Raw genomic sequence first — 72,089 nt, 5'->3', positions numbered from 1 at the left:
ATTACAATCAAAGCTATAAGAAAAAAGCACACAACTATTAACTTTTTTTAGACAATATTACAAATATTACATGTAGATTACACTATTTAAACATTTGTTTAGTTTGTTTTTATTAATTTTACCCTACGTGATAGAAAATTTGAAGAGTTTGATTTACCGTTATTTAATTATCACATCTGATATTTCAAATATCAATTATGTCTGAAATATTTATCGTATTATTAATAATGACTTCTACACCAACACTAAGTTTGTACATATAAATTGATCACAAAAAAACTACCTAAAATATTTACTATTTTATTAACACAGTTATCAGGGCCGATCCTGAGATTTTAGAGGCTTGGAGGCGAATTACCAAATGGGACCCTAATAAATAAGTGAAAATAAAAAAAATAAGTAGAAAAGTAAATTGTATATAAGAAGATTACTTAAAAATGACACTTTTCTTGTTACATTTAACAAAATATCTAATAAAAACATTTTATATTGTTTTAAGTACCTAATTTCTTATACAAAATGATGTCCATGAGCATTTCTAGAAGTAAATTTAATAAATTATGAAATAGTTCTAATAGATTTTATGCTTTTTACGATACAAAGCATGATAACAGAAAAATGAAAAACCAAATTTAAAAATCACATCATTTAACGAGGTTTAGCGCCTAAGTTCTTGGAATGGGAAGATTTTGATACGTTTTTCCCAAACTTCTTTTGGAGATTGAGTAAATTAGAATCTGATAGAGTTTCTCAAAGACAATAAAAAAATGCTATTAGTAATTGCAAGTTTTACAGTGAGGTGATTAGAAAACAAAATTGATTATATAGCTGATGAATTGAGAAGATGAACTGAGGATGTAGGATAATATTACTATTTAATATTCTTTGGGATTGAAGTGTGATTAAAAAATGGAGAGATAAATTATAAAATTTTGTTGGGATTGATTGGTGGGAAAGATAATTATAGAAGTACTTTGAGATAAATTAGCGAATTGATGCCCAAAGTTTATATTAGGAAATTTGAAAAGAATCTGAGATAAATTAGGGAATTTAGCTAGAAAGACTATTTAATAATTGATGCCAACGTTTTTTATTTGGAAAAACTAATTTGGAAAGAATCTAATGCCAACATTTTTAATCAATACTATAATTTTTTTTGAATTTAATCAAATATAATTTAATAGGTACTAATACATTACTATAATTGGGGCCCTGGGCAGGCGCCCCTCCTGCCCATGCTCAGGGACGGGCCTGACAGTTATAAACAATCTGCCAAAATATACGAAACGACTAGCTTACTTACTTAGGGGGTGTTTGGTTGCTCCTTTTCATACTCTTGTTTGCCTTTTCACTTCAAAAGAGAGAGTTTTAGGTGTTTGGTTAGTTACCTCCTGTTTGCCTTTTACATCTGAAAAGTAGCATTAGGTGTTTGGTTAGTGACCTCATGTTTGCCTTTTACACCCGAAAAATAGAGAATCTCTACTTTTTGGAAGAGCAGCTTTTCCCAACAGCAACAGCAAATAGCAAACCGTAACAGCAAACAACAAACAGCAACAACAAACAGTAGGTAAAACAAACGGACCCTTAGACTTCATTCGTTACTTCTACACTTATTCAAATTTTTCGGCTAAGTATAAATAAATTTGATCTTGCTCTGGGAGTAAATATTTATGAGATATGGTCAAATTGGATCTTATCCTTCTATTAAATAATCATCCCCAAATTAATAGGTTTTAATATTTATAGAAAAATAATTCCCTAATTATCCTTTTTTTTTATTTAGTGATATTTCTTCTCTAATTTGGTGCCCTTAGAACTGTGAATTCGTTCAATATTTATAGAAAAATAATTCCCTAAAATCCAAAACTACAATGAAATTATGAAATAGAGCCAGAGTGTCCTAATAAAGCCGAGTCGTCTCTATTTCGTAGGGATGAGATTCCGAATTATTCGCTTCTTCTCCATAGATAGGCTGGGAACAACCGATTCACCTTGATCTAAAAAAACTTCGTGATCAGTAGAAGATGAAGGAGGCTGGAGTCCCCGACAAAACAGAGGAATCCTGGTCAAATGGCATTGACAAAAAATGGCCTCCGAAAAATGACAACCTTCATTTTGACTCATAAGGATAAACGACGATGACAAAAAAAAAAAAAGAGAAAGGGGATTCACGAAGGAAAGGTGAAGTTCACACCAACAACTAGCCTTTGATAATGTTGACAAGTGACGTGTTGAAGAAAAATTCGAAATTAAAAAAAGTCATGATAGAATCGGTCTTAAAAGGTACTTGTTTCTGATAATAACCCAACGTGATAAACTTGTTAGAGGGCTCAGGCTTAAGGCTCTACGGAGAGCCCACCGAATACGCCCAAAAGTGACAGGAGACCATTCTCGATACAGCTCATGAAAGACCCAACAAGAAGTGGTTGCATCTACTTTGCGCCAAAATATATCAAGGTGACCATCACACTTAAAATGTCTCTTTTGTAAAAGGACATATGTCTAATAATAACCTGACGCATATAAAAGCGCTAATAGAAAACGATTACAAAAAGACTACACTGACTATATATACACACACACATATATATGCAATGCAAAGCATGAAGATCATCGAGGGATACCTAAAACTCATGATGCAAATGGGGCGGGGATGGGGATAACTTTGTCCCCCATGACGGGGATGAGGCAGGGATGGGGAAAGGTATCCCCGCCCCGTTAATCCCCGATGAGAATCCCCGATTATTCTCCGTGATAATTGATTTTTTTGGATGATTTAAATACATTTTAATTAGGTGATTGGTTGAAATTTATTTTTTTTTATTTGAAAATTTTGAGAATGGTTGTTATAAATACTTGGTATTATTAGCCGATGTTTCTTAAACGTTTTTGCCTTTACTGGTTTTTTTAAACATAAACGGTGATTCCCTGTGGTGAATAAGGAATGAGGAATGTGAATAACGTTTTTAGAATATTTATAAACGGGGAATGGGGATCTTGGGGACGGGGATTCCTCGCGGGACGGGGATGGAGATCAGTTTGTCTCCGTTTAGCTCGCGGAGATGGGGATAGTGAATCTCTGACTAGTCAGGGACGAGGATGGAAAATGCATTCCCCGCCCCGTCCCGTTTACATCCCTACCTAAAACCCTAGCATTAGCTTTTTACCTACTCTCTAAATCTAAGTATCATACTGACTTATACATCAGAGTGCTTACCGAAAGCAGAGTTGCGAGGAAGGACAAAGATTATCCCATTCAATCTTATTCTAAATATTTTGTACCTCTAGATATTTTTTAAAATTTTCGGTATAAATCATATGTCTTCCCTATCCTTCCTAACTTGGGTTACACTATTTGAATCCTATCTAATCTAGAATTTGTACTATTAGAATTCTATTATCTTCTCCTATATATGTGACTCCTCTAAACCTTTCAATTCCAAGAGAAAATAATAATGCAATTAAAAAAAAATGATTGTGGTTTGTTTTATTTATGAATAGAGGTCTGTGGTTTAAGAGTTTGTAAATAGAAGTATGTGGTATGATTTTTTTACAAAATAAAGTATTTGAAATTACAATTGTGATGACAATCAATAACATTTTGAAAAAAAAAATTGAAACTACATTCTATATATTGACAAAATGCAGATCCAAAATTAAATTGCAACTATGTAAAATGAAATTAAATATCCACTTAGTCCATAAACTGTCAAATTAGTAAAAACCGTAAAATGTCCATCATGTGATTTATTGTTTTGATTTAGGAAGTTGTTTTTGGAGGGTTATGTTTTATCAATATATAAGAATTATTATTTTTAAATTAAAAATATTTTTGATTGTAATCAGAACTTAACTGTATAATTGTACTATTTTGTTAAATAAAGCATACCACATACCTCTTGATATAGTGGTAAATAAATGGGCCCTAAATGCTCAGGCATCGGCTTAGCTCCAATATTTGGACCTAAAGCTCTTCAAAGCCCACAAATGCTTACTTATCTGGATACTCAATGGTGAAGAAAGCTTCTTCGGGAGCTGTTTGAGTAGACACGTGGATCAATGGCCATTCTGGATCCCAAAGACACGCTCCCTAATTCTCATTTAAGCGTAAAACGGAAAGATAGGGTCCGAAACCCATTCAGACACTGCCACGTGTCAAGGTACTCAAATTTTATGCCTATAAACAACTTGAGAATCAAAGCCACATGTACGTAATCTAAAACACTCTCTCTTACTCAATTGCTTTCAAGTTAACTTTGTACTTCCTCAAGTAGTTGTCTGACTTAAGCATCAGAGAGGGTTCGCCCAAACTCCGTCCCATTTTCTGACGGTTGTTATCATTTCAGATCATTAGAGACGGTTAGAAAGTGCATTTCAGAAAGGAAGATATCACCTCTATTTACAAACTTTTTAAACCATAAATCTTTATTTACAAATTGAGCAAACTACGAGCATTTTTTTCGTACTTTTTCCAAATAATTATTCTCCTCTTACTCTTTAATTTTATTCTCTTAATATTATAACAAGGCTTTCTCAATCTCATTTCCATGGCCAAAAATCATTTTCATTCACATGATTTATTGCCATACAAATAATTCAATTTAAATGGACCACTTCATATTTCATAAACGTGATAAAAAAAAAAGTATCTTTCTTTAATCATGAATTTATGAAATAATTAAAGACTAAAAATATACCAATAAAAGAACTTCCTTAATCATTTCTCATAAATATCTTTTAGCTAAAAAAAAGATTTTATGAGAAATTACCATAAAATTTAATTATCTTAGTGACATGCATGATTAGAGCTTTTTTTTAAGCTCAAATTAATTATTTAAGTATATGATACACATGTATACTTCAAGCTCTTCATAATTGGAGAAAGGGAGAAAATGGAAAAAGAAAGTGAAAATGACATCTCTAGCCCTCTTTGTTTGGGAAAAATATTTTGCAGGAAAATATTCTTCCAATTTTCCCGTGTTTGTTTGGGCAGAAAAATAAGTGGTAAGTCAATGAAAAATAAAGGAATAAATAAAAGGGTGATAACATTAGGATATGCTTTCTAGTTACCTAGGGGTTACGAATTCCTCAACTATATATAACCTACCTTTCTAGGCTATCAAGGTACACTTACTTTTACATTCACTAAGCTTTGTCAATACGATTTACTCTCCATATATTCTACTGACTTTGGTATCGGAGTGTCCCCGGCCGATCCCAGCGGCGCCTCACAGTGGCGGGATCCGATCAAGAAGTTTCTCCAGTGTTATCAAAGGGTAAAACATTTTTCCCAAAACATACAACGTCCTAGTATGGTGAGCAATAATTTATGAGTTAATTAAAAAAAAACTCTGCGTAGTTTCACTAATTTGCAGATGAATATCTTTATAGGATTGAGATTTTTTTTCCATTTACAAATCGATGACTTTTAGTTTGTCATTGACAATTCGACCGTTGATGAATCTCAAAATATAAATTTCAAATGTAAGAAATTTTAATTCTTTAACTTTTTAGTTTTGAGATCATTTATGTGTTGTTTGGTTAGAAGGGAGAAAATTAATGTTTAGAGAGAGAAAACTCTAAAAATGATGATTTAAAAAAATAAAAAACGTGGTTTCATAGTAAATATGATACTAAACAAATTTAATTCTTGGAATTTTCTACTTTGAGATCATCAACAATGGAATTCGCAATATCAACCAATTATTTTTTTATTTCTCTATTTAAAAACCCCATAATTAGTGAAACTAAGTGAGTTTTTTTAAATGACCCATAACTTTTTGTTACAAAAAAAAGGTCATTATGGACCATGATGTTACAAGCTAGTAAAATTGAGAAATTATATTAGGTCAATTTGGTTTAACGGTTACTATTTGCTGATTGATTATTAATATTTGCTAATAGTATAATTAATTGTTATTTTTAATATACAAAATGACTAATAAGTATGTTTTAAATCGATTAACAAATAAATCTCGCATCCGCAATAGGCAATCTTTAATAGGCATCAGTTGTGTACGAGTTACCACTTAGCAGGGGTAAATTGTATCAATAGTTACTGAAGTTTGAAATCAACTTCAAAGAAACACTTAACTTCATCTTTACCTATGCTTTGGGAGGTCATGGGTTCGAATCATATCCGGGTTGTTATGGGTCCAGCCCATTTTTAGGCCCATTTATTTGTGTGGTTTAACACTAGGTATTTAAGGGTTATTTTTAGAGTCTTTAAGCAAGAAAGAAAGAGAGAGTAGCCACCACAAAAGTGAAATCCGAAATCAGCATTTCTTCTTCTTGAGCAGTCTCACGAATTCGGCGATATCTTGAGATCCGACCGTCACAATTGCGTGATTTTTGGACACAACCTTCTTAACATCTTTATCCTCACTTTGACCGTTGGAGATTGGATTTGGAGGTCGTTAAGGGCTGTTCGTATAGGGATCAGTTTGCTGGCAGATTCTTTGTTCTTTTGTGGTATTTTCTACTTCTTAAAATCTCTTATTGTTTCATGATTGTTGGTGGGTTATAAACCTTTTGTAAGAACTTTGTTGGGTTTGTTTTGCCCTCAATTTTATCATAATAAGAGAAGTAGGGTGGAATCCTCAAACGTCCCGTGGTTTTTACTCTTCACACCGAAGAGGTTTTCCACGTATAAATCTTGTGTTGTTGATTGTGGTTTAGATTTCTATCCTTGCGGTTATTGTTGCTGTTTTGATTTGGAACTTGGGTTGTGCTTTGGTTGATTGTTTGTGAGATTGATCATTGTGGTGTTGTTATTCGTATTCCGTGTGTTATTGGTAACTCGTCTTTTGGGTCCTTCAATTGGTATCAGAGTAAGGTTAATTTTGAAGTTAGCTATGGAATCTAATAGCAGTAATAGTTCCATGGTTAAATTGACATCAACCAATTATTCTATATGGAGACCTATGATGGAAGATTTGCTTTATTACAAAGACTTGTATGACCCAATTGATACAGAAATTAAAGAGGATGGTAGTGTGTCTAAACCGGTTAAACCTGAAAAGATGGAAGATAGAGAATGGGAAAAATTGAAAAGAAAGACATTGGGGACTATTAGACAATGGGTTGATATTAGCATTTTCAACCATGTTTCTCAAGAGTCCGACCCATATGATTTGTAGAAGAAATTAGAAGGTCTTTATGAAAGAAAGACTGCTCATAATAAGGCTTCTTTGATTAAGAGGCTTGTTAATTTGAAGTTGAAAAGTGGAAAGTCAGTTTCCGAACATCTTAGTGATTTTCAAGATATAATCAACAAACTTACCACTATGAAGATTATTCTTGATGATGAGTTGCAGGCTTTATTTCTGTTGAGTTCATTGCCAGACAGTTGGGAAACTCTTGTTGTGACTATTAGTAACTCTGCTCCGAATGGTGTACTTTCTTTGGATGTGATCAAAGAGAGTATGTTTAATGAAGAGATAAGAAGAAAGGAGATGGGAGTTGATAATTCACAAGCTCTTGTTGTTGATAATAGAGGTAGAGGCAAGAGTAGAGGTCCAAAGAGGCGTGGTAACTCGAGAGGTAAGTCTAAGTCCAGAGATGGAAAAGAGCCTATGATATGTCATCACTGCAACAAACCGGGTCACATAAAGAAATATTGTTATCGTTGGAAAAGAGAACAAGGCAAGAAGCAAGATTCTCAGAAGGATGGAGATGATAAAAATACTGCAGCTGTCACTGCTAAAAGTGATGATGGTGTTGCTTTGATTTGTGCAACTAGTGAGTGTCATCATGTTGATGGTTCAGACACAGAGTGGCTTGTTGATACATGAGCTTCTTATCATTGTGTTCCTAGAAGGGAATACTTCTTGAACTACAAAGCATGAGATTTTGGTAGCGTCAAGATGGGAAATCAGAGTTCAGCAAGCATTGTTGGCATGGGTGATATTCGGGTGAAGACAAGTGTTGGGTGCATGCTTGTATTGAAGAATGTGCGCCATATTCCCGATTTACGCCTTAACTTGTTGTCTGCAAATGTTCTTGATCAAGAAGGATTCAGACATACCTTTGGAGATGGCAAATGGAGATTGTCCAAGGGTTCATTGACAGTTGCTCGTGGCGAGTTGTGTTGTTCTTTGTATAAAACATACTTAAATGTATGTTTTGGTGAGCTAAATGCAGTTGAAGAAAAGAACTCTCCAAATTTGTGGCATAGAAGATTGGGACACATGACAGATAAAGGGTTAAAGCTTTTGGCAGGTAAATCTCTTATTCCTGTTGATAAATCTGTTTCTTTTGACCCTTGTGATTATTGCTTAGCAGGAAAGCAACATAGAGCTTCCTTTTCTAAGAAGTCTACAAAGAAGGAAGGAAAGTTGGAGTTGATACACTCTGATGTTTGTGGTCCTTTAGAGGTGGAGTCTCTTGGTGGCAGTAAATATTTTGTCACTTTTATTGATGATGCTACTCGGAAAACTTGGGTTTACATGTTGAAGACAAAGAGTGAAGTGTTTGAAACTTTCAAGAAGTTTCATGTCATGGTAGAAAGGGAGACAGAAAGAAAATTGAAGTGTCTTCGTTCTGACAATGGTGGTGAGTACACTTCTAAAGAATTTGAGAATTATTGTTCACACCATGGAATTAGACATGTAAAAACTGTGCCCGACACCCCTCAACACAATGGTGTAGCAGAGAGAATGAACAGAACAATTGTGGAGAAAGTGAGATGTATGCTTAGAATGTCTAATCTTCCAAAGACATTTTGGGCTGAAGCTGTTAATACTTCAGTGTACTTGATCAACCGTTCACCATCAATTCCTCTTGGCCTTGAGATACCCGAGAGATCATGGAAGGGTAGAGATCCTTCATATTCACATTTGAGAGTCTTTGGATGTAAGGCATACATACATGTGCCAAAAGAATAGAGATCAAAGCTTGATTCCAAGACTAATCCTTGTGTATTTATTGGCTATGGTGATGAGGAATATGGTTTTAGACTCTATGATCCAGAGAAGAAGAAGGTAGTTAGAAGCAAAGATGTAGTATTCTTTGAGCATGAGATGGGTGCAGAACTTCTAAGTACAAGGTACAATTCTACTCCTACATTGTCTTTTGATACTACTGATGTGTCTTCTGTTTCTACTCCTATTCCTGTTGAGCAGCCAACAAATGAGAATGTTGAAGCAACACTTGATGGTGTTGAGGAGGTACAACCAAATGAAGATGGTGATGCACCAGAATTTGATAATGATGGTGATGGTGTACCAGAATTTGATGATGCTCCACATGATAATCAGAATGATGTAGAGGATGTTCATGAGCAGGGGGAGCAGCCAGCTCCTTTGGTGGAAGAAACACTGATTCGAAGGTCAACTAGAGAAAGAAAACCTTCTACAAAATATCCAAGCTCGGAGTTTATTCTTGTCACTGATGAGGGGGAGCCAGAGAACTTTGAAGAAGTGTTGTCTAGTAAAGACAAAAATCTTTGGCTTGATGCTATGAAGGAAGAGATGGATTCCTTGAAAAAGAATGAGACATATGTGCTTGTGAAGCCTCCTAAAGGTAATAAGGTCTTGAAAAATAGATGGGTTTTCAAGAACAAAAAAGATGGTGACAAGATAGTGAAGCGCAAAGCCAGATTGGTGGTAAAGGGTTGCAATCAGAAGAAGGGCATTGATTTTGATGAGATCTTCTCTCCTGTTGTCAAGACGACATCTATAAGAACTGTTTTGGGTTTAGCTGCAAGTCTTGATTTGGAGTTGGAGCAGCTTGATGTGAAAACTGCTTTCTTGCATGGTAATTTGCATGAGGAGATATATATGGAGCAACCTGAAGGGTTTGAAGAGAAGGGAAAAGAAAAGCTTGTTTGTAAGTTGAAGAAGAGTCTTTATGGGCTCAAACAGGCACCAAGGCAATGGTATCAGAAGTTTGATTCTTTGATGACAAAGAATGGTTATAATAGAACTTCAGCAGATCCTTGTGTGTATTTTAGAAATTTTCCTAGAGGTAAATTTTTTATCCTTCTTTTATATGTGGATGATATGTTGATAGTTGGACAAGATGCAGAGATGATTTCCAACTTAAAGAAGGATTTGTCCAAGTCATTTGACATGAAAGACTTGGGTCCAGCTAAGCAGATCTTAGGCATGGAGATAGTTCGTGATAGGAAAGCTGGAAAGTTGTGGTTATCACAAGAAAAGTATATTGAACGTGTACTTGAAAGGTTCAATATGAAGAATGCCAAGCCTGTTAATACACCTTTAGCAGCTCATTTCAAGTTGAGTAATAGAGCTTGTCCTAAGTCAGATGAAGAAAAAGCAAGTATGTCTTCTGTTCCTTATTCATCTGTTGTTGGTTCTTTGATGTATGATATGGTTTGTACTAGACCAGATATTGCACAGGCTGTTGGTTTGGTGAGTAGATACTTATCCAATCCGGGTAAGGTTCATTGGGAAGCTGTTAAGTGGATTTTCAGATATTTGCGTGGTACTTCCAAATTGAGTTTGTGTTATGGAGGTGGCAAACCGATTCTTGAGGGATATACAGATGCAGATATGGCTGGTGATCTTGATAATAGAAAGTCTACCTCAGGTTATGTGTTTACATTTTCAGGGGGAGCCATTTCATGGCAATCCAAGCTACAAAAGTGTGTAGCATTGTCCACTACTGAGGCAGAGTATATAGCAGCTGTGGAAGCGTGTAAGGAGATGATTTGGCTGAAGAGGTTTCTTCAAGAGTTGGGTTTGAAGCAATGTGAGTATGTGACATTCTGTAACAGTCAGAGTGCTATGGACTTGAGCAAGAATACCATGTATCATGCTCGTACTAAGCACATTGATATTAGATATCATTGGTTACGGAATGTGATTGAAGAGAAAGAATTATTGTTAAAGAAAGTCCACACAGATAAAAATGCAGCAGACATGTTAACCAAGGTGGTTCCCGGAAGTAAGCTCGAGCTTTGTAGTAAGCTCTCCGGGATGAGATTCAAAAATTGAAGAATTTGTGTTTCTTCCTCTCCGTGTTGGGCTGGAGGGGGAGATTGTTATGGGTCCAGCCCATTTTTAGGCCCATTTATTTGTGTGGTTTAACCCTAGGTATTTAAGGGTTATTTTTAGAGTCTTTAAGCAAGAAAGAAAGAGAGAGTAGCCACCACAAAAGTGAAATCCGAAATCAGCATTTCTTTTTCTTGAGCAGTCCCACGAATTCGGCGATATCTTGAGATCCGACCGTCACAATTGCGTGATTTTTGGACACAACCTTCTTAACATCTTTATCCTCACTTTGACCGTTGGAGATTGGATTTGGAGGTCGTTAAGGGCTGTTCGTATAGGGATCAGTTTGCTGGCAGATTCTTTGTTCTTTTGTGGTATTTTCTACTTCTTAAAATCTCTTATTGTTTCATGATTGTTGGTGGGTTATAAACCTTTTGTAAGAACTTTGTTGGGTTTGTTTTGCCCTCAATTTTATCATAATAAGAGAAGTAGGGTGGACTCCTCAAACGTCCCGTGGTTTTTACTCTTCACACCGAAGAGGTTTTCCACGTATAAATCTTGTGTTGTTGATTGTGGTTTAGATTTCTATCCTTGCGGTTATTGTTGCTGTTTTGATTTGGAACTTGGGTTGTGTTTTGGTTGATTGTTTGTGAGATTGATCATTGTGGTGTTGTTATTCGTATTCCGCGTGTTATTGGTAACCCGTCTTTTGGGTCCTTCACGGGTCTGGTGGGGATTTTTCTTTCTTCTTTAATGTAAGCGCATTGTGCGCAATTTTTTTTTTTAGAAAAAAAAATTGATTTTTCATTTTATTGCAACAAAGTCATTCCAACAATTTCAGGCAGAAAAAATAATTGAAATAGTGATGTGATATTCACATTAGAAATGACTGATTCATACGTATGACATGACAACGACATGACAAAAAATATGTAAAAAAATATTTATTTTTTTTTGTTATGTGGTTGTCATGTCATATGTAAGAATCAATCATTTCAAACGTGGTTGTCACATCACTATTTTTTATTTACTTAATTCAACTGCTTCAAACTGTTATATGACATAAAAAAAAATATTTTTTACTGCCACGTGAGAAATGTGGCTGCCATGTTATGAGTAAAAGTAAGTTTTTTCTAATATGGTTGTCACATCATTATTCCAGTGACTTTTCATGTTTGAAATTGTTAATGATTTTATTGAAATACAAAAAAATAATGATTTTATTGAAACAAAATAAAGTCGATTGACTTTTTGAAACTGGCTTCAAAGTTCAATAACTATTTGTATAATAAATTTCAATAATGTATGATCAAATCTCTTCTTTTCTACTCCATCTGTTCCATAATATTTATCTTTTAAGGTTAATGCACATGAATTAAGAAATGTAATTAATTCTAACTAAAAAGACTTTATTACCCTTGTATTAATTGCATTTATTAATTAATTTTTAACTATTCATAAAATAAAAAGACAACTTAAATAAGGGTATATTTAGTAAAAATCAATTAATGTGCATGGATTGAATCAAAATATCATATATTATGAAAAAAAATGTTCTCTAAAAAGATAAATATTATGAAACGAAGGAATTAAGTCGCAACCATCGAAATTTAAGAGCCACTCATATCAATTGAAAAGTTAAAGATGGTTAGCTTTGCAACCAAATAAACTTTCGTTAACTTTGCAAAATTTGTTGTGATTTGAAATATATAAAAGGAACATTTTTTCTAAAACATATAAAAGGAATTTTAAAAATGAAAAAAAATGTCACAACATTAAACATTTCAAAGAACTTAACTTCAAATAGTAGCTTAAAGCTTTCGAAATGATAAGGATGTAATTAGAGGATTCTGTGATCCAATACTCCGATAAGTAACAAGATCTTTCTGGTGTTTGAGGTAAGACAGAAAGATAGTCAGAGGAAACCCGTTGAAAGGCAACTCGACTATGATACCTAAGTTAGTGATGTATATGATAGAGTATTGAGAAATTTGAGAGTAATTGCATAGAATATGAGTATGTATCTTAATTGTGTGATATTTAGGCGTATTTAAAGGGAATTACTGTCCTAGGAGTCCTCGGAAGATTGTTTAGATAAGTTGGATCCTACCTGTTTCTAGACTGCTTTGATTCTAGGTGATCCTGGTGGGATGTAGTCCGAATAGGATGTAGAGATCTTCATATTGGTCCAGATAGTAAAGGAAAGGTGGTATTCATGTTGGCTGAGTCTAGCGGTTTCCCGTGCTCCGAATGTTCCTGTCTGTCTAGAATGGCGACATATGGTTTAACAATATTTCTTATGTTATCAGATGTCTCGCCCAGACTCCAAAAATTATTTTAGGGCTTCGTATCCAAGAAGTGTCAATAAGACTTTATTTATTCAAACCTGGAGGAATGAAAAAATGATTGAACCTTTTGATGTGTGATCCGTAAATTTCCTGTGGTGGATGGTTACATATGATGCCATTGTGACTATGGGTAGGCGTGCAACTGTCTTCCTAGTAGGCACCATGATGACCGCTTTGATGACTCTACTTGAAGCTTGACACATGTAACCGCAATATTTCAAGCTAAATTAGAGTAGATGGGTGATCTAACAGTCCCAATGTGCATCATTGTTTGAGTGAGTGCTTCATATTTATGACAACCTTTCGCCTACCCGCATAATCAATAAAAAGAATTTTTGAGGGTATTTCGATTTTCCCTTTTTGTAATCTTTAGTTATTTCATCCTGAGTGAAGAGCTTCAAATAGTAATAGCAAGTTACTTTCTTCATTATTTCGTTTTTTCAATTTTAAGGAATCCTTTAGGTGAAATAATTCCCGCAAGCCTTTGTCTTCGTGAGAAACAACTCCATCTTCTTCAAGCAAAATTGAAAAAATAGCTCCTCGGAGGTTTAGTAAAGGAGGTCCCAACAAGGGGAAGAATGTGCATGGTGAAAAGAAGCAAAATCCTAAAGTATGGGAATAGGGTTACGATCTTGTGAGAATTAAATTTTAGGGTTAAGGTGCAAAAATACCCCTAACGTTTTGGGTCAGGAGCAATTTTACCCCTAACGTCTAAAATATTGCAATTTTACCCATAATGTTTGTAGCCAAGAGCAATTTTACCCCTAACGTTGATAAATTGGATCAATTTCAGACACTATTATAAAATACAGTCATTTTTTTTCTTTGTTTTGCACCAATTGCATATCAATTTGTTCTAAAAAACGATATAATATTTTTGGTAATTTAATAATAAAATTGGAGATTAATATTTATAAATTCGGTGAATTTTTTGAATTTTTTTTTTGTTTAATTCATACAAAAGACAGTTTATTTTTAATATTTTTTTCTTATTTTTTCACATCCCAACATATGTTTGTGATTTGTTACTGATAAAATAATGCATGTGTGAAGTGTAGATGACAAGATTCATGACCGAGAAGACAGTTTGATGAATTATTTCTCAAATTGACCCAATTTATCAACTTTATGGGTAAAATTGCTCTTGGCTTCCAACATTAGGGATAAAATTGCACCATTTTAGACGTTGGGAGTAAAATTGCTCCTGACCTAAAATGTTAAGGGTATTTTTGCACCTTAACCCTAAATTTTATGATATGATTTAACTGTAATTTTATAGTTAAACATACAGTTGCGTTCACATGGACCCTGATGACCACGTAAATTTGATCATTCACCGTTAGATCTAGACGGATTAAATATAAGCCTTAGGATGTTTTGAATCTCTACCTTAGAATTTTAATCCGTCTAGATCTAACGGTGAATGATCAAATTTACGTGGTCATCAGGGTTCATGTGAACGCAACTGGTTAAACATATGTAAAAAAGTCTCAAAAACTATAATTTGACGGGTTGGGCTTGAAAATAAGAGTCACATGTCCGGCCCATCGTGACTCAAGTCCACTGATTCAATTGAATGGGCCCATCAGCAGCTTTGTTCTTTGTTTTGGCGGGGCAGTAAAAATCCCGAAAAGCCCAATATTATATATAATAATTACGATTATATCCCAGTAGTAGGTCAGCGCTGACGTAGTATCTTTAAGGGAGGGTAAATTACACCTATGGCCACTGAACTTTATCCATTTAACATTGTGACCACTGAACTTTAATTTTTAACAGTATGGCCACTGAATTTTACACTTTTTAACACCGGTGGACACTCAACGCCTCAAAACGACCGCTGACGGGCTGAAAATAAATAAAAATCGAAGAGTTAATAATATTTTAAAGAACTTTAATTCTTGAAAATTTTCATTTTGAGGTCATTTATTTTATATGTTGTTTGATTAGGAGAGAGAGTGAATTTTTAGAGAGAAAAAGCTCCAAAAAATGTGATTTTGAAAAATAAAAAATGTGGTTTCATGGTAAATGTCGTTCTGAACAACTTTAATGTTGAATATTTTTATTTTGAGGTCGTTAACGGTCATTTTATGGACTTGGTTAAAGTTTATTGACCATAAATGTTAAAAAGTGTAAAGTTTAGTAATTATACCGTTAAAAATTGAAGTTCAGTGACCACAATGTTAAAATAGATAAAGTCCAGTGGCCATGGATGTAATTTACCCCTTGAAGTTCAGGGACCCCAAATGTCGGCAGCTAAATAACAGTTTTATCTCTAACAATTATGCCTCTAACTAACAATTATGCCTCTAACTAGACCTTTTTATTGATTAATTTTACATTTTACTCTAAAAAATGAAGCATGTTTTTTTTTTAAATAATATTTATAAAATTGATTAATTTTACCTTTTACTATAATTATATAGTTATACCATATTTAGGCATGAATTTCGTTTTTTTCATACTTCATCATGTTATCAGTAATAGATAAAAAAAATGTATATATATATATGGAAAAAATACCGTATATATATTTATCGTTAATTTAGTCAAAGTACGAGATAATTTTTTTATAAGTGTGTATACTATTTTTGATATGTTACAGTATATCTTAGATCGTTAATAACGATAAAAATTGGCCTATTTTTTTTTTAAACATGCCTAATTTTTAAATGTTAAGTTATAATTTATTTTAATTTAATTAAAAAAGTTATAATTTAATTTAAACTTTAGGGTAAATTATATCATTCCCACTAATTTTTAAATGTTAAGTTATAGTTTAATTTAAACTTTAGGGTAAATTATATCATTCCCACTAAATGATTACTAAATTTTAATAATGTCATTTAGTCTTACACTTTTCTTTTTATTTTGTAAAAAGTTGTGCGTAATGCATTTATATTAAACAAAAGAAAATTACATTAAAGATGAAAAAAAACCTATAACCCATCCCATGTGATTCGAACCCATGACATCTAGGCTTATGAGTCATAGATAAGCTCTCAACCAACAGGCTAAGAGCTTCACCACCATTTAGTTTTGCACTTTCTAACACTATGAATATTAAATTTATTAACGTCTCAAAATGATCATTGATAATCTTAAAATGAAAATGTTCAAAAATTAAAATTATTTAGAATTACATTTTCTATGTAATTACGTTTTTTATTTTCCAAAATCACAATTTCTAAAAATTTCTCTTTCTAAATACTCTCTTCGTTCCACAATACATGTATTTCTAGAGATTTTTTTTGTTCCATAATACATGTTATTTTGATTCAATCCATGCACATTAATTGATTTTTACCAAATATACCCCATTTAAACTGTCTTTTTACTTTGAGAATTGATAAAAATAATTAGTCGATGCAATTAATATAAAGGTAACAAAGTCTTTTAGTTAAAATTAATTGTTTTTCTTAATTCTTATGTCTTAACCTTAAAACACATGTATTGTGAAACAGATGGAGTATTTATTTTCTCTCTCTAAGTTTTTTTTTATCAAAATTTGTAAACATTAACTCGTGTATAATTGTATCATTTACACTGCTAGTAACAAACTCTTAATAACACATTGTTTGTTTATTCAATTTTCTCGTGTTTTAGGTGTTTGGCACTAAAAGCATTAAAATAGGCAATCCATAACACTTGTCGGAAATCTCTAACATCAAACAGCAGATAAATCAAATAGATCCATAAAAAAAATTACCATTGAATTTGGACCATTTTATAAGTTACGTCCAAATATGCACTTAGTGGAAAATGTTATTTTCAAATGGCTTAATACATCATTTGCCTCCTGAACTTGTCCAAAAATATTGATTGGCTCCTGAACTTTCTAAATGTCCCGATAGCCCCCTGAACTTATATAAAATATTCAGTTAGCCCCCTAAACTTACGCAAAATGTAATCAATTAATCACTCGATTGCAAAAATGTAAGTTAAATGCGGAAGATATATATCACGTATCTTAAAAAAAGTAAAACAACCAAGATCGGGCTATGCAGTTCTAATATTAGAGAAGACAAGTTTTATAGTTGAACAAGTAATAACTTCATTTTTAATCTATTTTTGAATTATGTAATAACATTTTAAGACGCGTGGAATACATCTTCCGCATTTAATTTACTTTTTTGCAACCGAGTGATCAATTGATTACATTTTATGTAAGTTCATGAGATTAACTGAACATTTTATCTAAATTCAGGGACCTATCGAGAAACTTTGAAAGTTCAGGATCAATCAATCTTTTTGTAGAAGTTCGGGCGGATGTATTAAGCCTTTTCAAATTTGTCCTTTATCCTATATTCAAATTAGTATAAATGGTTTCTCATTGTAGTCTTTTATTGCTCATTTTTTTTTGATTCGTAGATCTTATACTGGCTATAGGCTGTGTATAGACTGTGTGGGTTTATTTTTGGATTTATTTTTGTGCTGTATTTTGTAGTTTTTATTTTATGTTAATGAAATGAGATAAGGCATTTCTATCAAAAAAAAAAAAAAAAAAAATAGTATAAATGGAGAATATCCAGTGAGAAAGAAGGCAAGTTTATGCAATAAAATGGGAGATTTGAAAGGGGAAGTAGTGTGTGTGACAGGGGCAAGTGGGTTTGTAGGTTCATGGCTGACAAAGCTTCTTCTTTCAAAAGGCTACATCGTCCATGGAACTGTTAGAGATCCTGGTATGCTATGCTATGTTTTTCAATTTATTTGAAAGAGATTTGGGGGTTTTTCTTATTTGATGAAATTTGAAATGTTTTTGCAGGAGATGAGAAAAAGGTTGCTCATTTGCATAAATTGGAAGGAGCTTCTGAGAAATTGAAGCTGTTTGAAGCTGATTTGCTGGATTATAATGCTTTACTCTCTGCAATTAATGGATGCTCTGGTGTTTTCCATGTTGCTAGCCCACTTCCTTCCTCTGCTGTTCTAAATCCTCAGGCAAGTACCTGAACTGGAGGGCACCTACACTCTCTTTAATTGCGTATCACCGGCTACATAAAAATAGATTAGCTCCCTGCACTCTGCAAATGTCTCGTCAAATCACTGAACTTGCTTATTCCGTAACAACTGAATACAAAAACTTATTAAATTCGAGAGTTAGTATTATGGTTTTTGTATTTAGTGCTTATTTAATAAGCAAGTTTAGGGACCTGGTGAGACACTTGTCAGGGAGCTAATATAAAAAGTTTAGGGACATGATGAGATATTTGCAAAGTTCAGGGAGCTAATATAAAAAGTTTAGGGAGTTGGTGATACGAAATAAGCAAGTTTAATTAACAAATTTCTACTTTTATGAATAAGTTTAGGGAGTCAGTGATATAGAAAACAGTAAAGATAACTGTGTATCCGAACTTACGACTGATTCGATTCTTTTAAGGTTGAACCTGTAAAACAGTACAGGAGGTTAGAGAGGGGTCGGAGTCTAGCGAATCCACTCTTACACCTAAGTCAGTAAGCGTTTGGAAGGGTAGGAGAGTAAGGACTAGTTACGAGATAGTACTGTTAACGTACCCTTGTATCTATTTATAAGGTTGTCTCGCTCCCTTCTTCTAGAAATTCTTTTGGTATGAGGACTCCTTCTATTTGAAGTCCGGCTTCGAGAGAAGTCCTCCATGATATGGAGACTTTGGAGGACTTCTGACCTAGCTGCATCCGAGTTTTTCTTAATGGGAAACGTTCCATGGAAGTCTTCGGCAGATCCGACGGTCCATGTTTTGACATGTGGTGTCTGATCCGAGGGTCCTTCTAATACCACGAGTCTTGATTCAATAACGAAATGTTTGGCTTTTATAACTGACATGATAGAAACATGTAATCCACATGTATCCCATGGCACATACTAAATAGTAATTTTTTAAAAAATACATTCTTGTCTAATGTGATGTTTAGTTGGTCCGTCTTCTAGGCCATGTCAATATTCCGGTAGTTTTTATACACAAATTGATCGGAGTAACGGTACAAAAATTAAATTCGAAGTTCAGTTATTTTATTGAAAGTAAATGAAGTTTAATGATCGCTATGAAATAGATTTCAAACTTTCAGTAATTCTATAGAAGACAGTTGGCATATACTAAGCGTCAACACCGGAATATTTGAGTGTTATGACAGACGTGACATAAACATGACATCTACGTGTGTGTCACGTAGCATATCCTAAGCAATAATAAGGGCGGCTCGGTGCACTACGCGTCTCCGTCGAGCGAGGGTCCGGGGAGGGGTCCCACCACAAGGGTGTACTGGGGGCAAGCCTTCCCCTGCCAGCTGATTTGGCAAGAGGCTGCTTCTAAGTCTCGAACCCGTGACCTCTTGGTCACACGACAACAACGTTTACCTTTGCGCCAAGGCTCGCCCTCCATCCTAAGCAATAATAAAATTTTAGAAAATTATAATCTTGTTCGCGCCCAGTCTTTTGTGCTATGTTTTTATATAGAAATTAACTTCACTGAAATCAAATCAAATGTGAAGTTCAGTAACTTTTATGAAACGGATTCTGACCGTCAGACGGTCAAGTTATCCTAATTGTTAAAATTGAATGCAGGTGGAATTGATTGATCCTGCAGTTAAGGGCACACTGAATGTACTAAATGCTTGTGTTGAGGCAAAAGTAAAGAGAGCCATTGTTGTGTCCTCTGGAGCTGCTGTTAGCATGAATCCTAGTTGGCCTAAGGATCAAGTCAAGGATGAAACTTGTTGGTCAGACACAGAATTTCAGAAGAAACTCAATGTAAAACTCTTTCCTAAATATCTTCATTCCTTGTGTCTAATTTGAGTTTGGCTATAGTTTTCAAATCGAGATTCGACTCTTGAATCAGAACCCTCATTTTGTGAACCGTGACTCGTGAATCGAATCAAACATTAGTCTAGAAATGCAATTGTAATGTTAAAAAAGAAATCATATTAACTAAGTACTTAAAGTTCAAATCTAATGCAAATGCAATCCTAATAAAACTAATTCACAAATCGGACTCTGTTTAGTAACTTAATGGAGATAGAGAGTTTGAGTTGCTGACTCTGTTTTTTTTGCCGGTTGTCAACTTGGTATTGATAAAATGGAACTAGTTTGAGTTGATAACCTGATAAATAACAATCGGACTAGAAGACAGTAAGTTTAGTAGTTAGTGTTGTTAAAGTTTTTGATGAGGGATAATGAATATCTGGCTCGAAATAGAGTTGAATCGAATCAAATCGTATGATTCGAATTGTAAATTGTAAGATTCTGTTGTAATTTAGATTCGTCAATAGATCTAGCTCGGAATAGAGCTCAATCGAATAGTACAGTTCGTAAGATTCTAATAACAAGTCCTAAATTTGTTTCAAAAAACCGATTAGACCCCTGAACTTGAGAGATGTTTCATTAGCTCTCTAAGAGCATCTCCAATTGACTCTTGGTGATTTGAGAGGTGACTAATACATATTACTCCAATAGTATTCCCCTTATTCACTCCTTATTTATTATTTTATCGTTAAAATTACTAAATATTGTTATATTTGTCAATAGTGACAGCAAATACACTCATCAATAATAAATTATTAATAAAAAAAGGGTTAAGGTGCAAAAATACCCCTAACGTTTTGGACTAGGAGCAATTTTACCCCTAACGTCTAAAATGGTGCAATTTTACCCCTAACATTAGAAGCCAAGAGCAATTTTACCCCTAACGTTAATAAATTGGGTCAATTTGAGAAATAATTCATAAAACTGTCTTCTCGGTCATGAATCTTGTTATCTACACTTCATACTGTGTCATTTTATCAGTAACAAATCACAAACATTCGTTGAGATGTGAAAAAAAAAAATATACTGTCTTTTTGGACGGATTAGACAAAAAAAAATTCAAAAAATCCACCGAATTTATAAATATTAATCTCAAATTCTATTATTAAATTATAAAAAACATGAAATCCTTTTTTTAGAACGAATTATTATGCAATTGGTGCAGAATAATGAACAAAAATAGATGTGTTTTATAATAGTGTTTGAAATTGACCCAATTTATCAACGTTAGGGGTAAAATTGCTCTTGGCTTCCAACGTTAGGAGTAAAATTGCACCATTTTAGACGTTAAGGGTAAAATTGCTCCTAGCCCAAAACGTTAGGGATAACACCTTAACCCATAAAAAAATGATATAAAGAGGGACTAGGAGTGTTGAGAGACTGCTCAATAATAAAGAATCGTGAGAGGAGAGAGACTGTTCGATAATAAATTATTAATAAAAAAATGAAATAAGGAGGGATTAGGAGTGAAGAGATGCTCCTCAATAACGGAGAGGCTGTTGGAGTTCGTTTTTAACTCTGTCTCTTCAAATTTTAACTTAAGAGCTCGAGGTTTTGGAGATGCTCTAAACATACTTAAAGTGACATATTAACCTCTTGAACTTGCTTAAAATAACTTACTATCCCTGTGAACTTGGTTAAAGTAATACGTTGTCTAAATCTCCTCTTATGCTATCACGTAGCAATAAAAGGCTAATCATATCACATTAAGCAAATCCACGTGACTAATGAGAATCCCTTACAGTTCAGATCATTCGGTTTTTTGAGCTAAGTTCAGTTGCGTTGGATATATTCAACCTTTGGGTTTTTCTGACTGGTTTTTTTGGTCTCTGATTACCAGAACTGGTATGGCGTTTCCAAAACAGAAGCAGAAAGTGCTGCTTTGGAGTTTGCTCAAAGAAGTGGGCTTGATGTTGTAAGAGTATGTCCTGTTCTTGTTCTTGGACCAATTCTGCAGTCTACTGCAAACTCAAGCACCTTGTTTCTTCTTAGGCAATTGAAAGGTAACAATTTCTGACACGACAAAAATAATCCATTTAACACGCCTTTATATCACATATATAAAGGATAAGGTGTAAAAATACCCCTAACGAGCAATTTTACTTCTAACAATTTTACTCCTAACATTGGCAAGTTTGATCAATTTCAGACATTATTATAAAACACATGTATTTTGTTCTTTATTCTGCAGCAATTGCATATTAGTTGGTTCTAGAAAAAATATTTTATATTTTCTCTGATTTAATAATAGAATTGATGATTAATATTTATAAATTTGGCGAACTATTTGAATATTTTTTATCCAACTCGTACAAAAGACAGTATACTTTTTAACTTTAAAAAAAATCACGTCTATTCATATATTTGTAATTTGTTACTAATGAATGATAAAATGGCGCACATGTGAAGCCTAGATGATAAGATTTATGAACAAGAAGGCAGTTTGATGAATTATTTTTCAAATTGACCCACTTGTCAACGTTATGGGAAAATTGCTCTTGGTTGCAAATGTTAGGGGTAAAATTGTACCATTCAAATTGCTCCTGACCCTAAACCTTAGGGGTATTTTTGCACCTTATCCCAATATATAATCATGTGTAATATATAGATTACATAACACGATAATCTGTTTTGATCCTCCAATGCCGTCATGTGTAATATTTATCTCTTTCTCATAGTGACACACATGTGCACGTAAATGTTTTTGAGTTTGAAGCGTGCGCAGCACAAATCTCCTCTATCATGCATTCAAATTTCAATGATAAACCGTCGTTAACTCTTAAATTTTTTGGCTAAGAAACTTTGATCCATGTGAAGGAACTAGTGAATTCTATAAACTTAGACTAGGTAGAACCTAGCTATCAAGAATTAGGGCTGTCATTCAGCCAAGCTTACTCATATTCAGCCCGTCAGAAAATTAGCGAGCTGAACTCAACATCATGTTCGTAATATGCTCGCAAGCAGCTTGTTAATTCTGCTCATAAACTTCACTCGTGAATAACTTTGAAATTTCTTTAACACAAAACTACATAGTTTTGAAACCTACAAAACTAAAGTTTACATAAAATTACGTTGTTTTACATTTGGCATTTATAGAAATAGTATTATTAAAAAAAATAGTGGAACCAAGTTTGCTCTCGAACGTGTTCATGAACATTATAACCGAGCTTGTTTATGAACCTATAACCAAATTTGCTCGCGAGCTTTCGAGCCGAGTTTCGTAGTGCTCAAGCTCGGCTCGTTTTAAATCAATCCGAACACAGCTTTTATCGAGCCCAATGCCGAGCCGCTCGATCTTATATTAATCTCCGACACACCCCACACGCAAATGCCCTTTGGGCTTGCAGCGTGCACAACACAGGCCCATCCCGCCATGTGTTTTTAATTCCACAAATTTGAGTTTGCCAGGACTCGAACCCTCGACCGTTTGGTCCTAGAGGCTCTGATACCATGTCATGGAACCGATTGAACTAAAAGCTCGAACTGATAGTTAAGGCCCAATCATAGATCTTATATTAATCTCCGACAAAACTGACATGAATTTTGGTGACGGAATTCCTAATACGAAAGTTGTAACTTTTAACACATTTTCGTCCATTGACTCTCGAGAATTTTGTTCCGGTTTCGCCACAGTTTTGAAATGTTTTTTGCACACAGATGAGGGGCAGAAATCTAAGGAGAGCAGGCTGCAGAAAATAGTGGATGTTCGTGATGTTGCTGAAGCACTTGTATTAGCATACGAGAAACCTGAAGCAGAAGGAAGATACATATGTGCAGCACATATGATCATGTCAAAGGATTTCATTCACAAATTGAAGTCTCTTTATCCTCAATATGACTATCCAAGGTAATAATTTTCGGGTTAATTACATTCGTTGTCCCTCATGTAACGATCCGGTCTGAAGTTGGTGGTGCTAGGGTAGAAGGTTTAAGCAAAGAGCAGCCTAACGGATGGCAATAGGGCAAGAATAGACTGAATCTCATATCGGAAATGAACAGGGCCTATGGGGTGTGCATCGGTACAAAACCGAACCGAACCGAATACCGAAATGATCAAAATAATTCAAACCGACACCGAACCGAATAATAGGTAAAACCGAATTAAAACCGAACCGAAATATGTGTGTCGGTTCGGTTTAAACCGAACAAACCGAATTAAGTTAAAAATAACAAATAAAAATCACTATATTTTCTCATTAAATTTACCTCAACAACAACAAAAATTGAAATATTTCCAAAATATATCTATATTGAGTTATTATCTCAATAATAATAATAAAAAGTAAACTTGTATAATCAAATATATATGTGTATATATATATATATATATATAAAATATGTGTAATTCGGTACGGTTCGGTTTTTTTACATTTTCTGTCAAACCGAACCGAATATCGAAATACACTTAAAATTAAAACCGATACCGAACCGAATTGTTAAAAAAACCAAACCGAAAACCCGAATTCACTCGGTTCGGTTCGGTATGCGGTTTAAATCGAACCGATGCACACCCCTAGGGCCTAATACATCTCTAGGTCTTTGTACTTGTCTAGAAAGTCAACTGCCCCTTGCACTTTAAAAACTTCAGGGGATTATTAACCCCCTAGAATTCAAGTGGCAGAGCAAAAAGGGATTTTGGATAAGTTGATGTGCGTATATTTTAAACAAGTTTGGGGGACCAATAATATTGTAAGCAAGTTCAAGGATAAATAGGAGTTTTTCAAAGCATAGGGGTAGTTGACTTTTTGGATAAGTAAAGGAGCTAAAGATGTATTAAGCCGGTAGGGAGTGAATGGGGCTTATTTGTAAGGTGAATTTCTCGTACATATAGACGCGTTTTAAAGCTGTGGGACTCAATCTGTTAGATTTAGGTCAAAATGGACAATATCTACATGATATTGAACCAAACTGTTACACCTGACGTTTGGAAAACATATATAGAAATATCACAAAACCTTAATTTGTAACACTAAAATATTATGTAGATATTATCCGCTTCAGACCAACTTCAACTTCTTAGACTTCACTGACTTTAAAAAGCATCTAGGTATATTAAAAAACACATTAACAATATTACCCCAATAACTCTATCTCTCTCTTTTTCTGATGTGAGATTAAGTTCCGTTAGGACCGCTCTTTACTCGGTCCTTCTATCTTGACACCACCACTCTGAACCGGATCGTTACATTTAGTGTTACAAATTAATCTTTTATATTGTTTTGTGTTATGTTTCATAAATTTGAGGGCAATTAACCCTCCTCTCTTCTTGTTCTTGTTTAATATTTGCAGGTTCGATGAAGAACACGAAGAACCGAAGATGAGTTCGGAGAAACTAAAGAAGCTTGGTTGGAGTTGCAGAACACTTGAGGAGACTCTTATTGATTCCATTCAAAGCTACCGAGTAGCTGAACTCTTGGAATAGCTTTTCTTTCCTTTCGGTCATTAGGATATTGATAACTGGTTACCTGATATTGCTTACGTGTTCAAGTCGCCTTACTAATCTGACGTTGTATATAACGTGTAAAACTACAACGTAGGTCAGATGGCGTCAGAATCCGGCGAACCTACTCTGATGTCCAAGTCAGTTTGTAATTTAGATCCGATAGAAGATTATGAACTAATTGCAATTTAGATCGCACTTGTCTTTTAATCTCAAAAGGATGTAGCTTATATTAACCATGTAATGTCATTTTGTATGATATCCATAATTTCCAATAATTGTCATTGGCCCTGTTTGGCTATTAGCTGTTAGCTTATTACATTAGCTATTAGCTGATTTGACTAACTAATTTGACCAGTTGATTGTGTAAACTTGTCAGCTAAAACTTAGCTGATTGATAATAGTTGTTTGGGTAAATGACAAATAAAGACATGATAAAGCATTTATTTGGAGTGAAAAGGTAATAATTAAGGGTAAAAATGTCTTCCAAAAGAGATGAAACAATAAACTAATTGAAAAAACTCCTGAAATATTTGAAAGAACTTTAAGATAAAATATTTTATTTTATCTCTAACGTCATAAATGATATATTTAAATTTTAAAATTGTTCCGTTTATTTATATTTTTCGAAACTACTTTTTTTTTTAATTCTAAACAGGAGACAAAAGTGTTTGGTAAAAATTTGAAATAATTACCCTTAACAGAAAAATATCAATTAATATCTTTTATTTATCAGTAACATATAACAAGTTGGAATTCAGAATTTAGTTGGTTAAGAAAGTAAGAGTTTGCATTTTATGTGATTTCAGAATAAGTTGGAGGATGAAATGTCTTTAAATTCGATATGATATTTGGATAAATTACACCCATAACTACTGAACTTTACTCATTTTCACGATATGACAATTAAACTTTAAAACATAATATAAAAATCAGTCAACTTTATAATTTCTAATATTATGACCATTAAAACTTAAGACAGACTCAAAATGGAAATGATCAAGAATTAAAGTTGTTTAGAGCCACATTTGCCATGGAACCATATTTTTTTATTTTCCAAAATTCCAGAGTTTCTCTCTCTAAACATACATTTTCTCTCTCATAACAAAACAACACATAAATTACCTCAAAACAAAAAAATGAAGAATTAAAGTTGCATAAAATATTATCAATTCTTGAAATTTTCTATTTAGAAGTGTCATGAGTTGTTATTTTGAAGCGTTAGTTGAAGTTTAGTGATTATAATGTTAAAAAATGTAAAATTTAATGACATTTATATTACGTTTTGAAGTTTAGTGCATAATGTTAGTTTTGTTAAAGTTTAATCGTCATAGGAAAAAGTACAAAAAATAAAAATACTTGTAATTTATAAACGGAGGCTTGTGGTTTAAAAATTTGCAAATAGAAATGTGTTGTGTTTTATTTACAAAACAACGTATTTTAAATTACATTATTAAGTTCTGATTACAACCAGTGACATTTTTATCTTAAAAATATTATTCTTACCTATCAACAAAACACAACTCCCTAATTCGAAACCATAAATCACATAATGGACATTTAACGTTTTTTATTAATTTGATAATTTATGAACCAAATAAATATAATTAAAAATAAAATAAAAATACTCTTAATTGTTATGAAGCATGAATTATTCCACTCATTCTAAAAACTACTTTCTTAGCTGCAATAGCTACACCGGCTTAAGAAGGAAGAGCGGAAGAAGCGGCTTAAGCTACTTCATTATCCCTCTCGTCTCTAAGAGCTACTTTTCACTCAAAAGCTACACCGCAATAACGAATCAACTCTTAGCTACAAGAGCAACTTTATTCGTCCTTTCTAAAAGCATGAAGCAAGGAAAGGGTTAGTTCTTTTGGTTAGGATGCCACCACCCTTCACTTTTCCATCGAAGGCCGGATATCTCTCTATTTCTGGGCGGACTGTCCCCGTCACAGATACTACATTAGCTACTACAGACAGCTCCAGTTACAGTGTCAACATCCTTAGCTCCTTAAGGAGCAACTCATAACCCCTTAACGGTTGCAAGACACCAATTCGAACAAACCGGTTTCGTTATCCACCAAACCCCCTCGAAAGACTGACCCACAGGCTCTACCGACTGACCTCCTATACTGGCGGAGCTTGGTGCATTACCGATTGATTGACCCTTACTTTGTTATTGACAGAGGTTATTGCTTACACGAAAGGGTTAGCAGCAACATCCTTAGCTACTAAAAAGATTTGACAGTCCATTGTGACACAGTTAAGGAATTATGGGAGTATCTTGCCTTTCTTTATTCAGGTCAAGATAATTTTTATCGGATTTATGATACCACACGAGCTTTCTTTCTATCGGGCTGATCAAAATGATAAGTCTTTCACTGATTACTTCACATAATTTAACCGTGTCTGTGCGGAGTTAAATACCACATTACAACGGATGTCAGACAAATGCATGCTCAATGGGAGCAAATGGCGGGGATGAGCTTTCTTTCAGGACTGAAATCTGAATATAGTGCTTTGCGGTCTCAAATCCTAGCAGGTTCCGATTCTATTACTCTTTGGGAGGCATATGTTCGGGTGTTGCGTGCCACTCAGGAGAGTTCTCAGCACTATTCACCTACTGAGGCCTCCGCTTTGGTTAGCTCCGGCGCTCAGAGGAACAACAATGGGAGTAAAAACAAGGGTGGAAATAGGGAGGGTGATAGAACTCGTATGATATGTCACTACTGTTACGAGCCTAGTCATGTGAAACGGTAACTGTTGGAAACTCCTTGGTAAACCACCTCTGTCACAGAAATTTGCTAAGGCTGCTATTCAAGAGGGTATATTGCCTACACCAGTCCCTGTCTCTTCTCTGCAACAGCCCACCTCATCTCCTGCTTCCACTACTGAAGTCTCTCCTCTTCAACTTCAACTTCATTGTCGTCTCGGTCATCCTTCACTTATGTCATTGAAGAAAATGTGTCATGATTTAGAGTCTGTGTCTGTTCTAGAGTGTGAGTCCTGTCAGTTTGCTAAAGAGCACTGTGTCTCTTATTTACCAAGGGCGAATAAACGTGTTGCATCCCCATTTAAATTGGTTCACTCTGATGTTTGGGGACCGTGTCTTGTTGAGTCTAAGTCTGGTTTCAGATATTTTGTTACATTTATTAATGATTACTCTAGAGTAACTTGGTTATATCTAATGAAAAATAGAAGTGAGTTGTTTTCAATCTTCTGTGACTTTCATGCTAAAATTCAAAATCAATATAATGCGTCTCATCGCATTCTTCGTAGTGATAATGCTAAGGAATCCTATTCTATATATGGTAGGCCTCTTTCATCCAAAGTACCACTCGTCGGAAAAGTCTTCCAACTAACAACTGTTTTGATTGGAAAAGGGGGAAAAAGTTACTATTATATTAAAGCACTCGTTCCAGCCACGATTCGGTCCATCCATTAATTCACACACCAAAGCCCGTTTATATGAAATAAGAAGGAAAGACTAGCCCACAATGTAAAGCCCTATCCTTTCAGTTTGATCTCTTGCCCTACTCCAATCTAATAAATAGTTGAGATGGAGATCCATTTCCTAGATAAAGAGGAATAATAGGCTGAGTATACGCAGTGGTCGAACTACTGAAATCCTATTCTATGGTTCAGTGGCATAGCTAGATTACATCAACAGCTACAACAAGCGATCTGTGACACAAAACAAAGCTGAATCGGCTTAATCCCTCTCCATCTTTCATCTGCCTTAGGCAACTTTCTTCTCTTCTCTTAAGATATTATTTTATAGGAAAAATTACAAAAATGGGTCAAATGGGAGGCCCATTTACATATTTAACCCATTTACTCAACCTACTACACATCTAGACTAATTTTGTGTGACTTTCCCATAATACCCCTAACCTTCCCACTTCCCCTTATGCGAACGTTCTCTCCCCTCTTCTTCTTGGGTGCGCGAAACGGTTGTTGGCTCCTCCATTAATGATTCCAAGACTTTTGATCTTCCTATCTTCCTTTAAATTGCACGAAATCTGCACCATTTCTCCAAATCACAATGTATTTCTCTTTTTCCTCTCTTCATCTGTTGATTCTGCAACTTCCTAATCCTAGAAAACGAAGCCATGGTTCTTCATCTTCCTGTTCCTGCTCGTTACTTGGTTTCTTTCTTCTTGTTACCATCAAAGAAATGGTTATTCTACGTTATTTCCATCGTTTTTCCCAGTTTATCATATTGTTATTGTCTCTTTTAAGGGTGAAAGGCGCGAAAAATGTAAGTATCTGCTGTTTTTTCTGCGTTTTTCCATAAATACACTTCGCGTAGTCGATGATTTCGCAAAGATCTACGAAGAGAAAGAGCCTAAAACGTGTCGATCTACTTCGCGAATCGATTAGTTCGCGAAGTCTACGAGTAAAAAAGTTCATGATTTCACTCGCAGACTTCGCGAAAGCATCAATATGCGACGTAGATCGTCACATTTCAGACCTCGCATACCTCGTGAAAACATCGATTAGCGAAGTAAAATCATCTCTTTCCCTGCACATTTACATTCGCATGCTTCGCTAATCCTCATTTCGCGAAGCCAAAATCGTCTTTTTCCCTGCCTAACACGATTAATTTTTCCTGAAGGTGCTTGATTACATAACATCCCTTTTTGGAAGGCGGCGTCCTCGGATGCAGGGGAGATGACTTTCCTTCCTGTATAGGGAGAAATTTCCTTCAAGATTGGCACATTCACTTTGAAATGATTGGTTAGGAGAGATTGTGTCAATCTTGGTGTGCACCATGGGACACGTCCATCCCAAAAGGTCTGGACTTCCTGTAGAGAGAGAAATTTCCGTCCAGTTTATTGTGGCAATCTTGTTGTAAATTTTGATAATGTTATGATTTTAATGTTGTTATTGTGGCAATCTTGTTGTAAATTTTGATAATGTTATGATTTTAATGTTAGAATCCGTTGTTGTTTGGCATTTTGTGTTATATACCACTTCGCGAATTAGCTTCAAAACACATTCAGGCTTCGCATATGCTAATTAAATTCATCAAGTAAACCAAACATTAGCTTCGCAGGCTTCGCAGGCTTCGCATATGCTAATTAAATTCATCAAGTAAACCAAACATTAGCTTCGCAGGCTTCGCATATGCTAATTAAATTCATCAAGTAAACCCATCGATTAGCTTCACAGGATTCGCATATGATCGAATCTGCGAAGTCAGACGGGAGGGAGGCAGACGCGCGTAAATATTGAGGGTATTATGGGAAAATCACACAAAAACAGTCTAGATATGTAGTAGGTTGAGTAAATGGGTTAAATATGTAAATGGGCCTCCCATTTGACCTAATTTTGTAATTTACCCTATTTTATATCGAGTTACCAACGCATCAATAGGAAGCCTGGGTGGAAGTTTCAAGACAGAAGCAAAGCTAAAGGGCTTAGAAGACTGGGCATTCGCCGAGAAGACAGAAGCGGAAGGACGGGATAGTTGACTCGCACTATTTTGATGGGCTAGTCTCCCACTTCCAATAAAAAGCAACTGGATCTAGTATGAGTTGGCGATCAGAACATATATGGATAGAACTTATAGCGAGGTCTCGAAAAATATGTAATTTCGGCTGGGCTTTTATCCTTTTTTTAGGTTCATTTGGTTTTTTATTGGTTAGAATTTCCAGTTATCTTGGAAAAAGTCTCATATCTTTATTTCCCTCTCCACAATTTTGTGGAATGTGGGTGGGGGTTATGATCGATTCGATAGAGAAGAAGGAATAGTATGTTTTTTTCGTTGGGGATTTCCTAGAAAAAATCGTCGCATCTTACTCCGATTCCTTATGAAAGATATTCAGTCTATTAGAATAGAAGTTAAAGAGGGTATTTACGCTCGACATATCCCTTATATGGAAATCAGAGGCCGAGGGACTGTTCCTTTGACTCGTACTGATGAGAATTTGACTCCACAAGAAATTGAGCAAAAAGTAGCAGAATTGGTCTATTTTTTGCGTGTACCAATTGAAGTATTTTAAAATGAGCTGAAGAATGAACATTTTCTTAGTAGGAGCTAAAATCTTTTTTTTTCTAGCAAAACTTATATAGCATAACTTAATCGGAATTTTTTCACATACAGAACAATTCCAATTTGAAAATGAAAGTTTTTTTATCTGCAAATTTTGTTATGCTTATGTAAATTCACTAAATTCAGTAACAAAACAAGTAAGAAATCCAAATAATAGACCGATTTCGTAGATCAAAACAAATCATTTTGGATAATATAATTAACTATTATTGAAATATTTAATATAAGAAAAAAAATATTCAATATCAATATCAATATATATATTCAATATTCTAAATATTAAATAGAAAATAAACAAAAAAAAAATCCTAAGAACTTAACAATATAAAATACTTTATTTTATAAAAAAAAACATAATTCTTAAAGTTATCCCATTTGTGCAATTAATCAATTCTTCCGTTTAAATAAAGAATAGTACATCACCAGCTCCCTGAACTTTTGTTCATAATAATATATTGACTCCCTGAATTTTGTAAGTGTCTCACCAACTCATTGAACTTTATTATTCCGTATCACCAACTCCCTGAATTTATCCATAAAAGTAGATTAGCTTCATGAACTTTATAAGTGTCTCACAACTCCCTAAAATTGCTTATCCAGTAAAAACTAAATACAAAAACCATACGAGGTGTTTGTTAGAGGGGATAAAGATACGGGGATAGGGATAAAAAAAACTGAGATGAGTTATCTCATGTTTGTTTTAGAGATAAGTTAGGTAGATAAGAAAAGGATATGCGTCTTGTCCCTCAAATCTTATATCCAAGTGAGGGGTAATATAAGGAGTTGAGATATGCTCATGCGATTTTAATAGGATGGAAAAATTCATCTTATCCCTCAAATTAATGTTATGTAGTTTAAATAAGGTTAAACCAAACATGAATAATAATTCTCGACTATCATATTTTTATTTTTATCTTTATCTCAACCTTTATCTTTATTCATATCCAATAGAATACTAACTCTCAACCATTATCCATTTGATCTCTCAAACTGCAACACTAATTCTTATAATAGGTTGCAATGTATGAAAAGAAAAAAGGGTTAAGGTGCAAAAATACCCCTAACGTTTTGGGTCAGGAGCAATTTTACCCCTAACGTCTAAAATGGTGCAATTTTACCCCTAACGTTGAAAGTCAAGATCAATTTTACCCCTAACGTTAATAAATTGGGTCAATTTGAGAAATAATTCATCAAACTGTCTTCTCGGTAATGAATCTTATCATCTACACTTCATATGTGTGTCATTTTATCAGTAACAAATTATAAACATACGTTGGGATGTGAAAAGAAAATAAAAAAATAAAAAATATATTATCTTTCTGTACGAATTAGACAAAATAAATTCAAAAAATTCACCAAGTTTATAAATATTAACATCAAATTCTATTATTAAATTATAAAAAACATGAAATCATTTTTTCAGAACGAATTGTTATGCAATTGGTGCTGAATAAGGAACAAAAATATCTGTGTTTTATAATAGTGTCTTAAATTGACCCAATTTATTAACGTTAGGGGTAAAATTGCTCTTGACTTTCAACGTTAGGGGCAAAATTGCACCATTCTAGACGTTAGGGGTAAAATTGCTCCTGACTCAAAACGTTAGGGGTATTTTTGCACCTTAACCCAAGGAAAAAAAGTTTACTTCTCTGGATGAAGTATTTTTAAAATTTAGTTTTAATAGTTAGTTTAGGGAGTTGGTTAGACACTTGTAAAGTTTAATGAACTAATCTATTTCTATGGACAAGTTCAGAGAGTTGGTGATATAAAATAATCAAGTTTAATAAAATGTGGTCAATCTACTATTATGGACAAGTTGAGGCAGTCTGTGATGTATCAGGCTTTTAAATAATAAAGATACTTTTATACATTATTTTCTTTCTTTTTTATTACTCTACTTTTATACATTATCCATTCTTGCATATATATATATATATATATATATATATATATATATATAATATATATAGTATGTTTGCTTGTCATTTTGCTGGGTAAATATAAAATATTAGCAAACTGATCTGACAGTGAAAGGCGGAAGAACAACAACAAGAAGAATCAAGAGGTTGAATATACGTAGGCACTTACGTCAAAACCAATGAAACAGAGAAGGTACATCTTTATATTTCATTATTCCAGGAGGAATCTTTACTTTCTGAATCTACAACGACGAGTTAGGGTTTGAAAAAATGGTAGCAACAAAGGGCAAAGTATGCGTCACTGGTGCTGGCGGTTACTTAGGTTCTTGGGTTGTTCAGACTCTTCTATCTAACAACTACCTTGTCCATGGAACTGTCAGAGAACCCTGTAATCACTATCCTCTAATTTCTTTCTTTCTTTCCTTTATTACATGCTTCTATTCTCTGCTTTAGCTGTTATTTAATTTAGGAATTAGGTTTAAATTTTAGTCATATGATTATTAGGAAAGTGGAGATTTAGTTTGTAGTACAAAATTAGTGTAATCTTAAACCCAATATTGCTCTAATAGAGCAATTTGAAACCCCCCCTATCAGCGTTGACTCTGAGCTCCACATAATGGGGCTTCAAATTGCTGGGTTAGTAAAAGGTTAGGTTTAAAATTGCACATTTTTATACAGGCCTAATACATGCTAGCTCTTTAAATTTGCTTATTTAGTATAACTAGCTCCCTAAACTTGTCTATAAAAAGTATATTAGCTCCATGCACTTTGCAAATGTCTCACCAAATTCCTGAACTTGCTTATTCCGTAACAACTAAATACAAAAACCATAATACTAACTCTCGATCCTCATCCATTCGATCAATCAAACCTGCAACACTAACTCTTATAATAGGTTGAAAGGTAGGAGTAGAAAAAAAATTACCTGATATGTATTTTTAGAATTTAGGTTTAATAAGTTTTTGTATTTAGTTGTTACGGAATAAGCAAGTTTAGAGAGCTGGTGAGACACTTGCAAAGTTTAGGGAGTTAATCTACTTTTATGGGCAAATTTAGGGAGCTGGTGATACGAAATAAGCAAGTTTAAAGAGCTTGTGAGACACTAACAAAGTTTAGGGAGTCAATCTACTTTTATGAAGGCTAAATCTGCTCTTATAGTTAAATTTGTATCTTATCCCTTTAATTTGATTCATTGTTGTGTTTTGGGTTGCTATGCTAACTGAGATATCCTTGTTTCCTTTTGTGTTTATTTCTTATAGGATATTTACAAATTGAAATCTATGATTATCGAGAGGAAAGCAGATTTAGTTTATACATATAAAACCGTGTAGTATTAGTAGTGTTTTGTAGATAGAACAATTTCAGATTTCGTTTCATGTCTGCGTAATCTAAGGTGCAAACATAGCCTTTTAGTTATCGAGTGAAAACAGATTTAGACACCACATATAAAAATATTCAATATTAGCACTAACCTTTGCCACTGGAGTTTAGATGGAACAAACATGAACCCAAATTAACGGGAAATAGACTTTCATTGGATTTTCTGTTAATGGAGTCTGAAATTGTTACATTACAAAATGTTAGTGCCAACATTCCACGGTTTTATATATAAAGTCTAAATCTATTCTCCCGATAAGGCTAAATTTATACTTTTTTTTTAATGGTGTGTATTATTCTGCAGCTGATGAAAAGTATGCTCATTTGAAAAAGCTTGAAAAGGCATCTGAGAATCTCAAACTTTTCAAGGCAGACTTGCTAGATTACAACTCCCTTTATCCTGCTATTGAGGGATGCATTGGAGTTTTTCATGTTGCTTCTCCTGTTCCTTCCGTTGTTGTGCCAAATCCGGAGGTAATACTCATGTACTTGTACGTTTAATTAGAGAACTACATGACTTCTTATATAAGTGAGACAATTCTCCCGATTTTTTCGAGTGACCCAAGCTTTTATATTTGCTCTATGCTCCAAATGGTTTGGTGTAAGTGGTGTGTTAAAAGTCCCACATTGCTAAATCAGATAGCTATATGGCTTTTTATGTACACGAGCCAATTCTCCCTACCTTTTGGGGTGAGTTAGCCTTTATTTACATGGTATTAGTGCCTTGTATTCAATATTGGATCACTTGTTGATATTTGCTTCACTCTCCAAATGGTTTGGGCGTGAGAGGTGTGTGTTAAATATCCAATGTTGATTAATTAGGGAGCTATATGTCACGGGGGGATTTGTATCGACCCGCGTGGCACTTAGTCGCTCGCTATCAAAGTCGGCTAAGTAAGCCTATTGAGTTGTGGAAGTGATATTCGAAAGCACTAAGGACGTTTGAGAGGGTTGGGAGAATGATAGATTGTATTGACAAGCAAATAAGAAAATACAAGTGTTGCAATAGATTTACAAAGTGTTGCAATAGGCTAAATGACTCTCATGCACTTCTTGAATGTCTTGATCTCAAGATATCTCAAATGAATGGCCTTGGCCTCTATTTATAGGCCTTAGTACCGACCTAGTAAGTTTCTAGAATAGTTATAAGTAAAAATGCCTAGAAAAGTCTAGCAGGCAGGCTGCCCAGCCACTTGGGGCAGCTTCCGGAAGGTTCTGGGTGATTTTGGCACGTTCTGGAAGGTTTCTCGCCTAACAGTGGTTCATCTTGCCCAAACCGAGGTTGACTGGATCTGGCACCCAGCCTGTCTGGCCTGCGGGTCCATCGGGCTTCTGCACAGGCCTTTGGACTTTCTCCATGCCAATTCTTCCATTGTGGGTAATTTTCTCCGCATTTCCCTAATGTCATAGACCCAATATAGTCTATAAAACTCCTCCATAAAATATGGTAGCATTTGGGAACCTCTAGACATACCTTTGGATAGGTAGTGTTCAATGGAACACATGAATGTCCAGTGGCTGTGTGTCCAGACTCGGTATAAGGCAGGGGGGAGGCATCTTTATGCCAACATCATGCCCAACAGGCACAGGCCCGTTGGCCGGCTGCTTTGGGCTTGGTGGCAATCCACATTACCAAAACGTATTCCGGGATGGCCAACAACATTGTGTACAGTAAAATGACAAAAATGCCCTTCGGTGCTTTTCTTGCCCTATTGGTGCTTGTCGCGGGCAGTCTTTTGGGTGACTTTCTATCCCGTGACATATATGTCTCCTCGTATACCTGAGGCAATTCTCTCTATCTTTTGAGTGAGTTAGACTCTTATTTACATGGTATTGAAGTCTTGCATTTAATGTTGGATCGACCGTTGATATTTGTTTCACGCTCCAAATATGACCCCTTATATACATGAGGTAATTTCTCACTACTTTTGGGGGTGAGTTAGGCTTTTATTTACATGGTATTAGTATCTTGTGTTCAATTTATTTACATGGTATTAGAGTCTTGCTATTTGCTCAGCGCTCCAAATTGTTTTGGTATGTGTTAAATATCCAACATTGTTTAATTAGGGGAGCTATATGGCTCCTTATATACCCGAAACAAGTATCCCTACCTGTTGGGTTGAATTATGCCTTTACTTACATGATATCAGAACCTTGTATTCAATGGTGGGTCATACACTGATGTTTGCTTCACGCTCTAAATGGTTTAGACGTGAGGTGTGTGTTAAATGTCCAATATTGCTTAATTAGAGAACTATATAGCTCCTTATATCCATGAAACAATTCTCCCCCTTTGAATTAACTTTTGGTGTATAGTTGTCAACTCGATATTCGACTCGTGAATCGAAATCCTCATTTTGTGAATCGTGAATCGAATCCAATTGTAAGATTCCGTTCAGATTCTTAAAATTATAAACAAAAATTCCTAGAGTTTAGAACTTAGTAGAGTGAAGAGTTTGAGTTTCAGTCTTGTTGTCTCTTTTCGATGATTAAAAACCATAAATAGCTATTTTTGGTTTTGAAATTTTGATTTATGTTTTTAAATTTAAGAACCTTGCATGATAGACATATGTCAAACCTTTTATACTCATTGTAAAGAAATTTGTGTTATATAAAAAGCTATAATTATGGAATTATGAATTCTTCATTTTTATTGTTTTATCAATAATTATTTTATATATTTATTATTATTTTTATATTTATTATATTTTTCAATATTTATAAATATGCTCTTATATTTTTAATATTTACACGTTTCCGTTTCCTATGTTTATTAGAAATTCCGTTTCCCCCGTTTCCATTTCAGTTTCCATTTCCGTGCATCATAGATTATTAGAACTTTATTTATACTTCGTTTTCATCAAAATCAATTAAGAGACTCAGACTGGCATGTGTTCATGATCTTAGGTTTTATTAGAGCCGGCTGTAAATGGCACCCTAAATGTGCTTAGAGCATGCGATGAAGCAAAGGTGAAGCGAGTTGTTGTTGTGTCATCTGTTGCTGCAGTTATCATGAACCCAAACTGGCCTAATTCTCAAGTGATGGACGAGAGTTGTTGGTCTGAGAAGGAGTATTGCAGTACAACTAAGGTTTGCAACTCAAACAATCTGTTCTTCTACTGAACTTTCATCCCTGAATTTCTACTTTTTGTTAGTGTCAATTTCGTGTTTCGTGTCAAAATCGTGTTATCTCAGAGATATGTTCCATATGGTTATATATGATATAAATGCTAAAAAAGTGATTTTCCTAACAATCGTCTCGTGTCAGTTGGGTTATATCTGTAAATCGTATTTTCGTGTCAAAAATTGCCAACCCCTACTTTTTGTGATGATGCTACTTTGCTTAATGGAATTAATCATGTAATAATGCGGTATAAGAAGACTTGTTAGCATGTGTTATCGTGTCATAATTGTATTACGTGATCTATACCGCATGATTATGTATGATAGAATAAGCTGCAAATTTAGTCCTATTGTTATTGTGGTAGAATAGATCTTGACTCCACTTATAAAATCGTGCAATGTTGCCACTAGCGTTTTTTAGATAGAGTAATTTCAAACTCTATTAATGAAAGATCTATCAGAAGTCAATTTCACATTAATTTGGTTGCACTTTTGCGCCACCTAAGGTATAAATGTAGCCCTGTGGTTTTTTTTTTTTTTTTTTTTATCTTAAAAAGTTTAGGTAAGGGTAGGTCTACCCACTCCCAAGGTCAGGGCAAACCACAGACCTCGATGAGGATTTACAGTGGAATTTACAGATTACCTACCAATGAGGGCTAAATTTTGGGAACTGTCATGGAACCAATTGAATTAAAAGGTTAAGTTGATAATTAAAGGCCTAATTCATATTAATATTTGACACACTCCCGCACCCGAATGTCCAGTGGGCTTGAAATGTGCACAACACAGACACACATTACCACGTCCTGCAAGTTAATCAACACATGGGATATTAATATAGTTTTAGTCTATATGGTATCCCATGTATTTCAACAATAGATTTAGATTCCATGCATAAAGACGTGCAATATTAGCGCTAACTTTGGTTAAATTTGGATGTTCATGAAACCAAATTAACGGGAAATGAGATTCTGATTTGCTGTTAATAGAGTGTGAAATTGCTCTATCTACAAAATATTAATGCTATTTTTTTTTTTGTAGGTGGAGTCTAAATATGTTCACTCCCAGCATCTGTAGGACTAATTTTGTATTGTATCTATAAGGTCTAAATTTTCCCTTTAGGGGAGTGCAGATTTACACCTAACGTACGCAATGATGTAACTTTACCCCTACCTAATAGAAAATTTGAACGGAATGATTTGACAGTTACTCGATTGCCACATCGAATCTTCAAAACAAGTTTAAACTGAAGCAGTTTCATGATTTTAGCAGATTGTTTTAACAACACAATAAACATTTTAGGTTTTTTTTTGTGATTAGCTTGTATCCGGTAGATTTAAATGTTGGCATTTTGGCAGGTTGTTTGTAACTGTGTGGTAGTAACATTATAAATATTTTAGGCATCATTGATGTTTGAAAGGTCTGTTGTTAATAACGAGTCAACAACAACAATAAAGCCTTAGTCCCGAAATGATTCGGGGTCGGCTAACATGAATTCATGTCCATAAGATGTGGCTAAGTTTTACGCTGGCCTCCACAAACCTACCGCAACCCTCCTCCTTTATTCGGGCTTGGGACTGGCTGTAAATGCCACCAAGTGACACTGACAGGCGGAGTTGTGTTAATAACGAGTCAAATGACATTAAGGCGATTTTGTTTAAATTTTCTGCTAGATGGAGTTGAAATTGTACCATTTTATACGTTAGGGATGATTCTGCATTTCCTGAAAAACTATAGACACAAAGTTGGACCTTATTCCTAATAGAAAAGACACAAAAATAATAATTTTGTCAAACGGATTGTTTATGTAAACAGTGTAGTCGTGTCGTAAATTGATAAGCCTTACATTTTTTTTTGTTACAGAATTGGTACTGTCTTTCCAAGACAGAAGCAGAAAGTCAAGCTTTCGACTATGCAAAACAAAGAGGACTTGTTGTTGTAACTGTTTGTCCTTCTCTGATTTTGGGGCCAATTCTGCAGTCCACATTGAATGCGAGCACCATGTTTCTCCTCAAGCTCTTAAAAGGTGCCAAAAGTTGTGGTTTAATTTTGCGTTTTGATACTTTGATGACTGATTTTTTTTAAACAAAGTGGTTTTCAATGTTACCGAAAAAGGAACTTCTAGTGACACTGTTAAAGTCGGAGGAATTTTTTGGTATGACGTGGTGTATAGGATTTTAGTCTAATCAATCTTGTCTCGTGTAATTCTCTTAGAAAAAAAGTAGTGCACGAGAAGAGAAATTTCAAAATAATAGTTGAGATAAAACACATTGTTTGCTCTCAATTGGTAGAATTTTTCAGTGAAAATAGCTATATGATTTGCTGAAACAGTGAAATGGGGAGGGTAAATTGCACCAATGGTCACTGAAATTTGGGATCGGTTTCAAAAAGGTCATTGAACTTCATTTTGTTTCAATAAAGTCATTGGAATTATAAAAAAAAAAAGTCATTGGACGTTCCTTTTTATTTCTATGAAGTCATTCCAACCAATTCAGAAAGAAAAAGTCATTGGAATAGTGATGTGAGAACCTAGTTGACGAGAAATTACTTTTACATATAACACGACAGTCACATGACAACCGCGTGTATGTCATTTTACAGTCAAAACAAACAGTTTTTGGCTTCCACGTGACAGTTTAATGTAGTCGAATTAAGTAAATAAAAAATGTACTTTTTCTTTTTGCTGTCATGTGTCTGCCATGATATACGGAAGAGCCATTCATTTCCAACGTGGCTGTTATGTCACTGTTCCAGATGACTTTATTGCAATAAAATAAAAGCTTTTATTGAAACAAAACGAAGTTCACTGGTTTTTTTGAAATTGACCCTAAACTTCAATGACCATAGGCGCAATTTACCTCGAAATGGAATGCATAGGCATTATGTAAGATTGGAGGAATACTGATTCTGTGTATTATTGAAAACGTAATTTACAGGATCTAGGATAACAGATATATATACAGCCTAGAGAGATCTATTCTAATTAGGATATTACATGTGCTTTCCTAGTCTAATTAGAATTGCTTGAATTACCATCCTAGACACAATCTCTATCACCCCCCCCTCAAGCTGTACAGATCGAGCACGAACTGTAAGCTTGTCACATAAAAACTGAAATCGCCGACGAGCCAAAGGCTTGGTAAAAACATCTGCGGTTTGATCCTCCGTGGAGATATAACGCACAACCAAAGACTTGGAACGGACCCGATCACGAACGAAGTAAAAATCAATTTCCAAGTGTTTAGTAGTATGATGAAACACAGGATTGGAAATAAACAGCACTCAAGTTGTCACACCATAGAATAGGAGGACTTGACGTAGGATAACCGATTTCGTTCATCAACATTTGAAGCCAGCTGATCTCCGAAGTAGCCGTGGCTAAGGACCTGTACTCGGCCTCGGTAGATGACCGTGAAACTGTCCGTTGCTTTCGCGAAGTCCAAGAGAGGAGATTTGGGCCGAGAAACACAGCATAACCAGTCGTAGATTTGCGATCATCTTGATCACCGCCCCAGTCAGCATCGGAAAAACAGGTTAAGTGTCCAAGAGGACCTTTCTTCATGTGCAGCCCCAATTCCAAAGTACCATTCAAATAGCGCAGAATACGCTTGACCGCCCCCCAGTGAGTTTCCGTAGGTTGATGCATAAATTGTGAAACTTTGTTAACTGCAAAGGCAATATCAGGACGTGTAAACGTCAAATATTGAAGACTCCTAACGATGCTTCGGTAAAGTGTGGAATCAGCGAAGAGAAGCGCATCCCCCAACTTCAATTTCTCGGCAGGATTAGTAGGACTGGCCACGGGTTTAGACCCAAGCATGTTCGCTTTACTCAAAATTGCCTTACAGTACTTGCTTTGATGCAACAACAATCCATCAGAGAGGACACTTACTTCAATGCCCAGAAAATAATGTAGGGACCCCATATTACGAATAGCAAATTGACTCTCAAGAAAAGTGACCAGCCGTTGAAGAAAAATAGGAGAATTCCCAGTTAATAACAAATCATCAACATAGATAAGACAGTAAATACGCACCGAGCCATGAATGTAACAATACAAGGAACTGTCAGTCTTCGAACCAAAGAAACCAAATTGAACAAACTTGGACGTCAATTTTTCATGCCACATCCGAGGAGATTGCTTCAACCCATATAATGACTTATTCAATTTACACACACGAAGAGGATATGAAGGATCAACAAAACCCGCAGGTTGACTCATATATACATCCTCATGTAAATCACCATGCAGAAAAGCATTAGAGACATCTAATTGCAAAGTTTCCCATCCCAGAGACACAGCAATAGATAGAATAAGACGGATAGTAGTAGGTTTTACGACAGGACTAAATGTTTCGGTATAGTCAATACCTGGGCGTTGATTAAAACCTCTGGCCACTAAACGCGCCTTATATCTTTCTATTGTGCCATCAGCTTTAGTCTTCTCCTTGAATATCCAGCGACTGTCAATCAGATTAGCCCCTTGAGGCAAGTCAACAAGCTCCCACGTTCCGTTCCGAATTAATGCATTATATTCCTCAACCATAGCATTTCGCCATTCAGGAGATTTGGAAGCTTGTAGGAAGGTTGTAGGAGTAACAGTCGTTTGTAGAATTTTAGGTTTAAAAGTCCCCACCTGAGAACGAGTTACCAGGCGCTTGTCAGGATCACGTAAGGCATTGATTAAAGGAGAAGCTGATGGAGTCGTAGAATCAGATGTGACAGAGGCTTGATTACTAGACTCCACCGAAATCATAGGAGAACCAGCTTGAGAGTCAGAAACAGACGACACAGTTCTGGGCGTTGCAGGTGAAACCGGTTCTAGAATCACCGGGTTCTGTGCAGGGGCAGAAACAGCAGAAACCGGTGTTCCAAAATCCGGGTTCTGTACAGTGGGCAAAACAGGCGCAGAAACAGTGGTAGGAGCTGACGGAGCAGGGTCTGAGGAACTCGAAAGCAGCTGGAACGTAACTGTTGGAGTGGGTAAAATGGCCGGTGATGGATCATGGATACTAGAACACGGTGATCGAACTAACCCCGAATACGGAAACTCCTGTTCATCAAACAAAACATGACGTGAGACATACGATTTTCCAGATATTGGGTCAAAACACCTATAACCTTTGTGAAGTTTGCTATATCCCAAAAAAATACACTTAGTAGAACGAGGAGACAGTTTATGAGTTGAATAAGGACGTAACCACGGATAACATAAACAACCAAAAACACGCAATTGCGAATAATCAGGCATAGAGCCAAACAATAAATGATATGGTATGGCAAAATTCACTACAGAGGAAGGTAAACGATTAATAAGGTAGACTGCAGTGTCAAAAGCATATGACCAAAAAATAGGCGGTAATTTAGCGTGGTTAAGCAAAGCCAATCCTGTTTCAACAATCTGACGATGTTTACGTTCAGCACAGCCGTTTTGTTCAGGGGTGTAAGGACAAGAAGAACGCTGCACAATACCAACAGTAGACAAATATTTGGTAAGGGCTTGGAACTCGCCCCCCCAATCAGATTGAAAAATTTTGATTGGTAAACCAAAATATTTTTCAACAACAGCACGAAAACGAACAAAAACATCAAAAACCTCAGACTTACGTTTGAGAAAGTAAATCCAAGAATATTTTGTATAATGATCAAAGAATAGAACGTAATAACGACACCCATCATGAGAGGCAATTTTAGCAGGACCCCAAACATCAGAACAAATTAACTGTAAAGGCTGAGTGGCAATAAAAGTAGATTTGATAAATGGAAGTTTATGAATTTTGCTTAAACAACAAGCATCACATAATGATTTTGATTTATTGTTCGAAGCTACAATAATATTATCCGAAACTAATTTGCTAACAACTGGCTGCGCCGCGTGACCCAAACGAGCATGCCAGGTAGAGAGAGCTGCAAAATTTAATTGAACTGGATAGGAAGAAGTCACTGGTAGGTAGTAGAGGCCGTCCTTACTCCGCCCCTTGAGGATTATAGCCTTCGTTTCCAAATCCTTAAGAACAAAAGAGTCGGCAAAAAATTCAACAGAAATTTTATTAGATGCTGTTAGAGACCGAACAGAAATAAGATTATGCGAGGCAGACGGAACAAAAAGGACATCACGGAAATCAAGAGTTTTACCGTTAGCCTGACAGACAAAAGAACCCACGGATTTAATAGGAATTTGAGCACCATTACCTAAAGTGACGTTTTCGGGACCCTGATACTCAGAATGAAGCTGGAGATTTCCCAAATTCGAGGTTAGGTGATGAGTCGCACCAGTATCCATGATCCATTGATTTCCATTTGAAGAGGTAGCTGCAACATTTGATTGAGGACGAAAATTGCGCTGATCCCGAGGGAAAGCTGGCGAGCTACACTTGTTGGCATAATGTCCTCTGCCTTGACAATTAAAACAAGTAATAGTAGAAACATCAACCGGGGCAGATTGAGTTTGAGTAGTCCAAGATTGATTTGAGGCACCACGGCCACGCCCAAAATTACCACGGTTTCCACGACCACGGCCTCGGCCACGTGAATTCCCTCCACGAGACACATAATTAACTGAAGGTGCAACAATATCAAGGGGGGCAGGTTCATCAGATAACTGTAATTCCTCATTCAGCAACAAACCAAACAAATGATTGAAATTGACCGGCACTTGTGTTGCCCGAAGAGACCGAGCCAACGGTTTATAATCGCTGCCAAGACCAGCCAAGACACAATCAACAAGATCATTAGAACGTATCGGATCATCATATAAGGCTAATTGATCAGCTAAAGCTTTAGCCTTCTGCATATAAACAGTAACAGAATCAGATCCCATCTTCAAGGTCTGCAATTGACGACGAATATGGACCACCATGGGGCGCGAACCCTGCGCAAAAATCTCATGAGCTTTAGTCCATGCATCACGATAGGTTTTGGAGCCCATTAGTTGCGGAAGCATAACATCAGATACAGATGAGTATAACCAGGATAAAATTTTCAAATCCTGAGATTCCCAAGCATCAAAACCCTCACTGTCTGCGGCTGGAGGATTTTGTTCCACATGATTTTGAAGTTTATTAGCTCGTAAGACAAGATCAACTTGAGTTTTCCAAACATAAAAATTGGTAGAGGTGAGTTTGGTACTCAAGCTATGGGTGATCGTTCCAACGGGAGAGACAAGAGGAGGAGCGACAACCGAAACATGAGAACCCGAGGAGGCTGATGAGGCTGTTGAACCAGTGGAGTTCGATCCCATAGTTCCAGACGTATTTGAGGAAGCAGTAGACATAATCGAATTGGAAGAGAAGAAAAATTAGGGCAAAAAAAAAAGCAGGAGAAAAGAGAGAGATCTCGGAAAAAATATGGTGTTAACCTTTAGGCTCTGATACCATGTAAGATTGGAGGAATACTGATTCTGTATATTATTGAAAACGTAATTTACAGGATCTAGGATAACAGATATATATACAGCCTAGAGAGATCTATTCTAATTAGGATATTACATGTGCTTTCCTAGTCTAATTAGAATTGCTTGAATTACCATCCTAGACACAATCTCTATCACATTATTGTTAATCTCTTCAAATGCTAATTATACAACTTTAGATAATGCTTTGTTCTTTCTGAGAGCTGATACAGAATGCTGTTTCATTCACAACCTACGATGTACGGACACTTCTTTCGTGTCCATGTCTGTGTTTGTTTGAAACTATTTTAAAGATTATGTTTTAGAAATAACATTTTCCGTGTCCGTTTCCTTGCAGCATAGTTCACAAATATTTTCGTTGATTATTCTAACTTGTGTTATGTATGGCATGCCATTCTGAAGGATGTGAATCAATCGAAAACAAACTTCGTTATGTAGTAGATGTACGTGACGTAGCAGAAGCGCTGCTATTGGCATATGAAAAGCCTGAGGCAGAAGGGAGATACATATGCAGTGTTCATGAAATCAAAACCAGAGACCTGATTGAGAAATTGAGGAGTTTATATCCTAACTATAATTATCCTCAAAGGTAACGGCTTTTTGTAACTCATTTTTGTTGTTTTACTTCCAATTAGTATTCGTTTGTTTCACCTGCTCCTGTTTGTTGTTTGCTGCTACTGTTAGCTGTTTGTTGTTTGCTGTTACTGATAGGTAGCAGATATTAATTAATTTTTCTCTAAAAAGCAATTGTTTCGAATTTTTAACAGACGTTTTTTGTTAACAGACTTAAAAGGCAAAGGCAAAAAGCATCCTGAGGCCCCTGATCTTTCATTGTTTGGTGTATTAAGCCCTCGATCTTTTATTTAGACACATTAAGCCCCTGATCTTTCATCATTTGATGCATTAAGCCCTCGATCTTTCATTTAGACACATTGAGCCCTTGATCTTTCATATATGGGTGTATTAGGCCCTTCCGTAAATCAATTAATATATAGGTTTATTAAGGGCATGTTTGGTTAGGTTTATATAACTGCAGCGTTTCGCATTTTCTCTGGACACTGCAACATTTTGGAGCTTTTCACGAAAAGCTCTTTTCATGAATAGTTGTTTGTAGTTACTTGTTATTGATAAAATTACCCTTCTTATTTCCACAAAATGTGCTTCAATTTTAACATTATTTTTATTTTTAGAACATAATTATCGAAAAACAAGGTTTTATTGTGTTCAATAAATTTTTTATTTTTTATTTAAATTATTTTTATTAATTTGTATAATATATTTTTTATTTTAGAATTTGTTATTTTTAGAACATCATTTGTTGTCACACCAAACATGCCCTTAATAAACCTATATATTAATTGATTTATGGAAGGACCTAATACACCCATATATGAAAGATCAAGGGCTCAATGTGTCTAAATGAAAGATCGAGGGCTTAATGCACCAAATAGTGAAAGATCAGGGGCTCAATGTGTTTAAATAAAAGATCGAGGGCTTAATGCACCAAACAATGAAAGATCAGGGGCCTTAGGATGCTTTTTGCCAAAGGCAAAAGGCAGTTCCAAATTTTGAAAACAAACAGCCACATAAAATTATTCGATTAGGATTGAGAAACAACTTTTGATAGCTATTTAAAAAATAATAATCAGATAACACCTGTCAGCTACCAACAATAGCTAACAACCAGGGGCGGAGACTGGGGTTGCCAAGGGGCGCCTCAGCCCTCCATCCGATGGTTCGGACCCTGTCTCCGGCAAATTGAGTGTTTTGGGGTGCAAGATGCCCCCAAAAGTATCTGTTGAAAATAAAATAGATGAGAAAGATGTAAAATAAGATTGAAAAGAATGGCCCGTAAAAGTTTAGTTAGCGTAAAATTGGCCCCGGCCGAGCAATCTTGTATTTTACAACAACACTTGGTTATTTACTTGAACCAAGCATACCTTTAACCAAGCAAACAAATTAGTCGCGTGCTCTACTTATCATTTTTCATAATGTGGATCAAATTCACCTTTTTGTAGCTCTTTTTGCTGTGTTTTACTCCAAACAGTAGATATAAAAGTGTTCGGTTAGGATTGAGAAATAGCTGTTACTAGTAGTCAAGCTACCAACAATAACTAACAACAACAGATGAACCAAACATAGCTTTAACTAAGCAAACAAATTATTCTTGTGTGCTATTTATCATTTCCCATTATGTGGGTCTTTTTCAATGGGTTTTAAGCGGTTTCACTAATGTTAATTTTTTAGTATCTTCGGACCGGCAAACCGACCGAGTCCGGTTGAACCGGACGGTCCGGTTTGGGTCTTACAACCTTCCTATTGACTCTTTGAACTTTCTTAAAGTAGCCTATTGGTCTCCTGAACATATTGGCTCTTGAATTTGTTTAAAGTGACGCACACTTTTAACTTATCCAAAATCACCCTTTGTTGTGCCACGTGGATTTAGAGAGATCAATATGCCACTTTAATCTAGTCCATGGGATAAATTGGATGTTTGCAAACTATAAGTATAGAGGGACAATTGATTTTTCTGAATAAGTACAAGGAATCAGGTACGGATCTAGGGGTCTAGAGAGGATTTTGAGCACCCACTAGTCATCAGAAAACCCCGAAAATTCTATGAAATCTATGCATGGGGCTTTAATTTTTTTATGTATAAACACCCAAAAAAATATCAATTTAGCCTTTATAAATTACGAGAGACCACTACAAGCATCCCTGTCAGTGAATTCTGGATCCATCGTCATCCGTCACTGAATGTATTAGATTTTATTTTTATTTTATCCTTTTATACCTCATTGTGGGCACAACGGTAAACGTTGTTGTCGTGTGATCAAGAGGTCACAGGTTCGAGTCTTAGGAGCGGCCTCTTGCCAAATAAATTGACAGGGGAAGGCTTGCCCCCAGTACACCCTTGTGGTGGGATCCCTTTCCGGACCCTCGCTCAGCGGGGACGCGTAGTGCACCGGGCCGCCTTTTTATACCTTATTGTGGCTAGTTTCCTAGTATTGATTACCTTGATGGAGTTGTTTCCTAATGTTTCCTTCCAGATTCACTGAGTTTGGGGAAGAACAGCCATTGGTGAGCTCAGAAAAGCTGCAGAAACTAGGTTGGAGTTACAGGTCATTGGAGGAAACTCTAGTAGATTCTGTGGAGAGCTATAGAAAGTCTGGAATCTTGGAGTGAACATAAACTATGCTCGTCTATGTTATTATTTCGTTAATTTTTAACGGCTTTTTTTGTTGATCGATTTCGACTTTAAAATTACAGTAATGTAAAGTCGAAGGATTTTAACGTTAAGAAATGAAATTCACGGGTTATAATGTATTTTACTTTTATTTAAGTCCTACATTTATGAGGCTATGGATGTATTTTACCCTTCTTTTTTAAGTGAAAAATGCATGAATGTTTCATGTGATTGAAAAAAATGCTCAATCTGAAGTACTTAAGAAAAAAGGCTTAATACATCCTCTGACGAAGTTAGAAGCTTGATTGGCTCCTGAACTTTCAAAGTGTCTCGATAGTCTCTTTTTTATTTTTTTGAAAGAAAGCAGAACTTTATTGGCTGATATCAGCTAAAAGAATGGGATACAAAAAGGGAGGAGCAGAATACCACTCACTACGGTGAGACACAGAACTGACAGCCCTAACTAACCTATGAGCCGCACAGTTCGCTAACCGCTTAACAAAAGAGATCGATACATCATCTAACTCTTTGAACAAATCAATACAATTAGAAAGATAAGATAGAGAGTGAGAACGATCTTTAATTGCGTTAACTAAAGACAAACAATCAGACCGAATCTCAACTCCACTAATACCTTTGTCTTTAATCCACGACAACGCTTCCTTAACAGCCATAGCTTCCGCTACAATTGGTTCAAAGCAACCAAGCAAACCACCGTGACTGGCAAATAAGCACGAACCAGAGTGATCCCTAAGCACAAACACAAAGGAGCAGAAACCATCATTATGGAAAAGGCCAGCGTCAACATTGCAAACTAGCTTACCTTCCGGTGGCCTTATCCATATCACAGCAGCCCTACCAATACCAGCCGATCCCAAGACTAAGGGATTGAGCCACCTTCCAATCGTCAAACTCATTTACGGCGGAACGAAATAAAACCTGAGCAGATAGACTGGACTGGGACTAAACCTGGTTATTTCTATTTTTCCAAATCCACCACAAAGTAAATAAAATCTTACTTGAATGAGGATGATCAACATTCTTCATTATCGGAATCAACCAGGCTTCCAAATCCAACGTTTGCAGCATTCGGTCATCGCCGTAAACAACGAACCAGATTTCCTGAACCACCGGACATTGCACAAAAGCATGAATTTCATCCTCCAAATCAGTATTACACATTGGGCAAATGGGGGAGAGAGAACTATGCCGTTTCTGAAGATTTAACATAACCAGTAAACAGCTCACCAAAATCCGCCATAAGAAGTTTTTAATTTTTGGCGGCAGCGATAATTTCCAGATTAAGCTCCGTCTCGATAGTCTCTTTAAACTTGCATAAAATGTTCAATTAGCCTCCCGAACTTGTATAAAATGTAATAAATTAATCACTTGGTTGTAGAAAAGTTAAATGCGGAATATGTATTGCACGCGTTTTAAAATGTTATTACATAATTTACAAAATAGATTAAAAAGGAATTTCTTATTTACTCAACTATAAAATTTGGGTTGGTTCGAGTGGTAAGGCATTGAACCTCTGCTTGACAGGTTTGTCCTGACTTTGGGAGTGGGTAGACCTACCCTTACCTAAACTTTTAATTCACAAAAAAAAAAAACTATAAAATTTGTTTTCTCTAATATTAGAATCGCATATCCCGATCTTGATCGTTTTACTTTTTTTTAAGACATGTGCAATACATTTTTCGCATTTAACTTACTTTTTTACAACTGAATTGTCGATTACATTTTACGCAAGTTCAGGGGGCTAACTGAACATTTTATACAAATTTAAGGGGTTATCGGGACAGTTTGAAAGTTTAGGAAGGCTAATCAAGCTTTTTGGACAAGATTATGGGGCAAATGATGTATTAAGCCTAAGAAAAAGCATGGTTTAGTTACAGCCATGGTTCTTGAATTTTGTCGTTTTCTTCTATTATGGTTTCATGAAATTACATTGGCTTTCTCGGTCTATTATGGAACCATCATTTTTTATTTTTCAAATTATCATTATCGGCTTTCTCGGTCTAAATAACTACTTTCTCTATCTTAATTAAATAATATCTAAATGAATTTAAAATTAACTAAGTCAATGTAATAAATGTATAACATATTGGTTGACTATACAACCGTAGGTGACTAGTGATTTTAGAAATGTCTTGTATATATATTAGTAAAATATATCAACGCCGAGTGAGCTATTTATTTTATTGCCGCCAATAAATAGCACTCCGCCTATTTATAGAAGCTTAATTTAATAAAAAAAAAAAAAGTGTATTTTAGTTACGGTCAACACTCATCTCAATCTAACCCGATGTTTGGGGCATCGGGGTGTAGTCTCTTAATTTATATTACACGGTTTTATGACATGGTAGCGTTCCATTTCTAGTAATCTCATTTGCTGATTTAATGAAAGAGTTTGATTAATTCTATTTGTTGATTTAATATGGGTATGTGTTTTTCACGCTTCAAACCCAATAGGTATTTATATACGGTGGTATGTCATATATTAATATGAATTAGACGTTTAACTATCCGCTTAAACTTTTAATTCAATTGGTTCCATTACAATAGAAATCTAAATATTTTGTCGAGTTTAAAGTATATATCTCCAAACCTATTTTGAAATCCAAAAAATACAAATTCTTACGTACTGAACCAACTGATATAAAGCTAGTGCAAAAATTGCAACTGATCTCTGAATTTCAAAACATTACAACTAACCCTCTTAACTTGCTTATTTGAAACACAAAACATCTCAAATGCCATGTGGCAGCGCGTGATAGTAAGGGGTTAGTTGTAACGTTTTGAAGTTCGATGCCACGTGACATTTAAGCAAGTTGAGTAAGTTAGTTGTAATGTTTTGAAGTTCATAGATCAATTGCAGTTAATTAAAAGAATATATATATAGGGATGTAAACGGAGCGGGGAATGCATTTCCCATCCCTGTTCCCGACTAGTCGAGGATTCCCCATCCTCGTCCCCGCGAGTTAGACGGGGCCTCATCCCCGTCCTGTGGAGAATCCTCGTCCTCGCGGGGAGCCCAATTCTCCGTTTATAGATGTTCCAAAACCTATTTCTCCGTTCCCTGGAGTCACCGTTTATGTTTCTAAAAAATAATAAAGCCTAAAACTTTTAGGAAGCAGTGGCTAATGATACCAAACATCAAGAATCATTCTCAAATTTTCCAAACCACAAAAAATCAAAAATTAAAAACAACTAATCACCTAATTAAAACATACTTAAATCATCCAAAAAAATCAATTATCACGGAGAATAGTCGGAGATCCTCTATTGGGGATTAACAGGACGGGATATCTTTCCCCATCACTGTCCCGTCTCCACCAGGCAGAATAAAACTATCTACATCCCCGTCTTATGGGGTTCCTTATCAGGAATTCTCAGTCCCCATCGGGACAGGTCACCAATCGGGACAGGAATCCCCGCACCATTTACATCTTATGAAGTTAATTGCAGTATCATAGAGCTAGTTTTGTCTTATTTGACTAACCACACACAGAGAATAAAATACAGCAGCTGCCAATGTTTGACTAAGTTAAGATTAACTCAATCTTAACTACTAAACTATTATTAGTTCTTAATCTCATTTCACAACTTTGATTTCATTAAAAGATGTCAAGCAAAGAAAAAGTATGTGTGACAGGTGCAGGAGGGTTCTTAGCTTCATGGCTAGTCAATCTTCTCCTTTCCAAGGGATACATTGTAACACTCTAGTCCAATACCATGTAGATATTGTCCGCTCTGGTCCAAATCCAACACCTTAGGCCTCACGGCTTTAAAACGCGTCCGCATGTATTGGATATATTCTCATCTTACTAATAAGCCCCAATCACTCCCTCTCCATTTCCGATGTGGGATTCAGTTCATTCCTGCCCCCATCGCCATCCCTTAGGGTCTTGCTCAGGCCTTCTACCCCAGCGCCACCCACTCCGGACCGGGTCGTTACATACATAGTCAATGGAACACTCAGAGATCCTTGTAATTTCTTCACTCTTTTTTTCTAAATTTCTTCTTTAAAACTTTCTTCTAATAATTCTTGTGTTTGTGTGAATTGCAGATGATGATAAGAATGCACATCTGAAGAAATTAGAAAACTCTGCAGAAAATCTGAAACTGTTCAAGGCACATTTGCTTGATTTTGCAGGTATTTCTGGTGCTATTCAAGGATGTACAGGTGTTTTTCATGTTGCTAGTCCTCTTCCTCCTCAAGCTCAACTTGTTTCCAAGGCATGAATGAATTTTCCAAGTTGCTTTGTTTGAATTTTTTTTCGGGCCTAATGCTCGTGTTTGGATTGTTAGAGGGCGTAGGAAACCCGTGTTTTAAAAACGGGTTTTAAATGTAAAGGATCGGGGATATAATTACTGAGTTTAGTGTCAGATGTTGCTGCAATTGAAAAAGTTATAATAATTGTCCTGACATTTGATAAGGACGATAGAAATACGGGTATTAAATGTTAGTGTGTGATGTTGACATCTGACATTGAACTCGGTGATTCAACCACCGGGTTTTTTACATTTGTTAGAGTGCTTACAAAACCGGTATTTTAAAAAATGATTTCAAACGGGATACAATTACTCAATCCCACTGCTGTTGTAATTGAAAACAGTAATTGTTGTGACATTTGATACCAATGTTCAAAATATCGGTATTAGATGTTATTGTCTTATGTTGACATTTGACACTGAACTCGGTGATTCGGTTTTGTACTCCCTCTAATATGGTTAAAAGTAAAGGTTGACCATATTAGGAAATTTGATCTAAAAAGTCAATGGATAAATTGCATTCATAGTCTCTGAACTTTGCACTAGTTACTTTCATTATAGTCCCTGAATTTGAAAATCGAATATTGTGTTTCTAAACTTTAGACTTTACTAATATAATGATCATTTTACAGTTGATCAAGATGATCATTCCAATAGCATGTAATTTTTCATTCTAGATCTAATGAAAATGATGTTCTAAGAAACTTTAATTCTTGAACTTTTTGGTTTTAAGGTCATTTAAGTGATGTTTAGTTAGGAGAGAAAAAATGGTTGTTTAGAAAGAGAAAGCTCCAACAAAAATCGTGATTTGAAAAATCGAAAACAGTGGTTCCATAGGAATTGTGATTCTAAACAACTTTAATTTTTAGACTTTTACATTTTGAGATTGTTCTCGGTCATTTTGACTTGGTCAACGGTAGAAGGGGCTAAATTGTTAGTAAAGTGTAAAGTTAAGGACCATAATATCTGATTTTGAAGTTCACGAGTCATAATGAAAGTAAATGTAAAGTTCAGAGGTCTCTTTTACCGTTAATCAAGATGACCACTTAAATGGCATATAAATTTTCATTCTAGATACGATGAAAATTATATTCTAAGAAACTTTAATCCTTGAATTTTTTGATTTTGAGCTTATTTAGTTGTTGTTTGGTTAGAAGAGGAAAGGTGGTTGTTTAGAGAGAAATCTCAGTTATGGGTCTGCGAATAGGATCTCGTCATGGGTCTTTCTATTGAGAAAGTGATTCCATTGGAAATGTGATTCTAAACCGCTTTAATTCTTGGATTTTTCATTTTGAGGTCGCCATCGATCATTTTGAATTGGCAACGTTATAAAGAGTCATTATGTAAATTGTAAAGTTTAAGGTCCATAATCTACAATTTTGAAATTTAGGAGCTATAATGAAAGTAAGTGCAAAGTTTAGGGCCAAAATCAACTGATTCCTAAACTTTTGAAATGTCTTATTGACCTTCTAAAATTACTTAAAGTGGCTTATTGTCCCCTTATGATACGTGTTTCAACTTTCCTGAATCTCCTTTTACATTGCCACGTAGCCTTAGAGGTCATGTAATATTGATTTTTTTAGGTGTATTCAGCCTTTTCTAAATAAGCTTTTATAAGTTTTGGTCTTCCTTGGAACTTTGTGAGTCAACCAAGGTATTTAATTGCTTTCGTGTCATAGTCGTGTTATGTGATCTATATAATTTATATTATTTATATGATATAAATGCAATAAAAAATAATAATAGTGTCAAATAACTCGTGTTAAGCTTGTGTTTGGAGTTAGAGAGCTTGCTCTTTTAACACGTGTCTATATTAGCTTTGAGTTGTGTTCGAGTTTTAAGAGTTGGAACTCGGTAAATATGTGATTTTCTTTGTGATATGGTTGTAAATGGGGTGGGGAGCATCCGTTAACGATGGGAATCCACCCTAAGGAAGACAGAGAATCCCCATTTATTTTGTCAACCGGGTGGGGATGAGGGGAAAAATTCCTAGAGACGGTGATGGGGTTCTATCCCTACTCTACAGGGATCCCTATGCTTCTATGTCCCCACGGAGATTCCCTACGTAGATTCTTAAAAGAATATATTTATATGGATTTTTAGATATTTATTTTTATATTTAGAGAATTTTATCTATTTTTGTATTTAACAAATTGATATATTACTTATAAATTAGAGTAAATAATTTCTTAGTCCCCACTTTTTATCTAATACATTGTTTATTCCCCATATTTTAAAAAACACATTATAAGATTGTCAATATTAACTCATTGGTCCTTTGTCTATTTTTTATTATTTTTAACCGTTATATTTGGCGTAAACAAACAGATAGAAAATAACAAAGTAATATGGTCATTTTGTATTATACTATGGTTGTCCTCAAAGCTAAGATATATTAGGTTAAAGATCTAAAAAAAATAGACAAAAGAAAAGGTTAATATTGCCAAAACATATGGATCTTATAATGTGTTTTTTAAAATAGGGAGACTAAACCGTGTGTTATGTAAAAAGGTGGAGAGTAATAAATTATTTACCCTATAAATTATTATTGATGCATCTTTTATATCAAATATACTAATTTTTTTATGGGTAAAGTTCAAATAAAACCCATGTGGTTTCACTAATTTTCAGATAAAGGACTGTGGTTTACTTTTTCTCAAAACGAGGACTGAGGTTTTCAACTTTAGCAAAATAAGGACTGTCGTTTACTTTTTTCGATTGATACTATTAAAATCACCCTTACCAACTTCAAAAATGACATATTTTAAGAACTACTAATATTCTAAGCAACTTTAATTCTTCAACTTTTTTATTTCGAGATTATTTAGATGATGTTTGGTAAAGAGAGAGAAAGTTAATGTTTAGAGAGAGAAAGTTCCAAAAAAGATGATTTTCTAAAATCGAAAATGTAGTTCCATAGAAAATATGACATTGAACAACTTTAATTCTTGAAAATTTTCATTTTCAGGTCGTTAAAGATAGTTTTAATAGCATTATTAAAAGTGTGAAATCTCAGTCCTCGTTTTGACAAAAAGTAAACCACAGTCCTTTATCTGAAAATTAGTGAAACCACATGGGTTTTATTTGAACTTTCCCCTTTTTTTATAGATTGTATTTGCTTAATTATATTTTAATGCAAAGTTTTAAAAATTCTCTTATTAACTCCAGCAAGGGTAGAACCTGATGGTCGGAGATAGACGGCACTCCCTACCCTCCACATCCGGGTTACCTTATAATTGTTGAATTCTCCTCTCATAACCAGTGGCGGGGACAGCTCAGTGCTTGCGAGGGTTGGAGCTCCGACGAAATCCTGAGTAGGGTGCTTGGGAGGGTCGGAGCTCCCTTTCTCTTCTCTTCAACCTTCTCCCTCTCTTCTAAAGTCTGGATCTTTCTTCTTTTTTCTTTATTTTCAATCATCCTCCTTTCTCCGTTAACCGCACCGCCAGTCTCAAATTCCACCCCTCTCTCAACCCCCCACTACTAGACTAAAATTAGCCTCTTCTAATCTCAAATCCTGGCTCCGCCACCGCTACTCACAACTCATCATAAATAGCCACTCAGCAGTTATCCGTTTGTCCAAAACGGACCGGGTCCCACCAAGATGATCTGCCCAATATTTCCAACACTTTATTTTCCAAATTCAGTAAATAATGATAATATTTTGCATACTTGTTCATGTATTTTTGCTAATTTGTTTAGTGTTTATTATTACCATGGATGTACAGGAGAAGCTGAATCGGTAAATAATGACACAGTTCCTTACGTAGACGTGCGAGATACAGCAGAAGCTCTCTTTCTAGTTTATGAAAAACCTGAATCAAAGGGAAGATACATTTGTTCATCAGGGTCCATGTGAAAAGTATTGTGTTCATGATGTTACTACTCAACACTTGGTTGAGCAGTTAAAATTTATTTACCCACAGTACACCTATCCCACAAGGTAAATTTTAATACAGTTCAATATTAAGGGGTAAATTACACTCAAGGCCAGTCAATGAACTTTAGTCATTTTCACAGTGTTGGACTACTAAACTTCAAAACGTAAAATAAAAATCACTAACTTTCTATTTTTTAATATTATGGTCACTAAACTTTAGGTAACGCTTCAAATTGACGGATGATGACCCAAAAATAGAAAATTACAGGAATTGATAATATTCTAAACAACTTTTATTTTTTAAAATTTTTTCTTTTGAGGGCATTCACGTGTTGTTTGTTTAGGAGAGAAAAAGGTTCATAAATTGTGAGCTTGGAAAATAAAAAATGTGATTCTATGATAAATGTGGTTTTAAATAGACATGTTCACGGGTCCACGTACCCGTTCGGCCTGCCCAGACCCATGTCTCCTAGGCCGGGCTTGGACATAAAAATTTATCTTTAGGCCTAGGTCTGCTAAAGCCCGCCTCTTTTTTAGGCCGGTTTGGAATTTATAAAAATAGCACGAGCTAGCCCAGCATGGCCCGCATATTATTATTAATTGATAAATTTATATATTTATGTATTAATATTTATTTTTAAATATAAATTTAATTTTTTATTGTTAAAAATTATACATATATATTTAAGTGGATTTATATGGGTTGGTTTGGGATTTGATTTTTGAGCCCGAGCCCCTCCCGGTCTGAGCCCGCCTAAATTAACAGTAGGCTGGACTGGGCTTGGGCTGAGCATTTTTTAACAGAAGTCAGTTGGACCCAGTCCGAACCCGGCCCATGAACAAGTCTACTTTTAAACAATTTTAATTCTTAGATATTTCCATTTTGATGTCACCAATGATCATTTTGAGACGTTATGAAGTTTAGTGGTCTTAATATTAAAAAGTGTAATGTTGAGTAACTTTTATGTTACTTGTCTAAAAAAGTCAATTGTCCTCTATACTTTTAAAATGTTCAATTTACTCCTAAATTTGTTTAAAGTGACATATTAACCTCTTAAAATCCACGTGGCGGAGTAAGAAGAGATTTCGAAAAAAATTAAATGTGTACACTTTAAGTAAGTTCAAGTGGCTAATATATCACTTTAAGAAAATTTAAGAGGTTAATAGGTACCTTTTAGAGAATTAATTGATCACTTTAAACACGTTCAGTGGATAAATAAAATTTTTTTAAAGTATAAAGAGAACAGTTGGATTTTTTTGACAAGTATAGAGGCTAAAAATATATTAAGTCTTTACGTTACCTTTAAAATATAGTGAATATACCGTATAAAAAAAAGAATGGCTTAATACATCATTTGCTCCCTGAACTTGTCTAAAAAGCTTGATTGGTTCCCTGAAATTTCAAAGTGTTCTGATAGCCCCTCAACTTGTATAAAATGTTCAGTTAGTCCCCTGAACTTGCGTAAAATGTAATCAATTGATCACTCGATTCAAAAAAAGTAAGCTAAATGCGGAAGATGTATTGAACGAGCCTTAAAAAAAAGTAAAACGACCAAAAATGGGGTATACGGTTCTAATATTAGAGAAGACAAGTTGTATAGTTAAGCAAGCAATAACTTCATTTTTAATCTATTTTTGAATTATGTAATAACATTCTAAGATGCGTGGAATACATCTTCCACATTTAATTTACTTTTTTACGAGCGAGTGATCAATTGATTACATTTTATGCAAGTTCGGGGGCTAACTGAACATTTTATACAAGTTGAAGGAGCTATCGGAACACTTTAAAAGTTCAGGGGGCAAATGATGTATTAAGCCAAAAAAAAAAAGTTAAATGGCAATGGATGTAATCTAATTAAAGATTAAAATGGCTTCTAACGTTGGAGTTTTATATTAAGCACTCGGTTTTTCATATCATTTGGAGGATTCCTAATTCACATTTGGACATGTATATTGTAATCCCACTTAATAATTAAAATAGTGGAGCCTCTTATAATATGTCTGAGTCCACATTTTTATAAAAAAAATAGCTCTTTTCAAAAACATAAAATTTCTATTTTTTAGAAAACCAGTTTTTTCCAACAGCAAACAACATGTAAACCAAAAGGAACTGTAAATTTAGAGTTATACCTGTTGTGTTGACAGATTTGGTGAGGGAACAAGGTCATGGAAGTTGAGTTCAAGAAAGCTTCAAGATTTAGGATGGAATTATAGGCCATTGGAGGAGACACTTGTAGATTCTGTCAAGAGTTATCAAGATAGTGGAGCCATAATTCGGGTTGACGCGTCATAATCGTTTTCAGATTTAAAGTTGTTCAAAATATTGGTCTATTCTCGTAATCGTATGAATGTAATTTCAATTTTTTTTTTTTTAAATGAAAGATGAGTTCTTTCTCGTGTGCAATTTTATGTTTTGATCATCCTCCATCCTCCATCCTCCATTCTGATCACTTAATTAAATTTGAAATTGCACACTTTTGTTAAAAAAAAAAAAAAACTCATTTTATAGGGTAAATTACACTCATGGCCACTGAACTTTATCCATTTTCACATTATGGCCACTGAACTTTATTTCTTTCCGATATAGCCACTGAACTTTACACTTTTTAACACCGGTGGCTATCAACGCCTCAAAACGACCGTTGACGACTAAAAATAAAAAATCCAAAGCGTTAATAATATTCTAAGGAACTTTAATTCTTGAAAATTTTCATTTTGAGGTCATTTGGATGTTGTTTGATTAGGAGAGAAAGTGAATTTTTAGAGAGAGAAAGCTCCAAAAAATGTGATTTTCGAAAATAAAAAAATGTGGTTTCATGGTAAATGTTGTTCTGAACAACTTTAATTCTTGAATATTTTCATTTTGAGGTCGTTAACGGTCATTTTGAGAAGTTAGTTAAAATTGAATAGTCACCGGTGTTAATAAGTGTAAAGCTCAGTGGCTATACTAGGAAGAAATGAAGTTCAGTGGCCATAATGTGAAAATGGGTAAAGTTCAGTGGCCATGGATGTAATTTACCCTCATTTTATATGTAATGAAGCTTGAAATGGGTAAATTACACACATGGCCACTGAACTTTACCCATTTTCACATTATGGCCACTGAACTTCATTTCTTTCCGGTATGACCACTGAACTTTACATTTTTTAACACCGGTGGCCACTCAACGACTCAAAACGACTGTTGACAGCTAAAAATAAAAAATCCAAAGTGTTAATAATATTCTAAAGAACTTTAATTCTTGAAATTTTTTGTTTTGAGGTCATTTAGGTGTTGTTTGGTTAGAAGAGATAAAGTGATTTTTTAGAGAGAGAAAGCTTCAAAAAATGTGATTTCCGAAAATAAAAAATGTGGGTTCATGGTAAATGTCGTTCTGAACAACTTTAATTTTTGAATATTTTTGAGGTCGTTAACGATCGTTAACGGTCATTTTGAGACGTTAGTTAAAATTGAGTGGACACCGGTGTTAAAAAGTGTAAAGTTCAGTGGCCATACTGGGAAGAAATGAAGTTCAATGATCATAATGTGAAAATGGATAAAGTTCAGTGGCCATAGGTGTAATTTACCCAGCTTGAAATTGTACGGTTTAATAAATGTTAGACTTAACATTATATGTTTTAGGTGTAATACTTTCTCAGTTCCGTGAACTTGTCTCTTTTTGTCACTTAGCCTCCTATCTGTAGTGGCCAACTTTTCAACTTCTAAACTTCAACAATTGTAAAACATTTAGCTTATTTTTGCCTACATGGCACATGTTGATGTTACCAACATTGAAAGGTTGAAAGGTTGGACACTAAGTATGAGGAACTAAGTGATAAAAATGGATAAGTTCATGGGGCTGATGAGATATTAAACCTATTTTTGGGAAAAAAAAATATAAAAATAAATTTCATGGTTTGACCAATTTGCAAAGATAGTTCTCGTGGTTTAAAAGTTTGGAAACATGCGTTTGTACTTTATAAATTTTGCAGTTAAAGAATATGTGAGTCTAAGGGCCCATTTGTTTTACTTACGGTTTGTTATTATTTTTTGTTGTTTGCTGTTATGGTTTGTTGTTTGCTGTTGGAAAAAACTGTTTTTCCAAAAAAAACAGAGATTCTCTGCTTTTATGAAATGTTGCTTTTAATGTGTAAAAGGCAAACATCACTAACCAAACACCTAAAACTTTCCATTTTGAAGTGAAAAGACAAATAGAAGCATAAAAAGTAGCTACCAAACACCCGTAATTGTTCAGTCAAACAATATTTGTGATTTATTGGTAAATAGTTATGGGAACAATTTTTAAAGGAATAATTGAGTTTGTAAACTACAAAAAGTATATACTTCTATTTGCAAAAATTTAAACCACAAAGATAGTATCAAACTACATCGTTTATTTTTGTATTTTTTCTCCCTAATTGTTTTTTGTAGGTGGAAATTAAATCTCTTCTCCCCCGTTAATTGTAGACTTGGCCATGGGTCGGGCTGGATCGGGTTCGAGCCGGGCCAGACGAGCTTTTCTATAAAAGTCCTCAGCCCAAACCCAGCCCAGCCAACTAGTAATTTAGGCGGGCTCGGGCTTAAAAATCAAATCCCAAACTCAGCTCATATAAACCCACCTAAACATATATACATAATTTTTTAATTATAAAAAATAAAATTTAATACTTAAAAATAAATATTTAATATATAAATCTATAAATATATAAAATTTATTAATTAATATTAATAGACGGGCCGGGCTGGGCCGGCCCCGGTCCGTGCTATTTTTATTAATTCCAAACCTGTCTAAAAAATAGACGGATTTTAGTGGGCCTGAGCCGGGCTAGGCCTAATATGAATTAGCATTGTCCAAACCCGACCCAAAGGATACGAGTCTGGACGGACCGGACGGGTATCCGGATCCGTAGACAAGTCTAGTTAATTGTAAGGGACATTTTTATTTGTACAAGGTTATTAGTTTGAGAAATGACTGAAAGTGACATTTCACCCCCTCTGTTTTTGGGGCAGAGTTAAAAACATATAAAGAAGGAAACTATTTATTTGACCCCACCTTTCATAGCTGGATTCCACTATATCATGTCTTTTTTTAACTTTTCTTAATTTCACCAATCATATTTTCAAAGTTTTCATCTACACCCACTTTTCCCCAGCTTTAGTAGGTTTTAGTAGGGGTGAACATCGGTTCGGTTCGGTTAACCGAATCGAATTGTCGGTTAACCAAATTGAAATTTGCTCTATTTTTATAACCGAACTGAATTGAATAAGTTTGGTAACCGAATTTGATTTAACCAAAAAATTTCGGTTCGGTTACTAACCGAACCGAACTGTCAGTCAACCGAACCGAAATTTGCTCTATTTTCATAACCGAACTGAACTGAATAAATTTGGTAACCGAATTTGATTTAACCGAAAATTTTCGATTCGGTTACCGACCGAATAACCAAAAACTCAAAATATTTTATTTTTTTTGTATATTTTTATTTAATTAGATTTCAAATAAGATCCTTGTACACAAGTTACAATTGAATAAATTAAAGGCTACTAAACAAAAATATATATATATACAAAGATAAAAGTGTATTTTTAGGGTTGGACTTTTTATTTATATATATATAAAGATAAAATTATATTTTTTATATTTATATATTAAGTTCGGTTAGGTTATCGGTTACACCGATATTTTTTTCAATAACCGAACCGATAACCGATTATCAAATTAAGTTAAAATTAAAACTGAACCGAACCAAAATGTTAAAATAACTGAACCAAACTAAGATTTCGGTTTGGTAATCGGTTACCGGTTATTTTGCTCACCCTAGTTTAGATCCCATTTAGTCAATTGCCATATCCAAAAGTTTGTTATTTTTATATAATATCATTTGGTAATATTAATCAAAGTTGTAAAAAACGTTAGATGCTAGTCGAACAGACAAGACTTTCAAAAATTAATCGGGACTAATCGGAAGTTAATCGGATTTGTACTTTTATATTTTTTATTTATTAATCAACAAATTGTTATATAAACTCAATTAAAATATGTATTATAATATCTAAAAGTAATAATATAAAATTATTTAATATAAAAAACACGAATATTTCAACAACAATATCATTAAAACAATTAAATATAATAAAGAAAAAAATAAATTCATAATAAAAAAATGTTTTTGCTCATCATCGTTTAGGCGGCGTTGAGGCGGTCTAGGCGGAGCCCAAGCGGCTAAAAATCGCTTAGGGACCATAAAAACGTCTAGAGGAACTAATCGAAAAAAATAACAGCGAATTCTCGATTTCGAGCGGCAGCCTCGGTTTTGAACATGATATTGACTCCTAAAATATTCATACGTTTAACCTAATTTAGATGGAAAAATTGATTCTTTTGTTAATTTTTATCACATAATACAATATCAAGTGGCATATACACACGTAACAATTGTTTTAATTTTTCTCATATAAATTTAATATGTGGATAAATAAGGAATTAATTTTTTTCTTATTTATCTACATATTAAATCTTATTTATTTTGGCAACTTGTATTAGTTTAGGCTGTCGGCTTTAGAATTAGCAAACAATACGTAGCTCTAACTTTGTGAATTATGTAATAACATTGTTCACTTTTACTTATATTTTAATAGTCAAATTAACCATCTTTCTTTTTTCCACGTGTCAATCCAAGTTCAACATGTCGTTTACATGCCAATTCGTTTGGTTTTTTAAGGCGCATGCAACACATCTACCACATGTAGTTTAAGTTTTGGCTTAATGTATATTTACACCCTTAAACTTGGCACATTTTGCCTATTGGCATCCTAAACTTTTAAAATAACATAGCACACACTTATAGTTGGTTTTAAAAATCTATCACACACATATAGTTGACTTTAAAAACATATTGTATACCTATAGTTGCTTCATTCGGACCTCATGCACACAAACTCGTTGATCTGTCATCTTTGACAGATGAGGCGGCATACAAAACGAACTCATGTGCTTTTCTTTTTTCTATAGCATGCACATGTTGTCGCAACGGTAAACGTTGTTGTCGTGTGACCAAGAGGTCACGGGTTCGAGTCTTAGGAGCGACCTCTTGCCAAATAAATTGGCAGGGAAGGCTTGCCCCCAGTACACCCTTGTGGTGGGACCCCTCCCCGGACCCTCGCTCAGCGGGGACGCGTAGTGCACCGGGCCGCCCTGTGCACATGTCATCTCATCTGTCAAGGATAGGGATGGCAACGGGTAGGGTATCTGTGGGTAGTGTCAATCTCAAACTCTTACCTGTTTATTTTTAAATTACACATACCTGTCTCATTACCCTAACGGGTATACTTTTTGCATCTCATACCCGTCTCATTTAATTCGCAGGTACCCTTACCGTTAAGAATAAATAAATAAAATAAAATAATATTACAAATTTAACAAAATATAAATTTAATAAATCATCCATAAAAAAATGAATAAATTGAAAATTAATTAATAAGAACAAAGTAGCTTAGTGGTATCACTCCATGGTTGAAGAACAAAAAATCGGGATTCAAATCTCACATTTTACATCTAAAAGATAATAATATTTTTTAATATATTAAATAGTTATGACGGGTAATATAGGTACCGAGTACCCTGGGGGGTATTCCCATACTCGTCCTATTACCCTAATGGGTAATGGTTTTGATCTCATACCCTTTTATACAGGGTATAGGTAGTCCCATTAGGGTCGGATAGTGTGTGGGAGTCATGGGTACAGTAGCCGTTGCCATCTATAGGCAAAGATGACAGATTAACGATTTTGTGTGCAAGAGGTCCGAATGAGTCAACTATAAGTACGCGATATATTTTTAAAGTCAATTATAGGTGCGTGATAGTTTTTAAAGTCAACGACAGATGTGTGATAAGTTATTTTAAGGGATAAGGTGCAAAAATACCCCTAACATTTACAGCCATGAGCAATTTTGACCCCCAACGTCTAATATGTTGCAATTTTACCCCTAGCGTTGATAAGTTAGATCAATTTGAAAAATAATTCATCAAATTGTTTTTCTCGGTCATGAAACTTGTCATCTATCGTTCACATGTGCGTCATTTATCACTAATTAGTAACGGGTCACAAACATATGATAAAACAAAAAAAAAATTAAAAAATATATATATACTATATTTTGTACGAGATGGACAAAAAAATCAAATATTTCGCCGAATTTAAAAATTTTAATTTTCAATTTTATTATTCAATTATAAAAAAATATGAAATCTTTTTTTAGAATCAACACGTGTAATTGGTACAGAATAAAGAACAAAATATGTACATTTTATAATATCTGAAATTAATCTAACTTATTAACGTTAGGAGTAAAATTGCACCATCTTAGACGTTAGCGATAAAATTGCTTCTGATTGAAAACATTAGGGGTATTTTTACACTTTATCCCTTATTTAAAAATTCAGGTTCTCAATAATTAAAACTTACCAAATTTAAATGAATAAATATACATTAAATCTTATTTTTTTACAAATAATAAATTAATTGACTATATTTTAAACAACGAAGACTGTCTTGATAATTTAAATAAATTTAATACTACAAAGTTTGTTTTTAACTTATTAAATGGTAGTTAGAAAAGAATCTTTATGAAGATGTTAGCATAGCTACTACCTATTTAGTGAAAGAAAACAATGATGCATGTCACAACAAACATCATCCATTCCCACATTCTTCTTTTCTTGACTTTATCCAATTCCTAGGTATCATGTAACAAAATTTTGAAAAAACAAACAAAAAATATTATATTATAAAGTCATTAATTGTCAATTTTTTAAGGCATTAAATCTATTTGGATCCCCAAACTATAGCTTTAAAATCAATCACTCCCCTTAAACTATCAAAATCATCAATCAGGTCCATGAACTAAGTAAAATTCATTAATTGGATCCTTATCTTATCTTAAAATCAGAAACTGTGACTATTTCATATAAGCTGTTATAATCTTTCTGTTGGTTCAAAATAAATTTAGGGAAGAGGGTCTGAAACTGTTTAACAGAATGATTTTCGATGAGGCCTTAATTGCGGATTTTTGTTTAGAATGAGACTCAATTGGTGATTTTTGCTTAGTTCAGGGACCTGATTGATAATATGGATAGTTTAAGGTCCTAATTGATTTTAAAACCTTAGTTTAAGGAGCCAAATGGGTATTATGCTTTTTTTAATAAATTCTTAAATTTTTAATTTGACACATTCAGTTATTTTTTGGCTTAATACCTTCTCAGCCCCCTAAGTTGTTTCAATACTGCAGCTGACCTCCCAAACTTAGACGTGTGACAAATAACCCCCTCACATTACTTACTTAGAACAAATAATCCCTCAAATAGGTTAATATTTGTGATTTCGGGAGTTTTTTTTTTGCCATTTAGTTAATGTAACAATAAATTAGTTAGATGTAGCAACCGATATTTTGGAAATCTTTTATTTCTGATGCAATATTATGTTGAAAGTTTTTTTGGGGTTTAGGGGTTATTTGTTCCAAATAAGCAACTTGAGGAGTTATTTGTTCCAATTGACCTATTTGAGGGGTTATTTATTCCAAATAAGCAAGTTAAAGAGGTTAGTTCTCACAAGTCTAAGTTTGGGGGGTCAGTTGCAGTATTGAGACAACTTGGGCGGCTGAGAAGGTAATAAGCCTTATTTTATTTTTTTGAGAAATATATATTAAACTTTTTTGAGAGTATATTAAACTTTTTCGTAAGTAGAAACATAAGCTCTAAATATAAAATTTGTTTAAAATAACGTTAATACTTTTTAACTTGAAATTGATTTTAGTTTGGTTTTAGTGGTTAAAGTTCTCAAGTCGCTTAATCTAGATCTCGAGTTCGAATCCTAACGAGTCACGAACTGAGAAATCAGATAACAACAACAACAACAACAAAGCCTTAGTCCCGAAATGATTCGGGGTCGGCTAACATGAACCATCATATAAAACCGTGAAAATCAAGTCGTGTCAGCGACACAGATTCGCTCCCTCCACTCCGTCCTATCCACTACCATATTTTCCTCAATTCCCAATAAACTCATATCACTCTCGATCACCCTCCTCCAAGTTTGCTTAGGTCTTCCCCTACCCCTCACCACTACATCCCTTTGCCACTCTTCGGTTCTCCTAACCGGCGCATCAAGCGCTCTACGTCTCACATGGCCAAACCACCTTAGTCGGTTTTCTCTCATTTTATTCTCAATAGATGTGACCCCTACTTTTGTCCTAATTATTTCATTACGCACCCGGTCCTTTCTCGTGTGACCACACATCCATCTCAACATACGCATCTCCGCCACCGACATCTTATGGATGTGGCAGTGTTTCACTGCCCAACACTCCGTACCATATAACAATGCTGGTCTAATTGCCGTCCGGTAGAATTTTCCCTTCAATCTATTAGGCATGCCGGGATCACAAAGGAAAAATCAGATAAATTATAAAAAAATATAAAAAAACAATTTTAGCTATTCGAAAGAAGATCTGTTTTTATTTTAATGTGATTATATAAAAAAAACTGAAAAAAATTTATTTCAAACGCTAAAAAAAATTAATTTTATGTATAATTAATGCTCGTGTAACTAAATTATATATTCACATATAAAAAATTCAGTAAACATAAAGTTAATGTGTAATATTAGAATAAATTATGAGTCGAAATGGTCTCTGAAATTGCCAGACAGAATTAACTTAGCATAAATCGAAGTTCATGTGTCAACTCGGTTTTGACATTAATAATATTTAATAAATTAGTCTAAATATAATTAATTTTAATATTTAAAAATTTGTTAAATTTGGGTTAAATTGTCAATATTGCTAACTTCGGGTCTATGTTGATATCTAAACTTCGATTTCGACTAAACTCATCATACTTGCCAACTTCAAAAGCCATTTTAATAAGAAATTCTTTTATGATCTCGGTTCAATAGATTTTATCAATAAAAAAAATAATTGTTCAATTTTATTCTTTACACTAATATTTTTTAATAAAATAATATGCATTTCATTTTTTATTTCACTCAATCCATCATATAACTTTTCTATTTTGATTGATAATTAAGTTATAATTAATGGAGAACTCAATTAATAAAATTGAAAGATTAAAATATTTAATGAATAAAAATAGAAAAGATAAAGATGCTTTTTTTCCTCTTTAGCATATAATGAAAATTTTAAATACATAATTGTTCCTTTTATTATTATGGTAAAAGTTTATGGACCCGTTTATTTTATTTGTTCCTGTTTGCTGTTTGTTTTGCTGTTAGTTGTTCGTTATTACTGGTAGATAGTAGATATTAGTTGTTTTTATAGCAAAAGCAGCTGTTTCGAAATTTTATCAAACACTTTCTATCTCTTGTTTAGTATTGAAAGAAAAAAATGCAGTTTCAGAAAATGAAAACAAATGGGCACTATATCATTTTCACTCATGGCCGCGATACTTTACTCATTTTTACGTTATGACTATCGAACTTCAAAATATAACATAAAGATGAATGAATTTTATACTAAATTATATCCCTGGCCATTATTACAGTTGATGATATATTATAATATTTGACTTATCTTTTTAACTTGTAATTCATTTCTACTATTTTATCTATTTTTCTGTAGATACCTCAAAACTCTTTCCTCTTCCTCAGCTTTCAATGACTTTTATGTTACGTTTTGAACAATAGTCATATTATGTTTTGAAGTCAATGGTCATCAGTGATTTTCACTTGGTCAGTGATTGACCAAGTGAATTTTGTTAGTCACCGTTAGATCTAGACTTGTTAAAATCATATGGTGGAGATTAAAACTATCGTATGGCTTAGATTTACACCTCCTAGATCTAACAGTGACTGACCAAATTCACTTGATCAGTCACTAACCAGGTGAAAATTACTGTTGTAACGACCTGGTCCGGAGTGGGTGGCGCCGGGGTAGAAGGTCTGAGCAAGGAGCGACCCTAAGAGATGGTGATGAGGGCATGAATGAACTGAATCCCACATCGGAAGTGGTGAGGGAGTGATTGGAGCTTATTAGTAAGATGAGAACCCAATACATGTAGACGCGTTTTAAAGCCGTGAGGCCCAATGTGTTGAATTTGGGCCAGAGCGGACAATATCTACATGGTATTGAAACTAGGTGTGGGCAAAAAACCGGTCAAATCGAAAACCGGTAATCCGAACCGAAAAAAGCAGTTAACCGAACTGGTGGTTTTCTTAATGGTTAAAAAAATAGATATGTACTGGTTTCGGTTTCGGGTTAGAGTGTTAAAAAACCACGGTTAATGGTTAACCGAACCGTTTAATAAATATAAATTTTAAAAAATATATATATAGGTCATTTGACGACAAAAGCAAGACAAATATAAATATAAATACATAGATTATACTGCTTAATATAAATACATAGCTATAACATAGATTAATATAAATATATAACATAGATTATACTACTTTATGTTGTAATAAGTACTTTAATAAAATATTATTTACATTTCTGTATGTTTTAAATGTAAACTTGATGGATTGTTTTTTAGTTTGGTACTTATGTTTGAATTCTGAACTTTTATATGAATTCGTTTCGTTTGAATTTTTGAAATTATGTGTATTTTAATATTGTTTATAAATTTAGGATTGGGTAAAAATTATGGTTATCCATTGATTTTTGGTTAACCAGTGAGAATTGGTTAAAAACCGTTAACCGAAATTAATGATTAATCGATTGATATGGACCGGTTTCGGTTTGGATGGTGAAAAAACCATTGATAATGGTTCAATTAATTTTTTTTACCTAATAGACCGGTTAACCGAACCGTACACCCACCCCTAATTGGAACATGGTGTTACAACTTCAATGGTCATACCGTGAAAACGAACATAGTGGCAATTGATGTAATTTACCCTATCCATAACACCATGATTATATGCCCCCCCAAAAAAAAAATTACAAGTCCCTCAACCAATAGTTGTGGAGGGTCTTGTCTGAACCTGCAAGCAGTTTTTGTCTTTCTAAATGGAAACAACAAAAATTACAATGTACCCCCCTGCGTTTCGCTTTTAGGAAAAATCTAAATTTCTTTTTATTTGTTTATTGTTATTTTTTCAATTTTACCATTATCCTTTTAATTTTATTATTAATGTATTATAGGGCTATTACAAATCTAGCCCAACTAAAAGGGATCATTTACATATCTAACCCACTTTGCTTCCATCTTATCAAATTAGACCATTTCATCCACTTTGGACAAAATTATCCTTAGTTCTATTTATCGATGGATCTGCTCCTGCTTCTTCTTCTTCCGCTTCATCTTCATATTCATCTTCATCTTCTTCTGGTTCTTCTTCTTATTCTTCAGTTCATCTTCTTCGATTTCTGATATCAATCGTTAGTGATTTTTGAGATTTTTGAAGTATTATGTTCAATTTTTCGTAGAAATGGTATGTTTTTAGCTTATACGCATGCTTTTCTCGCTGGTCTTGCCTCTTTGTTCATCTGTAATGGTACCGTTTCAATTTTCTCTATTTTCCACCATTTTCCTCCATTGTTGTTGCATTTGTGACGAAATTTGTCGCATTTCGTCGCAAATGTGACAACTCTTGTCGCAGATGTGACAACTCTCGTCGCATTCTAGATTTATAATTAGCCCTATATTATAAGAAGCAAATCCAAAAAAATAATGATAATTTAGTTTTTAATTGTTTAATTTTTCAACAATTTAAAACAAATTAATAATTTTTAATCCTAATTATTGGAATTAAACGATAAATAAATAGATTTGTGGATTATTTATTGAAATCTATTTATATTAATTGTAATAGAAGTATTGTCACGAATCAACTACACCAAAACATACAAGGAATTTGAGATGCTAATCCATGAATTAAAAATGAAAAACTAAAATAATTGCTCGTTCTCTCAACCTAATTAAGTCGATGAATAGATTGAAATTAATATAATAATTAATTATAATTCAGAAATATTCAATGGAAACATCTTTCATATGTGAATTAGTGTCACATTCGGCGGGAAAACTCATAGAAATCGTTCGATTTGAACTAAGAAATACTCCCTGAAGATGTGAATGATACCTTTCGACTATGTGGATTGATATCCATCCTCCTTCCCAGCATCTGTACGGTGAAGGAAGGAGAACCGTTAGATCATAATAAATGGTTACGCAAATGACAATGAGTACATGACAGAGCGTGCAATTTGCCACCATAAGATCCAATGAAAAGATGAAATCTAGCAACACGCTTGCTACAAGGCAGACTGTACTACCTGACGTCATGGCAGTCTGAAGGTTACAGAACTAATTGAAGGCTGACACGTGTTCAATGGTTCATTAAGGCACATTCTGAGGATTACGACAGTAACTCTTGACAACCACTATAAATAGATTAAAGTGAGTAATCCACAAAGGTATATATATAAACACGACAATTATCAATATTAAAATTGTCTTCAATCTCTCATCAACATTTACTAACTTAAACATCAGAGCGATTCGTCGAACGTCGATCCCTCTCTCATCCGCTACTATTCCCATTTCATGTTATCAATGGAGGTTATACTAAAATAAAGATGTAATACAATATATTAGAGCATATATTTATTTTGTATAAAAAATGTTATACAAGAACTCTAGAGGGGACTGATTATGTATCTTTTATAGCTTTAAAACGCATCTACACGTATTAAAAAATACATATTACCAGTATAATTTAACGGTTTTCTCTCCATTTCTGATATGAGATTTAGTTAATTCGTGCTCCCATCACCATCTTTTAAGTCCACTCTTTACTCAAACCTTATATTCTAGCACCATCACTCGAGATCGGATTGTTACAACTCCACAAACTTCCGCCTATTCATCGTCACACATTATACATAGAGGGTTGGTTCCGATATCAATTGTAACAATCTCAATATCATGTAGATATTGTTTGTTTGCACCCAAATCCCATTTGTTGGTCTTCACAGTTTTAAAACATGTTTATATATATTATAAACCAAAGTTGTAAAAAATATTAGGCACTAGTGGGGCGAACATAGCCTCTATGGATTACTCGAGAATTAATTAGATTTGTATTTTTGTAAGTTTTTTTCAATTTTTAATAAATAAATTATTGTATAATTATAATTAAAATATGAATGATACTATATAAAAATAAAAAAAAAATAAAAAAATAAAAAAAATATATATATTAATATTTGTTACATTAACGTCCTTAAAAAATAATAATGTATCAACAAAATAACATTAATATTCTTAAAAATAATATCGGATAGTTTTAGATATTTTTTAGTTTTTTTATTATTTAATATTTTATTTAAAATTAAAAGG

The 72,089-nt window shown here is 34.4% G+C and overlaps 3 protein-coding genes across 5 annotated transcripts; all 3 read left to right on the top strand.

Moving 5' to 3' along the window:
- The first annotated feature begins 17,806 nt into the window (after positions 1–17,806).
- LOC136201163 (cinnamoyl-CoA reductase 1-like) lies at positions 17,807–25,779 on the top strand. 2 transcript variants are annotated; one of them, XM_065991752.1, is made up of 6 exons: positions 17,807–17,985; positions 18,069–18,241; positions 19,842–20,027; positions 21,919–22,081; positions 23,736–23,925; positions 25,368–25,779. In XM_065991752.1, exons 1-6 carry the CDS (start codon positions 17,865–17,867, stop codon positions 25,498–25,500), a joined length of 966 nt encoding a protein of 321 aa, XP_065847824.1. In that variant the 5' UTR covers positions 17,807–17,864; the 3' UTR covers positions 25,501–25,779. The 2 variants fall into 2 exon arrangements, with proteins under 2 accessions (XP_065847824.1, XP_065847825.1); XM_065991753.1 differs by lacking the exon at positions 19,842–20,027.
- A 7,798-nt stretch (positions 25,780–33,577) lies between these two features.
- On the top strand, positions 33,578–48,733 carry LOC136235230 (cinnamoyl-CoA reductase 1-like). 2 transcript variants are annotated; one of them, XM_066024819.1, is made up of 6 exons: positions 33,582–33,883; positions 35,177–35,346; positions 37,780–37,962; positions 39,859–40,021; positions 45,809–45,995; positions 48,457–48,733. In XM_066024819.1, exons 1-6 carry the CDS (start codon positions 33,766–33,768, stop codon positions 48,590–48,592), a joined length of 957 nt encoding a protein of 318 aa, XP_065880891.1. In that variant the 5' UTR covers positions 33,582–33,765; the 3' UTR covers positions 48,593–48,733. The 2 variants fall into 2 exon arrangements, with proteins under 2 accessions (XP_065880892.1, XP_065880891.1); XM_066024820.1 differs by lacking the exon at positions 37,780–37,962 and having other exon boundaries at positions 33,578–33,883.
- A 3,375-nt stretch (positions 48,734–52,108) lies between these two features.
- On the top strand, positions 52,109–59,044 carry LOC136200487 (cinnamoyl-CoA reductase 1-like). Its single transcript, XM_065990863.1, has 6 exons — positions 52,109–52,303; positions 52,555–52,586; positions 52,666–52,835; positions 53,037–53,052; positions 56,597–56,723; positions 58,897–59,044. The coding sequence occupies exons 1-6, from the start codon at positions 52,221–52,223 to the stop codon at positions 59,042–59,044; spliced, it is 576 nt and encodes a 191-aa protein (XP_065846935.1). The 5' UTR covers positions 52,109–52,220.
- The last annotated feature ends 13,045 nt before the right edge of the window (positions 59,045–72,089 follow it).

This window comes from Euphorbia lathyris, chromosome 7, assembly GCF_963576675.1.
Source record: "Euphorbia lathyris chromosome 7, ddEupLath1.1, whole genome shotgun sequence".
NCBI lineage: Eukaryota > Viridiplantae > Streptophyta > Magnoliopsida > Malpighiales > Euphorbiaceae > Euphorbia > Euphorbia lathyris.
This window is presented reverse-complemented; position numbering and strand designations above follow the sequence as displayed.

Coding starts and splice junctions, on each gene's coding strand:
- LOC136235230 (XM_066024819.1), top strand. CDS start 33,766: ATGGTAGCAACAAAGGGCAAAGTATGCGTCACTGGTGCTGGCGGTTAC. Junction 35,347..37,779: donor TTGTTGTGCCAAATCCGGAG/GTAATACTCATG, acceptor TCATGATCTTAG/GTTTTATTAGAGCCGGCTGT. Junction 40,022..45,808: donor TCTCCTCAAGCTCTTAAAAG/GTGCCAAAAGTT, acceptor GCCATTCTGAAG/GATGTGAATCAATCGAAAAC.
- LOC136201163 (XM_065991752.1), top strand. CDS start 17,865: ATGGGAGATTTGAAAGGGGAAGTAGTGTGTGTGACAGGGGCAAGTGGG. Junction 17,986..18,068: donor TGGAACTGTTAGAGATCCTG/GTATGCTATGCT, acceptor ATGTTTTTGCAG/GAGATGAGAAAAAGGTTGCT. Junction 20,028..21,918: donor AATTTCAGAAGAAACTCAAT/GTAAAACTCTTT, acceptor TCTGATTACCAG/AACTGGTATGGCGTTTCCAA.
- LOC136200487 (XM_065990863.1), top strand. CDS start 52,221: ATGTCAAGCAAAGAAAAAGTATGTGTGACAGGTGCAGGAGGGTTCTTA. Junction 52,304..52,554: donor AATCTTCTCCTTTCCAAGGG/ATACATTGTAAC, acceptor CCGGGTCGTTAC/ATACATAGTCAATGGAACAC. Junction 56,724..58,896: donor ATTTGTTCATCAGGGTCCAT/GTGAAAAGTATT, acceptor TTGTGTTGACAG/ATTTGGTGAGGGAACAAGGT.